This window comes from Lycium barbarum, chromosome 2 (genome assembly GCF_019175385.1).
Source record: "Lycium barbarum isolate Lr01 chromosome 2, ASM1917538v2, whole genome shotgun sequence".
NCBI lineage: Eukaryota > Viridiplantae > Streptophyta > Magnoliopsida > Solanales > Solanaceae > Lycium > Lycium barbarum.
The window spans coordinates 119,866,149-119,938,237 of NC_083338.1; the positions used below are offsets into that span (position 1 = coordinate 119,866,149).

General features: G+C 37.1%; 3 protein-coding genes and 1 non-coding gene across 4 annotated transcripts; 2 read left to right on the plus strand and 2 right to left on the minus strand.

Annotated features, from left to right (window-relative positions):
- The first annotated feature begins 14,522 nt into the window (after positions 1–14,522).
- On the plus strand, positions 14,523–25,046 carry LOC132626937 (uncharacterized). The gene is made up of 11 exons (XM_060341975.1): positions 14,523–14,857; positions 15,295–15,333; positions 18,291–18,382; positions 21,091–21,340; positions 21,512–21,631; positions 21,708–21,783; positions 22,359–22,567; positions 22,733–22,841; positions 23,464–23,556; positions 23,927–24,087; positions 24,249–25,046. The coding sequence occupies exons 1-11, from the start codon at positions 14,696–14,698 to the stop codon at positions 24,810–24,812; spliced, it is 1,875 nt and encodes a 624-aa protein (XP_060197958.1). The 5' UTR covers positions 14,523–14,695; the 3' UTR covers positions 24,813–25,046.
- On the minus strand, positions 25,042–28,732 carry LOC132626936 (multiple C2 domain and transmembrane region protein 6). The gene has a single exon (XM_060341974.1). The coding sequence runs from the start codon at positions 28,585–28,587 to the stop codon at positions 25,363–25,365; it is 3,225 nt and encodes a 1,074-aa protein (XP_060197957.1). The 5' UTR covers positions 28,588–28,732; the 3' UTR covers positions 25,042–25,362.
- Positions 28,733–45,610: 16,878 nt separating this feature from the next.
- Positions 45,611–45,717, minus strand: LOC132629524 (small nucleolar RNA R71). Its single transcript, XR_009578295.1, has one exon. It is a non-coding gene; the product is annotated as a small nucleolar RNA R71 (small nucleolar RNA).
- A 6,091-nt stretch (positions 45,718–51,808) lies between these two features.
- On the plus strand, positions 51,809–52,999 carry LOC132628822 (actin cytoskeleton-regulatory complex protein pan-1-like). The gene has a single exon (XM_060344585.1). It carries the CDS (start codon positions 51,809–51,811, stop codon positions 52,997–52,999), a length of 1,191 nt encoding a protein of 396 aa, XP_060200568.1.
- Positions 53,000–72,089: the final 19,090 nt, after the last annotated feature.

The window sequence follows — 72,089 nt, forward strand, 5'->3', positions numbered from 1 at the left end:
ATGTAACTAAAGAATTCACGTACCTTTGGAGTTCATATAATCAAATAATAAGGTAGATGAGCTAGGCTTATAATGTGCTCTGTAATTTCGGCACATTTATGCTTTTTGATGGCGAGTTTTACTTTTTTTTAAGCAAGTTTGGGTCTTTTGATGTGTTTTCGTCATGTTGCAGGTATTTAGTGTGTTTATGGTAAAAATCGGGGAATTTAGTAAAAAGAGCAGAAAAGATGTGCAAAGACTGAAAGTAACTGAAGATGGAATTTTACGGAGGAAAAAAATGATCTGTATATTATTTACGGTCCGTTAATGTTGGTGTAAATCAGTTACAGTAACAACTACAAGGAAGAAAGAATTGACGGCAGAAAAGTACGGACCGTAGAATATTTAAGGCCCGTAAAATCCCATCGTAGATCAACAAAAGCAAGTCCAAGTTTGAAGACTGAATTCACGGTCAAGATCTTGGACCGTAAAACATTTTCAGTCCATGAAGAATGGGCATAGATTCTGATAGTAGACATCAATTTACGGACAAGAGCAAGAGATTTACGGACCATATAATATTTATAATCCATATAATGATCCGACGGGGGAACTTTTGTCAATTTATTTTTCATGGCTTGGACCATTATAAATACTAGATGTAGGGTTTTTGAAGATTATTATTAATCAGATTTCAGTTCTATTATTATAGCATTGAATACTTTATAGTTTTTGAAGTTTTTTGGAGAACTAGGCAATTGCAGTTACTTTATTCTAATTACAAAAAAATTGTAAGCATTATGATTTCTATTGTCTTATGTAGTTCTTTCTTCAATATGAATAGCTAAATCAATTACTAAGGTTGTGAACTCTAGGATGGGTGTTATGTGATTGGGAATTGAAATTGATAGATGCATAATGGATTGTTAGGGTTTACTTAATCTTTGTTCTAGATTGTTAGTTGATAGTTCCAAACATTAACTTAAGCCATAAACCTGGTTTTATTATTTTTTGAAGATAAATTAGGGTTTGGTAAGAACAAGTAACAAGAACTAGGTCAAGCCCATACTTATGGGCTTATAATCTGAGGTCAGTTCCGGAGCAAGTGTTACATGGACACCATGGGTTCCCTGCAGGTCATAGCTATTGGGAAAAGACACCAATTAGCATGTATGTACAGTTCGATTGATTTTCCAGTGCATTGCATTTCATTGCATCGCACATCATCATATTTTGCATTGCACATCATTACATCTTATTCTGCATTATTATATGCTCGCTTGGTTCTGATTTTGGTATGGATGTTGAATGCCTATTGTGATATAAATATGATCATTGACTGAGTTAAATTATGAATTAGTGATTCTACCTACGGACGAAACTTGGACTTGTGATTATCAAGTGAGATTATTGAGACTTGACAGACTTGTGGTTTAGAAGCTTCATCTTAGGCTGTGACTCTGTTATGGGATATTCTGCGACTTGGATTTGGGTATTAAGTGCCTATCTGTTTTATCTTGTTAATTTTATGTTTATATACGTGAACTAATCTTAGTCATCCTATGATGTTTACCGGTACACAGTGTTTGTAATGATACTACCTTGCTGCACCCTTTTTGAGTGCAGATTGTGTTCCAGAGATTTCATCCAGACTACATCTCTAGCTTGAACCTAGTTTGCTCAATCAGATCCGAGGGTAAGCTTCTACCCATACCATGCCACCTGAAGATCTCTCTTTGCAAATGTCTACTTTAAACTCCAGGAATTATTTATTATTATATTTGACATTAATTTCATTCTTTAGACATTGTTGATTAGAGTCCTTGTACGATAACTTTCAGATTTTAGGGGTGTAATAGTTAAGACTTCCACACTTATATTATTTATTATTTATGACTTGGTCAGGCTATTTATTCATTCTCTTATTTATTGATTGTTAGAGTATAAATGATGAAAGAAGTTGAAATTGGCTAGTGATTAATAGGTTAATGGGTAAGGGTTCGCCTACTAGTGATAACAAGTTAGGTGCCCGCACAATTGGTAATTTGGGTCGTGACATGTACGTTAATACAATTAAGACTTTAAGAGTCCTAATTCTAGCTTCTACACGTCTCCTCCAGCTGTAAGCCTATAACTTTTTAGTTGTCTTCTTCAAATTCTCCAAACTTCCTTTTCAAGCTTTTATAGAGCAAAGTTAGCATCTAGGTCGTCTTTAACACTGTCTCTTCATTATTTCCTCAAGATAGAAAGAGAAATTCATTCAAGGCCGGAAACAAACCCTCCATCTATATCACTACTTCTCTCTGCCATCCGCACTCAACACAGCCTTGTATTCTTGGTTTATATGAAACATGAAGAAAAAAAATGAGATAAAAGTACTGTAATTTTGAAGGTATTCATTTTCTTTATCTTAAATTTGTTTTATTTTAAATTTTGAGAAATCAGAATCTCAAATTTTTCCCCATATTTGTCGACGGACTCTGGTAAAAGTATCCGGAGTTAGTTGACCGTATCCTGGAAGTTTGTCCTTCCTGCACCCATACCCGACCCGCGTAGAGATGGGAACGACTCCTAAACTGGAGAGTGTAGCGGGCGTTGAGAATTTCTAAGTTTAACCGACTTGCACATACCTCATAAAAGGAGGGAAGTGTCCCGGGGAAGTACGATTGTGAATTGTACCGGGAAAGTCGAAAAAATCCGCCAACCACTTAATGGTCCTCTAAAGGATAGGTTTTAGAGTCGCCACCTAATTTTTAGGAAATTAGGAAAACCAGTTCGACAAGGGTTCATTTAAAATTATTCAAAAGAAACCTAATCTACCAAAGTCTGGGTAAGGGTTCTGGTGATCCCCCAGGGAAGGTGCTAGGCACCCCGGTATTAAGGATCCGCTCAATTGCGATTTACCTACGGGTTCTAATAGTTTACCTTATGATTATAAATTGTTTTGGACAAAATTGCTTAAGTCTAAATTTCCGCAATAAAAGGGTGTCATTTACATGCAAGAAATTCATTTGTTAAGAAATCGTCGAAGTATAATTTTGCTCAAAATTGAGCATGAGTGTCGGACTTGAACACCTAGGCTAATACTCGAAGGCTCTTAGCCTAAGTAGGACTCTACGTAAGTCCACCCAAAAAGATTTTTTTTGAAAAAAAAGATAGTAGTTTGAAAATAGTTTTATAAAAAATAGTTTTTGGGCATACTATAGTGTTTATATATAAATCATAGTATACTTAATTAAGTTATCCAATTTTATACTGATTTTTAGTCCATTGTAAAATTTTATACAAGTTTGCACATGTTTCCCCCTTTTTTTTTTTTTACTAAATCAGTCCAGCAATGTTTCAAAACAGTCCCCCACCGGTCCAGTCCCAAAGTTTTGAAAATGTCCATTCAAGTCCATGGGTTTTTTAAATCAGGCAGATTTAATCCTTGTTAGTCCAATCAGTCTAGTTCCCATTTTTAGCATTAATGTTAATCAAAGTGTAAAAGCGTTTTGGCGACTCAAATACACAGTTTTAAGCACAAGGGTTCCAAATGTTAAATTTAAATCTCATGTAATTACGATTTAAAGGCAAGAAATGTAAAAGTTTGAGGGACTTAGGCCGACCAAGCCCAAGAGAAGGAGGAAAAATGCAATTCTATATCCAACGTATGCTCCATCTGCATTGCCCATCCATTTTGAAGTTTGACTCGATCTATTGAAGTTGATGGGCCTCGTGGAAGCCCATCAACGGATTTTGGGTTTGGAAAATACAAGAGGTATACATAATTAGTAGAAATCAAAAAAATTGAAAACTAAAATACTACAAAATGACCCCCTAATTACTTATGGCAAAGTCGAAGAAATAAACTACGAATATATACATTTAAGCTAAGCCCAAACATTAACTTAGACTGGACATAAATGAACCAAACGAGACTAGCCCAGTCGTCCAAAGAGTAATAAAATAAGTAGGCCCAAACTCTAAGGCCCAATTACGTGCTTCTCCTAAGTAGTTATAAGCATTTAATTAAATATACGCGATATACAGGTCTATATATTCCTCTCTTTCTCCTCATTTCTTGAAGTATGTTGCCACAGTGGCATACCTGGTATACCTCGTGGTATACCCTTTGTCCTATCAAAATTCTCTAGGTATAAGGACAAGTATACACCTAAGTTCCCATAGATATACTTGAATATCAGGGGCAAAACCTCTTAGAAGGGCATACCCACCCATATTCAAACTAATCCTTCATGAAATACACAAAACTCAAAGTCCAGAAGAATCTAAAATCAGTCAGACAAGCATGGGGATTTTAAGCTATCCAAAGAGTTCATCTAAAGCCCCCTAGAAAGACACCAGAAACCAACAAGTAATGCCAAGCAGTTTTGTGTATGCAAAATGAGGCAGTGTCAAGAGAATATGCACAGAGGTGAGGGCAACAAATGTATTCAGAAGGGTCTAATGCTCATATAATTTCCTCAAATTGTTAGTTTTAAGTCATAGTGGTTCAAACAATCCTCTAATACTTTGGAAGTCCCATATGTAATGCAAAAACAAAAAAATAGAACCCTTAGGCAAAGTAGGATCATCTTCCAATTCCAGGGAAACCCAATGACTAGAGGGTAGACTATTTATAGAACCTCCAAGTTAAACAAACCAAACACTAAGCTATTTCAAGGTGCTCAAGTCATGTACACTTAGATGCAAATTCCAGAAGAGTCCCCACAGGATACATACCAAGGCACATAGTCACATTAATCTTTTAGAAAAGTGAAACAAGCTTCAGCTATATAATCAATCTTAGCAGGGGCTTAGTGTGTCCTCTAAGGGGTTGTTTTAGCATGTAGGAAGGGAAACACAGGGGTGGGATAGACATGTAGCACATAGCAGGCAAACAAGATACACTTAAGAATAAAATTTGGTTCAGAGGTTTAAAAAGAATGACTAAATTACAGTTCCAACCAGTATTCCAAAAGCTTATATGCAGATTCAAGTTTAAACAAAAGACTGCCTAATTATAACTAAGTTCAAACAAGGCACATGAGTAAAAGCTTAGACAAGTTCAAGCTAGCACAAGTTTTACAATTTATGAGCAAGAATAAGCAAGGAACATAGGCTAGTTCATCAGTTTTTTTAAAAGCAAGTCCCGGAATTTTAAATGTAAATACTAAGTGTTGAGATGAGTGGATAGTTTTAACAACAAAGAGACTTCAGTAGCTAGCTTTAACAGTTAGAGGTCACAAACAACAGGTTTGAGTAATGCAAGTTGAGAGAATTGCCAATATTCAACAGGAAAACACACAAGATTCAAGGAAGTGAGTCCTATAAGTGGGGGTTCAACACAGGAAACTTAAGGAACTAAAAATGTGTAATCCTTTGAATGAATGGTCACAAGTACAGAAATGGAATAACACCAAATATGGGATGATCACAAAACTCATGTAGACTGTCATTCATAGGAGGGTCAACAGGTCTTTAAGACTTTTAATAGTAGTTAGATAGGGAAGAATTTCAAGATCACAAATCTTAGCTTAGATGGCATATGTAATTAAAAGGGTGAGACTGCTTAAACACATAAAAGACCTCAGGTGCAATTTTCAGCATGAAATCATAACCTCATATAGACTTAAACTCAAGCAAGGAAAGACAGATGACTTTTAAGGCACTTAGACAAGTATAGTTATACATGTTAGGTTTATTCAGCCTAGGTCCATATAGAGAATCATCAAATAGGGTTGTCGTAGTTCTCTTTTAGATTATGAAGATAAGTGAGCCATAATAACATATAGGCAAATAACATAGGAAAGTTTCAGCAGTTATGCAAGTAACTGAGCCAAGTGACTCAAAGACAGCATGTGTGAATCAGACAGATTCATAGAACCAAATTCCTGGTAGACCTAACCATATAGGGAATGCATGACATATAGTGAGAACCATGACCAAAATATGTGAAGCCTGAAGGTTTTGAAACATTAAGCAAAAACAGAAATGGCTAGACAATATTGGCCAAGGCATAACACCACAATAACAATGAAAGATCAATGATCAGTAGACTCAGCATGACAGGCAAGAAAGACACATCCTATGATCATATGAAGACTTTCAAACAACAAGGACTCATGTAGACATAATCAAATAATTTCATAACCCTTATTTGAACTAAAACAAAGCTCAGAACACATTTTATCAAAGTAAACTTTCAAGCAAAGAAAATCTGTATTTAAGCAATGTAAGGGAAAAAATTTATCCTCTATAAAACAATGAATTCTTTTTAGGCCAAACACTGATCAAAACAAAGAGGGGTAAGGATTTATAAGCAAAAAAGAAGGATTAAAGCACTTGATTTTGTTTTGGACTTAATAGATACTAAACTAATTCAATATTTCAGCAAAAGAAAAGAAACAATCAGGAAGGAAAAGTGGAGGGGTTTTCATGATTGCCAACTGTATATAACAATAACAAAAATGGCTTAACAAATAAGGCAAGTAGTCAAAAAATGAAATGGAAAAAATCAGATAGTTCACTACTCATTCCACAACCTTATTACTTCACACAGAAATGAACTTCAAAAGTTCATAACACAGACTAAACTTCAAGTCCCCTCAGCCTTATCCTTATTCTCCCCTTTTAAGCCATTTCATACCCTTTTTGGTCAGTTTCTAACTTATACAAATCATAACCTTATCATAGGTGACTTAACTAATCAATAGGCTACATTGCTTTACTCCTTTTGCTTTAAGAACAGACCTTAATGAACATTTTGAACTATATTTTGAACCAATTTACAGCTTTACAATCAGAACAAGATATAAAACTGTATAAAAAACCAATAAAACAGTAAGAATCAATTTGTATGAATAAGTAAATGAAAGGTAATTTCAAAAGGATGAATGATTACCTTTTTAGGGAGCAACCTAATGGACAAATAGGAGAATAGAATCCAATATCAACACTAGAATAGGAGCCTCAAAACTCTTTTTTTTTCAGAGGAGGGAAAACTTGTATCTTTTTAAAGCATTCCCTTTATAGTATATTTTTTGTATATACATAGGTCGCCTCTATATAGAGTTCTGTTGTTTATATATAGGATGGTATGATTTTTGTATTATGAATGTAAGCTTTTTTTTCCAACCAAAGGAAAGAAGTCCCTTCAAGACAAGAACAACAAACTTATTTATAGGCTAAAATCCTAGGCTAGGGGTTCCAATGGACCGGAAAAAAAATCTCCAACCGAAATTCCCCCAAAAATTCAAAAAAATTCAGTAACAAACAAAAATTTCACCAGATTGTACAAAAATGGTACTGTCCTCCCCCAAAATGTACACACCTCAGCAAAAATATATAATCCAACCAAAAAAATGTACAACTACACCACATTATCCCTAAAAATTAGGCACAAATACAGGGATAGTACATACAGTCATACAATAAGACAAAATTCAGCCAACAACAAATTCAAACGGTAGTAAATAGTACTCAAACAGATAAAATCCCCAAACTCGTACTGATTTTGCACAACAGCCCTTGGAAATTACCTTGGGTCCTTTTTTTCTTAGTGTGTGATGCACAAGATGGAAAATAACTCTTGGTTCTTCTTATGGCAATCACACACTCAAAAGGAACCCGGCAACATCCATAGATTGCCTTTTAATCGGAATTAAAACAGTATAAAAACCAAAATAAAACCTGGCACGAGATAGAACATGATTAGAGGAACAAACCCCCCACCCCACCCCCCACCCCCCAAAATCTCGTTCAAAATGCCATGGAAAGGGGTTGCGATTGATCGCAAGACCGAACTAGGGTTAAGTCGCCACAGGAGTATTGGACAAGACGAAGAGAGAAGCAGTAGGGGACTGAAGTTTTTCTTTTAAAACTTTAGTCCTCAGCCTTTATATACCACACCCACCCCACCCCCACCCCCCCCAAAAAAAAGTTATTAAAATAGTTTAAAATACCCCCTTTAGTTTAAAACGTAATTTAAAAAGACCCATCGTACACAAGTTAAATAAAAACACACAATTTTTGTGAAACCACATATTTATATAAAACTAACACGTAAGCTTGTATTTTATAAAAATAAAGTCCATAATACGTCATTTTAAAATATGAGCTTCGATACGAACCCAATATTGACATAGTTCCGAGCAATATTTAAAAATGCGAAAAAAAATGCGGTCAAAAGTACCGTAATTCATATGTTGTTTAAATTAACCATTTTCCCGGGCTAGACGGAACGGGATGCATATCTTCTTTTCAAATCACATTTGCTAAAGCAAATAACTCGTAATTTCTTGTAATTGTTAATTTTATAAAAATAATAATTAAACGTCAATTGTTTTACAGTATTTCGGGATTTTTAAACTTTAAAATTTTTCAGGGCATCGTTACTCCGTCTTGGACTCGAAAATATGAAAAATTAAAATATACGTTTTACACGGTGAAAATTAGGTGTCAACAGAGAGTCCGTGCAACTTAGATATGGATTATAGGAAGCTGAATTATAAAAACTTGGTACCATTTTGCCATGCCTTTTATTGATCAGATGCTTGATCGGTTGGGGGGAAGGTCATACTATTGCTTCCTAGATGGCTATTCTAGCTATAACCAAATTAATATTACTTTTGAAGACCAGGAGAAGACTACTTTCACTTGTCCTTATGGAACATTTGCTTTCAACAGGATGTCGTTTGGTCTTTGAAATGCATTGACTACATTGCAGCGGTGTATGGTATCTATTTTCTCGGATATGGTTGAGGACTTATTGGAGGTCTTCATGGATGATTTTTTAGTTGTGGGTGATTCATTTGATGAATGTCTTGACTACTTGGGTCGAGTGTTGAAGAAATGTGAGGAGCTAATCTTATGCTTAATTGGGAGAAATTTCATTTTATGGTGAAGGAAGGGATTGTCCTCGGTCACAAAATCTCTGAGAAAGGGATTGAAGTTCATCAAGCTAAAATTGATGCCATTGCCAAGCTTCCTCCACCCATCTCTATGAAAGGAGTCAGAAGTTTCTTGGGGCATGCCGGCTTCTATCGGCACTTTATTAAGGATTTCTCCAAGATTGTGAACCCCATGTGCAAGCTTCCTAAAAAAGAGACTAAGTTTGATTTTGATGAGAAATGCTTCAAGGCATTTGATGAGTTAAAGGGGCGTCTTACTTCTGCTCCTATTATTGTTTCACTAGATTGGTCAATACTATTCGAGCTGATGTGTGATGCGAGTTGTTTTGTTGTTGGTGTTGTGCTTGGTCAAAGGCATAATAAGATCATACACCCAATTTACTATGCCAGTAAAATTCGCAATGTGGCATAGATAAATTATACTATTTTTTAGCAGGAGCTGCTTGCCATAGTCTTTGCGTTCAAGAAATTCAGGGCCTATTTGTTGGGGTCCAAGGTGGTCATATACACTGTTCATACAGCGTTGATGTATCTGATGGCGAAGAAAGATGCAAAACCACAATTGATTAGATAGGTACTTATGCTGCAAGAATTTGACTTCAAGGTGAAAGATCGCAAGGGGTATGAAAATCAGGTTGCAAATCATCTCTCACGGCTTGAAGAAGCTGGGAGACCGTCGAAGAGCTAGATAAAGATAATGCATTCCTAGATGAGAGAGTTCTAGCGGTGTCGTTTGAGGTGGCACCATAGTATGCAAATATCACCAACTTTTTGGTGACGGGTCTTATTCCAGATGAAATCAAGACATATCAAAAAAAGAAGTTCTTGAAGGACTCTCGTCAGTACTATTGGGATGAGCCATCTCTCGCCAGTGCTATTGGGATGAGCCATCTCTTGTCAATACTATTGGGATGAGATATACTTATTCTAGACATGCGCTAGCAATATCATTCGGCGTTGTGTCCCTGACTCGGAAGCGATGGATATTCTGAAGGCCTACTATGACTCCTCTGTCGGGGGTTATCATAGTGGAAATTGGACTGCAGCTAAAGTGCTCGAGTGTGGGCATTATTGGCCAACACTTTATCATAATGCGAACTTGATGGTAAAATGATTTGATCAATGCCAACATTAAGGGGCGATTGCTAAGAGCCATAAGATTCCTATGAATTTCGTAACAGAAGTTGAACTTTTTGATGTTTGGGGTATTGACTTCATGAGGCCCTTTCTGAGTTTCGGTGACATGAAATACATTCTGGTGGTTGTTGATTATGTTTGGAAGTGGGTGGTAGCAGTGGCTTTACCCAATAATGAAGGGAAGAGTGTCATTAACTTTCCCAAAAAGAACATCTTTACCCGATTTAGCACCCCACGGGCTCTTATTAGTGGTGTTGAGATGCACTTCTGTAACATGGCATTTGCGGTACTGCTTGCAAAGTATGGTGTTAATCATCGAGTGGACACTCCATATTACCATCAAACTAGTGGCTAGCTGGAAGTATCCAATCGGGAGATAAAGAGTATTTTGGCCAAGCCGATCAATGTAAACAGAATCAACTGGGCTAAAAAACTTAATGATGCAATTTGGGCGTACAGAATAACATTTAAAATGCCCATTGGGACTTCCCCTTATAGGCTGGATTTTGGCAAGGCGTGCCATCTGCCAGTCGAACTTGAACATAAAGCCTTGTGGGCACTAAAGAATTTAAACATAGATTGGGAAGAAGCAACCAATTTGAGGTTGTTTCGGATGAATGAGATGGATGAATTCCGGTACCATGCCTATGAAAGTGCGGCCTCGTACAAGGAGAAGATAAAATGCTATCATGATATCAAGGTCCTCAAGCGGGACTTTCAGAATGATGATTCTGTCCTACTATATAACACAAGGCTGAAGCTCTTTCTAGGCAAGTTGAAATCCAGTTGGTCCGGACCTTTCGAAGAGGTGAGTGTTTCACCTAATGGTTCAATGGAATTGAAGTCCAGAGATGGTACTCAGACATTTAGAATGAATGGCCAGAGTGTGAAACACTACCATTGGTGTATTGATGGAGGTAGGATCGTTGACAGACACAGGCTGAAGCATGGTTACTCTCTTGATCCGGAGTAGGGTGGTAACACTATTGTGCCGCGACGTTAAACCAAGCACTTCTTGGGAAACAATCCATGTTTACATTTTGCAAATTTTCATTTTAGACTGTTTTGTTGTGTGTAGGATTCACCAAGGTTAGGGAAAGACAAAAGTGGAGAAAACTGTAGAAAAATCTGGAGCCAATTTACCCCAGAATTTACTGCCCGTAAAATTTTTACGGACCGTAAATGGAAGCGTAGATTGAAGTAGCAAAAGATGGATTTATTGTTCACAAACTACGCTAGAATCTACAGCTCGTAAAAATTTTTGCGGACCGTGGATGGAAGCGTAGATTGTGGGAAAGAAAATGGGTCTCACTGTGCTTGATTTACGCCAGAATTTACGGACCGTCAAATTTATACAGTCCGTAAATCGAAGCATAACCAAGGATTGTCTGATTCAATCATGATTGAAATTTTACGCCAGAATTTACGGCCCGTAAAAATTTTACGGACCGTAAGTGGAAGCGCAAAACTGCACCTTCTCTGATGCCACATCATTTAATGACCCCACGCAGGTGATCATAGAATGGTCCGTAAACATTCTATGGTCCGCTAAAAGCAAGCATAAAAAAATGGGATTCTAATTGACCAATGACGACTGAGGTTTATTACCCATAACCATCCAATGACCCCTCTGTTACTCCACAATTACTCTCCTACTCAAATTCAAACATATCCCCTCTCTCACTCAATTACTCTCCCACTCAAACATAATCCCACATTTCTCTCCACCTTCCATCCCCATTACCACCCATTAACAAGTTTTCATCCCCATAAAAGCAATATATCATCCACCCAACATCATCCAGTACAACATCAGTAGCAACACACCTTTTGAAATGAGAGGGGATACTAGTGAATTTTCGTTTTTTCTCTTTTGTTTCAACTGATCAACTAAGCATCCTTCAAGTATGTTCTTTCATTCCTTATCTGTTACATGTTGTATTGTATAATGGCGAGGTTGACGAATACCTATTCGTTTTCCTAAGAACTTGCTAACAAATTTATGTGTTTTCATCATATGGAGAATGGAATCATGAATTTAGTTAGGGGTGGGGATTTGGTTTGGTTGTGCATAACATTGGAATTATGAGGGACGAGTAATCAAAACCTCCATCGAGTCAGTAGGCATTTCGATTGTAGATTTCAAATTCTGAAGTCAAAATTTGTTATTTCCCACCAACTGTTCGATTAAATGACCGAATGAGAAAAAAGTGTAAATCGGGGTGAAGTCTGAGTAACCCCAACATGAGATGAGTAAATAATGGATGTACAATGCTATTTGAACAATGTGGCAACGAAGTAACTGACTATTCGAACTTGGGATAAAAATTGAGCACTGTCATATAGAGAGGATTTTACAAGCAGATTGACAAACCGTAAAATTTCTACGGATCATAAAACTATGTCGTAAAATGCTCTTCTATATGACAAACTCACTGTTCTTACTTTACTATGCAACTTACGGACCGTAAAAATTTTACGGACCGAAACTTGTATCGTAAATAGGTTCCCCATGTCCTAAGTTTCTGTACCCCATTTACGTGGGTTTTACGGACCGTAAAGCTTCATCGTAAAATGCCATTGCCATACAATAAATCACTGATCCCAATCTACGGTAGCTTTTACGAGCCGTATTTCAAAAACAAATTCTTTTACTTGTAATAATATATTTTTGTCTTACCTTTATTAAGTGTATATATTAATTTGCACTCCATAAGTACGGCACCGAAGAAAATAATTAGAAGAGCTCGTGCCCAAGCCACAGGTCAGGGCAAGGGACAAAGTCAGCCATAAATCAGATCAAGACTTCGTAACCCGTCCCTGGCCCTTCGGGTGAAAAGGATCGGACCCCTCTAACCAGACTTCGAGGCAGCAAAGAACAGCCCAAACTCCGACCAACCCCCAGTCTAAAGAGGGGAATTCATCAATAACACCGACACCGACAGTGTAGGAGAGCTAACATCTAGGTCTCTAGAACTGCAGACTCAAGAAGAGGCAAGCAATAGGCTGGAGGAGTTTGATTCTAAGGAAGCTGCAAGGCAAAATGAAAATAGAATGAAGGAGAGGTCTGAGAATACTGTTCGGTTCTTGGTGGAAGGGTCGAAGGAAATCTACGTGAAAGGGCTAGAGCCCAAGGAAGGAGGAAATAAACCATTTTTAATACTTTGATGGCATGTTTGAGCTTTCTCCCAAAATTAAAAGACCACCCCGAAAGAAGGACATTTGTGCAAATGACCCTAGTGTTTTCTTTTTGGGCTAAACAAGTATAGATATTGTTCATTTTTTTGCTCGGATTGCCCTTCTTTTAGGGTGGTCTTTAAATTTTTCCCCTCAAATTGGTGGTCCTTAAGTTTTGTCCTTCGCTTGAAAAGGTGGCCAAAAATACTGAGGTTCTGGATTCGAACCCCACTCAGGCATAAAAATAAAAATAATTTCGCAAGACAAGGCTTTGAGAAAAGTCTGTCTTATGCGGCATAAGTTGCCTTAAGGCATAGCTAAAGTTTTGTTGGATCCGACATATGTTGTCTTAAGGCATAACTAAAAGTTTGCCTTATAAGGCAACTTATGCTAGATCCATTATGCCTTAAGACAACTTATGTTGTCTCCGGTAGAGGTTGCCTTAAGGCATAACTAAGCCTCAAGGCATAAAAGTCTGCCTTATAAATTGCCTTAAGGCATAAAATTTATGCTGGATCCGACATAAATTTCCCCAAGTCTTGCCTTGTAAAATTATATTTTTTTTATGCCGAAACTGGAGTTCAAATCCAGAACTCAGGATTTCTACACAAAGGGTAAAATTAAAGACCAGCAATTTAAGGGACAAAAATTAAAAGCTACTGGGGCATTCCTGCGAGGGCAATTCGCAGGAGCGGATTGCCCTTCCTTTGAGGTGGTCTTTATTTGGTGCCCCTCAAATTGTTGATCTTTAATATTTGCCCTTCGCATTGCAATTCTAAGCTTCGCATAGAAATCATGAGGTTCTGGGTTCGAACCCCCGCTCAAGCATAAGATTAAAAAAAAAATCGCAATGCAAGGCAAAAAAAAAAAAAAAAGGCTTGGACGCGTGTTTGCCCATACTAGCATAATCTTGTTAATAGATAACTAAAGTTATGCCGGTACTGGCATAACTATAAGTTCCACTTTATAAGTCAAAGTTTATGCCTTAAGCAAAAGTTCCGCCTTAGGGGCATACTTTTTGTTATGCCTTAAACTAAAAGTCTGCCCCATAAGGCAGTTATGCCTTATGGGGCAGACTTTTAGTTAAAGGCATAACTAAAAGTCTGCCCATAAGGCATAGTTATGCCGGTACCGGTATAACTTTAATTATTTTTTAATAAGATTATGCCGGTACAGGCAGAAGCGCGTCCAAACCTTGTATTACGAAAATATTTTTTAATTTTATACTTGAGAAAGAGTTCAAACCCAGAACCTCAGTATTCGCCTACCTTTTCAAGCGAGGGATAAAACTAAAAGATCACAATATAAAAGACCACCCAAAAGAAGGGCAATCCGCGCAATTTTTTGTTCCTGCGAATTGCCCGATATTGTTTGGGCCAAAAAACAAAAAAAAAGAAAAAAAAAAGGGGAACCAAAACCAGTTGTAAGTCCAAACCCCTAAAGCTTCTCCTCGTCTCCTCGTCTGCGCACACATACACACACACTCTCTGCCGGTGTGCCTTTCACAAATGGAAGATATTGAAGATTTGCTGGTGGGTACCGGAGTTCCTCCAGGTTTCCGGTTACCGGTACCAGCAGCTGTTGGAGTCAATCCAAAAAAGCAAAGGAAAAAGAATGGTTTAACCAAAGTAGTTCAAGACTCTCCTACACGCAAAATACCTGGCACTCAGGTCAGCTGTCATCTTTGTTTAATACTTACTTCGTTCCAGTTTAAGTGTTTTAGTTTGATTAGACACGGACTTTAAGAAATAGAGAGTGACTTTAAAATTTCGTGATCCTAAATTAAATATGTGTGTCACTGTTACAAGTCTCAAAAAAAAAAAAATTAAATATGTGTGTCATGTATAAAAATGTCCTTTGAATCTTGTGTTTTTAAGTTTGCCTATGTAGGATGTTTGAATTGTGTAACTTATTAAACTTAGAAAGATGCAGTATTTTTGGGATAGCCCAAAAGAAAAGTAAGACACTTATTCGGGACCGAGTAAGTTAAAAAAAAAATCTTTTTGAAGAGCTCCTATTACTCATCAAAGTTAGCTTTTTGTAGCTTGCCTTGTGTATTTTTGTTTGATTAAGATGATTTATTTGTGTGTGTATATCAATGTTGCAGACTATTTACATCAAGACATTTGGATGTTCTCATAATCAGGTACAAATTGTGTTCCCTCAATTATGCACATGTTAATAGAAAGATGATACTCCCTCTGTTTCAATTTGTTTGTCTGGTTTTGACTTGGCAAGTAATTAAATATAATACTTTTGAATCTTGTGGTCTTAGACTAAAGATATGTAGAATGTATCAAAATCCCCTTTAATATTGTGCTCTTAAACATGTGGAAAGTCGGAATTGAAGAGTTGCCGTAAAAGGAAAGATATATATATATATATATATATATATATATATATATACACACACACACACATATATATATACATTGGAAACTTGAAAGAGACATTCTTTTTGAAATGGACTACAAAGGAAAGTAATACAAACAAATTGAAACGGAAGCAATATTTCTACGTCCTTGTAGTTCTTATTATTGATCTAAGGGCTTAACTTTTTCTTAGAAAGACTTGTTGGAAATGTGATTTGTAAGCAGAAAAAATACTTGGGAGTAATGTGCATTTATGGTTTTAGTAAGAAGGTAAACAAACCCAGATGACATATAGTGAATTGTATAATATAGGAGTATAGTAGGACCCTTACTTTGGCTTGCTCGACCCATCGAATTCGAAGACTAAGGAATATGGAAGAGAGCCTAAGCAATGTTGTTAGGCTTGTTCCTTTGATGTAAACCATGTCTTCCTTAGGTAGAGTTTGAGAGCCGTAGTTAGGAAGAAGTTAGTGGGATCTTTTATTTATGTTTTCTTTTTCTTTTGGTTTTTACAATATTAGTGACTATACTTGTAGTAAGGAAAAAAATGCAAAACAACTAACAGAAAACAGTCTACACGATTCAAAATCAATTCTGTTAGTATAGAACCATTTGATGGAGCACCTATAGTGTATACGAGAAATTGGTACTCAATGATGCATATCCTTTATTTTAAATTTCATCTTACTTAAAAAATGAGGGTTAACATGTATCCAGGATCAGTTGTAATAGTGCAACCCATGATATGTGGCTTAGGCGCACATCACTAGTTCATGCCCTCCTGACGACCAAAAGTCTTGTATTTAAGTAGATAAGGGTAGATTGCCAGGCCCATTAGCATCGAGTTTCGGATCGTGTGCTGGCTGACTCTCAGGAATTTCTTGGTTATCAAAGGAAAAAAAGATTTGGGCTGGAGTATGTTTTCCTGTTTCGCAAGTGTAGTATTTTCAAGGCTCTTGTTGTCTTAAGTTGGAGATTTACTCCTACTGGCAGTGAGTGACTAGATTTTGCAGCTCAGAATATCTTGAGACTATTTTGAGGTAATTAGAGGGAGCTCAGACTATTGCGAACTCTGAGTTTCAGTCAAAGAGTGTGGTAGAAAGCTTTGGTGAAAGTTTGTACTCAATCACAGATCTTGGCATTTCCAGATAGTATACGTAGCTGGAACTAGAAAGTAGGAGCATAAGTTCTAAAAAAAATTTAGTAGGAGAGAGTTGTCAGTTTGCAAATTCTATTTTGGATGGATTAAAAAGAGAAAATCTTTGATGTGATTGAACAAGTTATTCCCCGTTAAAGCTTGGTCAAAATGCATTGAATGAAGGGGTTTCTCAGAGTTCATCAGAACAATGTGATTGGTAAGAAACAAATACTTGGGATTAATGTGCAGTTATGGTTTTTCTATGAGGGTAAAGAAATCCAGATGCCAGATAATGAATTGTAAAATATAGGAGTATGACGTTGGATCGTAGTTTGGTTTTGTTAGTCTGGAAAAAGTTAAGTGGCATCTTTTGTAGTGGGCAAATAGAATATCAGGAGGACTAGCAGATATATTCTTATAATGGTTTTCCTACTTATTTTCATCCATTAAGCTCTGCTTTAAATTTCAGCAAGACCAGTTGGAAATTGCGGGTTTTGATTCTCTGAACAAGTAAGGCTTGGGATTCACGTGTATATCTGCTTTGTGATTGTTGAAAGAGAACTTGGAGTTCCCTGATAGTAGACTGAAGAAATGAGACCTTAACAGCACTACTTGTATACAAAAAAAGAGAACCTAAGCAGTGCTTTTTTATAAGGTAATTTTATTAAGGAAGGACAGTGCTAAGATAGTACAGTGCAGATATAAAAAGCAGAAAAGCTGTAGAGGATGAATTTGAAGAAGGAAGGTACTCCCTCTTTTCATTATATCTTATGGTATTTGACTAGACACGAGTGATATAAGTCCAATCAACACCCTAAATCACGCCTTGTCAAATACCACAAAGATTAGTGATAAAAAAGAAAGGCAGCCTGGTGCACTAAGCTCCCGCTATGCACGGGGTCCGGGAAGGGCCGGACCACAAGGGTCTATTGTACGCAGCCTTACCCTGCATTTCTACAAGAGGCTGTTTTCACGGCTCGAACCCGTGAACTCCTGTCACAAAGATTAGTGATAGTAGAAGAGAAATATCAACCGTAATGGTTGAGAAGTTTGTTTGATAGAGAAAGCATCATTTCAAAGTTTAAATTTCAATTGATTAATGAGTTTGAATTCTGTAAAGTTGTATACACATAAAATGGTGTCAAGCATTTTAGAGCTTCAAAATAAAACTTGTCTTGGAATTCTAAACATAGGAGTTGCTTTTAGGTTAAGAAACCCATCAAAGTTCATGAATCTTTGTACCATAAAACAGGCTATTTGTTGAGAAATAAGGAAGAAACTTTCAAGGGGTTGCCTACTAAGGATTGTTACAGAATATTATTGCCTTCTACAACAAAGTAAGAAAACTATGCTGGATAAGCTGAAATCTGGAAAAAGCTGCATGATTTTTAAATGACTTGTACTAGCAAAATAAGAAATCGTTTCAGTTTTCAGAGGTAACAAGCCAGCAAACTAAAAGCTAGAAATTATATAGAACCACTTAGCTGGACAATTTCTAAGAGGCCCCTGCATCTATTTAGCTCAGCTATTGTCAACTAAATATAAGCTCTTTTTGCATTTGTTGAATTGTCTTATTTCCTGATTCTTCTACAGAGTGATTCTGAATATATGGCTGGTCAGCTTTCAGCTTTTGGTTATGCTCTGAGTGATAACCCTGATGAGGCAGACCTCTGGATGATAAATACGTGAGATGTTTTCCTTTTTTCAATATGCATACTTGTCTTCGATTTTCATCTGGAAAAAAGAAAGCTTTGCTCAATTTTGATCTGTAAGTTGAAACATTTACACAACTAAAAACAAATCTTTGTTAAGAAGATTAGAGCTGATGGCTTCTGGTGTCTCTGCTACTCTGCATCTATTTCGTCTTCACCGCTTAATTAGGGATGACATCTGTCATGACCCAATTCCCCCTTAAGCCGTGATGACACCCAACTATCACTAGGCGGGCAAACCATGGCAATTCAATAAACAAGTCATTACATAATTGTCACGATCCAAGTTACCTAAGCTGTGACGCCACCTAACCTCGCCCGTTAGGCGAACCACAAAAGTATTTCAAAACCACAACATGAAATTTAAGAGATGCGAATAAGTCTAAGATGCCAAAAGATAACAAGTTTTAAAATAGGTACAGTGCAGAAAGACCAGAACACCCCCAGAATCTTGTAAATACAAGTCATGAGCTTCTATGAACAGTTTAATATAAAGGGAAAAAGGTCAAATATACCCCTCTACTTTAGTTTATTGGCTAACTTTGCCCTCTGTTAGCCAAAGTAGTCAAATATACCCCTCTATTAGCCAAAGTATAAACATATACCCTTGAGTGGATGGAAATACCCAAATCAGCCAAAATTACCCATTTAACTAAAATTACCCATGCCCATAAATTAGACCCAACCCGACCCAAAAAATAATTTCACCCCAATATCAGTATTATTTATACATCCTATTTAGTACTCACTATTTTTATACATAGACCACCACATTAACAATATCAGTATTATTTTTATACTTATACCCCCTATTCAATACAATTGGTCACTACCCAGTGTAATCCCACAATAGTGGGGTCTGGGGAGGGTAAGATGTACGCAGCCTTACCCCTACCTGGGTAGGGAGGCTGTTTCCGATTGACCCTCGGCAACCCTCCTCCTTTATCCGGGCTTGGGACCGGCAATGTGAGCGAGCTCACACAGGCGGAGTTCCCTATTCAATACAATATAAATTAATTTTAATACAACCACCAAACATGAATAAGAAATAATGACACCATAACTAATACCAACATAACTTGTCTTCGGACCAAAGGACCCCTAATTATTATTAGTGGACACAATTAGTTTATATATCTATATCTATTCTTGTATAATAATAATATAATCGGCTCCTTATCTGATTTTGGGGCAAAAAAGGAAGAGCTTTTATGAATCTATCCTTGTATAACCTCATCTCTACAGGAAAAAAGGAAATTCATCATTTTGTTCTTCAGTGTTTGTATCTACTGCTCGTTTTCCTCTCATGGCAACCGACACTGCACCCTTTTCTTTGTCAGGTTCGTTTTCTACCAAAAAATAATAAAATAAAGTAGAGGGGTATATAAGGGTGGGGCGAAATTATTTTTTGGGTCGGGTCGGGTCGAATTTATGGGGCATGGGTAATTTTAACTGATTTGGGGATTTCCATCCACTCAAAGGTATATGTGTATACTTTAACGGAGGGGTATATTTGACTACTGTGGCTAACGGAGGGCAAAGTTAGCCAATAGACTAAAGTGGAGGGATATATTTGACCCTTTTCCCTAGTACAAGTGTCTCAACAAAAATAAATTGTCTGGATAGTAAGAACAGTGTATAGAATAAAAGAAAGACTCCAGGGTGCTGTGGATGGGGTCAAGCAGCTTACTACGACAGTCTCAATCAGCTCCTCAGCACTCAATTCATGAGCTTGATTGGTACGAGGGTGAGAATCTGCACAAAAATTGCAGCAAGTGTAGTATGAGTACACCAACACGTACCCAACAAGTATCATCACCTGCCTCCAACAACATAGTGGCGAGGGTTGGACTGAAAATACCCACTTAAACCAACTGTACAATGAAAATAGAATCATGTATGATCACTAGGATTTGGTGTAGAATTGTTACCTCAACGTCATATGGTGTTTGGGCCAGATTTCACACAAAGGATTGGCCACTGTCTTAAAAAGCGAAAACCGCAAAAAATAACAAACCTCCCGGGGCTTTAAGCAAGAAGAAAAAGCAAAGCGCACACTTCTTTTAAGTCGGCTCCCTTTATCCATAAGAAGCGATGGCGCTGGTTTGCATCAGCAAAGTTTTATTTTGTACATGAAGCATGTTATTGGCGTTGACAAGTGAGGTTGCCCCAATGGCAAGCAAACTCCACTTCCACCACGAGGTTGTGAGTTCGAGTCACCAAAGAAGCAAACTGGGAGAAGAGACCACTGTTGACTCCTTGATTAAGGGGGATTGGGGGATGATGATATCAAAAAATGATCATGTTATTGATGTTCTCACACGTAGACAGGACCATTACTCCTTGGGTTTGATTTAAGTCATTCCTTTTTTTCTTATTAAGGTATTTAAATCACACTTTTTAGTTTTCATGTCAATGCAAATGTATCCACCGTCTGTTATCCACGTTTTTTGGTTCATATTTTCATGATTTTATGCTTACTCCCAAAGATAGGTGTAATTATGCTAGTGCAATAGCATGCACAAAACTTAAACAAATGTCTACAAATAGGTTTTCATGCTTGCATGCATAAGCTTAGCAGGTTATTGCTGGCTGCTGTACCTCAGGCTTCTAAATGAAACTTTTCTGTATTGTTTGCTAACTAATTTCAGGCTTTCAGCTAATACTCTCATATGATGCAGCTGCACAGTCAAATCTCCTAGTCAGTCTGCCATGGATACGCTTATAAGTAAAGGAAGAAGTGCAAAAAAGCCATTGGTAGTCGCAGGTTGTGTTCCTCAAGGAAGCCGTAATCTGAAAGAGCTAGATGGAGTTAGTATAGTAGGAGTTCAGCAGATTGACCGTGTGGTTGAGGTTGTGGAAGAGACTTTGAAAGGTCATGAAGTTCGGCTACTAACCCGGAAGACATTACCAGCACTTGATCTTCCAAAGGTGCTAATTTGAAATAATTTTCTATTCTTTGAGTTGAAACCTTTATCAAACAAAAGAAAATATTTATTTTGAGTTTACGACCAGCTTGATTTATTACAGTAAAAATCAGTTACCCATATCTTGGTTCCACTCAATCTATTTTCTATCTAAACCATTTGATGTATCTTACAGGTCCGAAAGAACAAGTTTGTTGAGATTCTTCCAATAAATGTTGGTTGTTTAGGTGCTTGTACTTATTGCAAGACGAAGCATGCCCGTGGTCATTTAGGAAGTTACACAGTTGACAGCCTTGTAAGTTCTTCATTATATGAGTAGAAAAACCTGTATTTTGAGTTTTCTAGCTTTTTGATTCGGAATCTGAATTTAGGTGGGCCGAGTCAAAAATGTCATTGCTGATGGAGTGAGGGAGATCTGGTTGAGTAGTGAAGACACCGGGGCATATGGTAAACTTCTAAGTTTTTGTTTTCTTAGTTCAAGCTTTGGAAGAAATAGATGTGGTTTTGTTTTTGTGGGTACTCTACAATTTATATAGTGTGGTTCGGCTGGCATGGAGTTTTAGAAAGAATGGAAGACTCTTGAAAATTGTGGTCATAATTATGTCATAAAATTTGTGTGGCTATAGAGGACTTTTAAAATTTTTGGTGTTAAACATAGGAAGTTCAAGTTAAATTGTTTTCAATTTTAGAAAGGTGTCATTCTTTTTGGAACGGATTAATAAGGAAATAGTGTCATATTCTTTTTAGAATGAAGGGAGTAACAATTATTCAGCACTAAGTAACCAAAAAATGAACATGTTTAAAATTGTATCCTTTATACCTACCTATATCTAGTGACTTTGTACATATTATCTTGATTTAGTCAGTACAGTAGTATTGGCTATAAACTCAAGCTGTGAATGGTAGAAAAGCCAATAGCTGGTGATAATGCTAGTCTGGTAACATATTTAAGTGTAGGGCACAAGCCTAACAGGCTTAGTCTATCAAGAATGTAAAGCACTTGTGTTTTCTCTATTTTGCAGGTCGTGACATTGGAGTTAATCTTCCTATTCTATTGAATGCTTTAGTTGCAGAGCTTCCTCCGAATGGAAGTACAATGCTCCGAATTGGGATGACCAACCCTCCTTATATTCTTGAGCACTTGAAGGAGATAGCTGATGTCTTACGTCATCCGTGTGTGTATACTTTTCTTCATGTGCCAGTTCAGTCGGGTAGTGATTCAGTCTTGAGTGTAAGTTTGAATTACATAGAGATTAATCCATTTATTAACTTTCTTTTTGGTGTTGGATAACCCTTGTCAAATACCCCTTTGCTTGCCCTCATAAAATAATATTATTGCCACAATTTTTTATTTTTTTTATCATAAAACTCTATTTTCTCTGTTCGTCAATTTCAGGCAATGAACCGTGAATACACTGTCAGCGACTTCAGGAAGGTGGTGGATACATTAATGGAACTGATCCCTGGGATGCAGATTGCAACGGATATTATATGTGGATTTCCTGGTATGTCTACACATTTTGCAGCCTAGTAAGATGTTGCGAATAAGTATGACCTGATTCTTGTCTCCACAAGTTAGAAGCTATTTTGGTAGGACTCTCGAAAAATGTTGTCGCACCCCCCCCCCCCCAAAAAAAAAAGAAAAAAAACTCTTCATTTTAGTGCAATAGGAACTTGGAGACACTGTAGTCCACTCCATGTTTAAGTAGTGTGCTTTGGAATCAACTAAATTGAAGCGTGATTTCCGAAAAGGATTTTTCTGAGCAAGGAAATGAAACAGCTTTCTTTCTTCTTTTATAAAACAAATGCTTGATTTTTATTCCTCATAGCTACTGTAAAAAGGGGAAATTATTCCATTTGTTTGGTTTTTTGGTATATTCAATACATTATTATCACTTTTTTCGAGAGTGTCAAGATCGTTGGCAGCTGCTCTACTGCTCATTGTGTTGGAGCCCAGACTACCAAACTGAAATATTATGCAATATTTTGATTTTTACTATGGTTTCGCCAAATCATCAAGAGTTTAGCCTTAAACCTAGATAAGTTTTGATCAATTCTGCTGCTGGAAAGACCTTGCACCAAGCGTGATGTTTCGAATAGTTTGTTACCATTTTCGTTGCATTGCAGGTGAAACTGATGAAGATTTTGCTCAGACAGTTGACCTTATTAAGGACTACAAGCTTGCTCAAGTTCATATATCACAGTTCTACCCTAGGCCCGGTATGTTGCTTTTCAGTTTTTCAATCGTTATTTATCTAGATATACCAGTGAGGAAAATAAAGGAAAAAAGATCTCTTATTTCTCTTGATCCACAACTCTGAAGAGAATTACAGCAAAAAGCTCTAGTTATTGCATCAAGTGAGGGATGTGAAGCTTTTTCTTTAGCAGTACACATTCTGGATAATTATATCAGCAAGCGCACTTCAGGATATGCATGGATTTCAATTATTTGCTTGCTATCCGGTTATATGCAATAAGTAGGAACTAAATGCACTTATACAGACATATATCTAGTAATCTATTTTTAAAGACTGATCTTCATAACCTGCTTAATGTTGGTACTTCTGTGTTCATCACAAATCTATGTCAGGCACTCCTGCTGCAAGGATGAAAAAGGTTCCTAGTAATGTGGTGAAGCAACGGAGCCGTGAATTAACTGCTGTATTCGAGTCCTTTACTCCATATACTGGAATGGAAGGGAAAGTAGAGAGAATATGGATTACTGATATAGCTTCAGATGGAGTTCATTTGGTAAGCATGATAGAGCCAGAAGATAACTGCTATTGTTTCATAATGCTATTTTCATATTACTTGCCAATAATGCTGCCATTTCATTTCTTGAATGACTTGTCGTGTGATTTTGCATGTTAGATGCATATAGCTAACTCTCTTTGTTTCCCCCAATGCTGTAGGTGGGACACACTAAGGGATACATTCAGGTCCTGGTGATTGGTCCAGAAAGCATGCTGGGTACCTCAGCTAGGGTGAAAATAACATCTGTAGGTAGATGGTCAATCTTTGGTGAAGTGATCGAGATCCTCTGCCAAAATAATAATAAGGATGTCCGCTCACATGAGAGTTTCGATGAAAGGCGCTCCCCATGCGCCCTTTCAGAAGAAGCTTGTGCCTGTTCAAAAGAGCAAGAACCTTGCTCTGCAACATCTGGTGGTTGCTGCAGTCAAAGTCCAACTCAAGAAGCAGCAGCAACACTGCCGCAGAATGACCCTAAGGAAGATAATCAGAGTAGCAGAAACTTAATCGGATGGTTTCTGAGGAATCGTAAGAATTATTCACCCAAAAAGGTGGACTTAACTAGCTCGGAGTCTGAGGAGAAGCAAATACAGGATGATTTAGGTCATCGCCAAAGCGCTTGGAGTTCTGTTGATATAGCTCTTCTTAGTGGAATATTATTGAGCTTGTTCACAATAGTAGCTCTATTTTTGAATCTTGGATCTAGGAGTTTGTCATCTAAGTAGTAGATCAATTTTGTATCTGTAACTTTTTTCTATTAAGTCACAAAAGTTCAGGGCAGATGTGCAAGAGTTTGACATTTTGGTTTGTTTTATGACAGTAGAAACGGCTACTGTGATGGATTTTGTGTCAACCACGTGCTATTGTACACTTTGCTGGAATAGTAATTTCACTGTGCTGTTTTTTCTCTTGTAACCAGATTAATTGAGATAGTCAATGAAAATAATTTGAGACTTGAAGATGGGAACATTATCTACTATCAGCTTTGATATGCAATCCTTTTTTACATCTAGACAGGTACAAACAACTATATTCTACAACCACATAGAATGATTCCATTATCAACCAAAAACAAAAAGGACTTGTTATCTAATACAGGAGCTTGAAGAATGTGGGAAGTACATTATGTAAATAGGGATTCTGGGGAGTGGGGGAACAGGGAAACTGCTCTTCCATTTGTATCTTCTGTAGCAGCCTTTCATCCCACTTATTCAGTGAAACCATCTCTCTATTTTACACTTGAATACATAGATAAGGTGAACATTTACCGGCATCTCACAGAAGCATATCAGACTTAGATGGTAATCTCTTGAAGAAGTTGACAGGTACTGATGGCAACCTGCTCCTGAATCGTGGATGGCGCAACCAGTAAAGGCCAGTGAGCACTGCAACTACTTGGAATGGAGTAACATATAGAAACACAGCCCAGACCAATGCAAGGATTATAAATATAGCAGTAGCCCTCGGATCCCGCCAGCTTAGTATGGCAAGTGCCCTTTCACCTTGTGTTGCCAAATCTCCAACCACAGATTGCACCCTCCCGGCCACGCTCCTCAGCCGATCATACCTCATTCTCACAACATCTGTTGGCCGGGAAGTTGGAAACGTATCAAATTCTTCATCCAGTTCATCTGGGTGAGCATTTTCAGCTTGCGAAAGGCGAGCATCCATGTGAGGTGGAGCTCTAGGCCTAAACCTGTAGCTCCACAAGCCAATTACAAACAGGTAGAGGAAAATTGTTGGCAAAATGAGTTCCGGGTAGCAAACCAATATCAAGAAAAGCATATGGACAAGGATAGTTGTCAAAGGGTTTTTCCAAAAGCAAATGCCATCAAACCATCTACAAACTGCCGAAATTCCAGAAAGCAGTGACATTATGCGAAAGAAATTAGCTTTGCTTCTTCTGAGGCTGAACATATGGTAATCCACATCCAGCATATACTCAACAACCTCCCTTCTTAGAGGTGGCTCAGCCCTTGCCAGCCTGGCAGCCACTATCTGCATTGCCTGGTGGCGCAACCAATCAATGTGCCTCACGGAAATGGGCTGCACATAATGCATTTTTGGGAGCAATGGCCTCCCATACTGTGCTACCATGTTCACCCAAGCTGTACAAGTGAACCTTATGGCCAAATGAAGCTCTCCATGTTTCCTTAAACCTGAGGGTGTAAGTACTAGCAATGGATAAAAATGTGTATAGATCCGATCGGTTTCCAAAGTCGATAACCTAATTCTCACCTTACCAATCCTCTGATCTCTAGCTTCATCGCCATTTATGTGAAAATTGTCGAAAACCCCAATGGTGACAACAGTACACGGATCAAACACTTCCCAAGAGAACTGCTCGTTCCATCGAGGAGCCAGAGTGTCGATGAGTGTTCTTGTTCGAACCCATTTGTTCCCATACTTAGCAACACAATATGCATCCGTAATTCGACCTTCTTTACTCTTCATTGGCATCAGATTCTTGGCACTGAGAATGCCTAATTCAAGAATCCCAATACTAGGCTTTCTCAAGTACTTCGATGATGGTTGAAGATCACTGCTAAAATGAGTGGACTCATCAAGAACATGGTAACCAGCATCTATCCAAATTCGAAGGTGAATCTTGCTGGAGAACTTCACTTCTTTCTTCTTCTGGTCTTCATCTGCCATATGATGAGAAGGCTTGAGAAGATTGAACCATTTAGCATCAGGTAGCTTAACATTTTCAAGTCTGGGTGGAATATCTCTAACCGATATCATAGCCCTGCCGAGCACTTCATCTTTTCCCGGTCCAACTCTATCCGCAACATCTATTATCAAATGCTCCTCAAAAGGCTCAGATGCAACAAACATTAGCTCCTCATTCCACACCGGATTAATGTGTCTCATCGGTGAGGGCTTGGTAGTCCTGCCCTGATGCCCAAGCTGTAACTTCACATACGCCTCAGGCATTCGGCTTCTATCTGATGGTATAAGATCCTGAGCTTCAATAACATGAACTCTTAGATAATACAATTTGGGGGAGAAATACACTTTGGACCGTGTATTAACCAAATTTTGTTGAGTAGCCATATGAGCATCAGAATGCCAAGCATCAGGAAAAGCCTCATCAGCTTGAGTTCCCATCCAAACAGCAAGCATGATTTCACCTTGTGAAACCTTCTCCCCATTCTTATTCACCAACCTATACCATTGTGGAGCTAAAGGACTATCCGGGGGAACACGAACAGGGACTTCAGCAATATCAAACATAACTTTGCCAACAATATCATCCTTCCCAACATCCTTATCTTTCACACTAACTTCAATCAAATTAGATTGCAGCCTTTCTTTAGCAAAAGCAAAAACACTGTTCCATACAGGGTATTGATTCTTCTCAAAGTGCCTAGTAACACCTTTGTAATTCCCAAGTTTGACCTCAACATAAGGATCAAGACTCCCAGATATATCCATAACAGGAAGATCCCTAGCTTTCACAACATGAATATACAAAAAATGCATCGGCTCAACCAAATCATAAGTACTAGCAGTTTTATCTCTACCCCAATACCCCATTCTAGCAGCCAAAGGTGGTCTAGTTTCCACTAACCCAAATTCAGGCCTTGGACCACCAGGCATTTGCATCTGCATTACATTACTAGCCACAGGTCCACCAGCCTTTGCAAAATCAGCCCTTCTCTCCACCATCACAGGTGGTTTCTCAGCCACAGGTGCCTGTGCTGGAATAGAATGAAAAGTCCTTACCTCTGGTTCTTTTTTCTTCTTTTTCTTGATTTCAGTTTCCTTCATGTACTGTTCTTCAAAGTTGTTGTTTGTGTTAATTTCTTGCACTATTGGAGTAAAAGGGGTTGTCCTATCTTCACCCCTATTCACATTTTGCTGCTCAGTTTCCACTGCAAAACTCTCTGGAATAACATTATCACCACCAGGAACATCACCAACATAGATTCTTAAGGCAATATCACCTTTAATATGTGAAAAGAGTCCTCTTTTATCAAGAGGGTATCTCTGCACTAAAGCTTCAGAGTCATTAAAGGGTACAGAAGAACCAGAAATCTTAACACGACCAAGAAAATTCTTGTGGTGACCATGCTTTTGGTCATTATAAACAGAAACAGAGATAGTTTGGTGTTCAAGTTCTCTTGGATTCTTGATGCTGAAAACAAGTTTTTCATTCCATTGAGGGTTGAGATCTTTGGTTTTAGTTTGAGTTCTTTGACGTTGTTCATCAAAGTCTACTTCAACAAATGGACTTGCTGAACCTTGACCATCTTTTGGCATCAGATCACTTGCATCAAGAACTTCAACTATTAACTTAGCCATTAAAGCAAGAAAGTTTGGTTCTTTGGTGAGTAGGAGATAATTAAGAGACAAAAAAGTGTTCTTTTTAGCACCCTTAGTTGGTGGGTAAGGAGTAGAATTGAAGGGAAAAAGAGATGGAGATGACAGGGTAGGCGGTGAAGGAGATTGATATTGCAAAACAAGGGAAGAGTTAGGGTGGGGTTGTTGGGGCATGGGGGTGGGGGCCTAGGAATTAGATTGTTAAATTTCGGTAGGCATTTTTGGTGGAAAGTGGGGTGGGGTGGCGTGGGTGTGGGGGCCTGTCAAAGTCTTTGGTCATGTTGTAGTATATCTCTTCTGATTCTAAATAAAATAATGACACACAAGGAAAAAGCAAAAGTCTCCTAAATCACAATACCAAGGGTAGGTTCTTGGAAGTCATTTTTAGGGGTTATAAGGCAATTGGAAAGTGGGACTTTTTTTTTCCCATTCAGTATTCCGTACCGGTATTTGGGTGCAACTAATTCGGATTCTGTCAGGTAATTTTATTTTGGAGGGCAAAATATTCCTTAACAATGGTGATTCCATACCCAATGAGGCTCGAACTCGAGATCTTGGTTAAGTATGAAGTAAATTGAAACTTTGGTAGTTAAACATTTCCACTACTCCTCCGTCACAAATTATTTGTGACTTTTTGTTTCACACGAGCTTTAAAATGTATTAATTGAGAGGGGTATTTAATTATTTTTATTTTTGTTTATGTTTAAATTATAAAATTAAATGTTACTCTATTTTTGGTGTCATATCTATTAATGAATTTTTTTTACTAAGGATAAAATTGGGAAGAAATAATTAACTGCGTTTCAAACTTCTAAAAAAAAAAATTGAGACAACTATTTTTAGTAACCACGATTAATAATTTGAGACGGGCGAGTATAAGTTTAAATCTTTTTATTTGAATTTAAGTTAGATGACTGTTAAAAAGGGTACTCTTGAATTCTATAGTGGGTATCTATAACAATCGGGTTGAAATTTTAAAAAATAGGATTTTAAAAGTTAAATCATGTTGTGTGTGTCCTGTCGAGAACATCTGATAAAAAATTTACTTAGTGTATATTAAGGGATAGTTTAGTTTATCACGCTAATAGAACTCTCAACATAAAATTCTGCATAAGTTAATATGCGTTTAGGTGTTAAGCTATTTGTATAAGAAGAACTATTGTAGCATTACTTAATTCGATATTTGGTCGGTCTTTTTAGACTCCACATAGTTGACATCTTGTAATAAGTTATAAGAGAATTTACATATTATTTTATGTAAAATAAAATAGATAATAGAATGTGGTACATTAGCAATATATGAATATGAATATGAATAAGAATAACCAAAGATTATAAAAAATTAAAAGTGATTAATCTTTATACGAAAATAATTTTATTATTTATTGCATAATATTTTTTGTATTATTTGCAGAATATCATTCTTGTGTGGCTTCCGTCAAGGAAACAAGTGAAAAAGAAAGACAAAAATTAGGAAAACCGTGGTCAATCATGTTCTTTCAATGTATTTGATTATTCATTAATTTTAGCCCCCGTTTGGCCATAAGAATTATTCACTTTATTTCGGATTTTTTTTTCACTTTTTCCCAGAATCAGAGTTTGGCCATGGGAATTCTAAATACAACTTGAAGTTATATTTTGGAATACCAAAAACTCAAAAAACTTTTTTTTTTAAAAAAATTACTTTTTTCATTTTTTTACAATTATATTTCACCAAAAACTACAATTTTAAAAATTATGATCAACCCCAACTCCACCTTAAAAATTCCAAAAAAAATAAAATAAAAAATTGATATTTTCGAACAGACGGGCCTTAGGAACTTCATATCTTTAGTACCCAAAAGTGACGTCTATATCTCGACGCACTACCACGGAGGATAAGATTTATGAGACATTCAAATTTGAGTGACACTCCACCTTCTTTATTTTATTTTAAATTATATTATTATTAGTAGTAGTCGTCGCTGTCGTTTCTTTTCTCGACTTTATATGACTTTTACTAATGACTTTTAATTCTAGTATTACTTTTGTAATTTAATTTCTTGATTTTATTTCAAAAGAAATTGCGGAGTCATTGTTCGGATTCATGTCGTCAGTGAGATATTTTATCTCGGTCGAAAAGGACCGTTTACTCGTATTAAGAGCTTGAAAAATTGGGTGTTTCTTATCATTTTCTTCCTCGAATATTAATTCAAAAGTCAAATATCTTCCCCTACTTTGACACCCCCTTCCCCTTTTATCTCAATTGAGTATGTTAAATGCCTTTATTTTTATTCTAATAAATAATTATTTTAGTGGATATACACCCCTTATTATAGAACAAATAAATCTTATTTGTGAAGTAAAATAAGTATTTTCCTAATCTCAATTTCCTAGAAAAGTAACGTGTCTTGAACTTAATCCTTTGATTAGCCTTTGAGGATTGAAAACTCGTTGTCGTTCATAAATTAATTTTTAAAATATCCTCTATATCATTTCTTTTTCTGCATGTCTGTAAAAAATTGGGGTACCATGTACACAATTCAATAAAGTAAAGATGACAATAAAAAAAAAAAAAAACTGCGATTAAATACTAAAAATACATATTGGAGAATAGTAGGACAAAAACTGTAGTTCCTTTTTAAACTATGTACAAACAATTCAATTTTACTAACTCAATTTCCAATTTCCAATTTCAGATCAATATATCATAATTAAACAAATATTAAAATTAAAATGCATTAATGTCGGTTAAATCATAAAATTATATAAAAGCACTTGTTATGTATTTTGATTTGACATATAAACACGGAGAAAGGGACAAAGCACATTATTTGTGAAAATATAGCTGAAAAAGCATTTTCTTTCCCTTTCAAAAGGTGTTAGGAACGCCCATTTTCCTATAATTAACATAGCTATCACCACCTAGGTTGTTGATTAGCCAAACACCACAGTTTTCTGTTTCTTCATTTTTTTTTTTATAGAATTAAAATAATTCACGAGGAGTCAAAAAGTCAACAAAGTATAGACAAACAATTCTCTCGAAGTTTCTGCTAGTATTATCACTTTCATATTGCTCTTTCAAATGGTACACTTTATTAATTTATACATGTCATTGTGGTGAAATATTTTCTCAAAGAAATTGACCATTTATGAAGCAAAAGAAGACGATCGACGGTTACTTTCATTTGTTGGACTGTTTTTTCAGATTATACCAATTACTGCAATAATTCATTAGTATTATATTATTCTCCATTACTATTATTATTTATTATTATTGTTATCGTTATTGTTATCTTTATTGTTTATGTTGTTCTTATTATTACTTTATTATTGTCTTTCTTATTATTTTTATTGTTATTGTCGTTGTTGACTGTCATTATGGAGTATTATTATTACTACTGTAGTTGTTTTTATTGTTATTATTATTATTGTCGTTGTTATTGTTTTTTTTTTTTGGTTATAAACAACAGCTGACTTTATCTTGTGATTTATTTACCTTTAAATATTTTTTTCCTAGTACACAACTACTGTTTTATATGGACTCAAACTAAGTGTAAGAGCCCGTTTGGATTGGCTTATAAGTTGCTTATAAGCTGTTTTCAGTTTTTTTTAGTGTTTGACTGGCCAGCTTAAAGTCATTTTGTGCTTAAAATAAGCTCAAAAAAATAATTGGGCCCATTTAACTTAGCTTATCTAAAGCAGCTTATAAGCTGTTTTCAGCTTATAAGCCAAAAAAAAAAAGTTAGACTACCCAACTTATTTTTTTTAATTTATAAGCTATTTGCAGCTTATAAGCATAAACTCATCCAAACATGCTCTAAAGCTTAACATCAAGTAAGCCCTTGAATCAATCAATGTTTCTTCGAATTTAAGTGTTTTTTTTTTTTTTTTTGTACTATTACTAGATCCCGCTATTATAGCTACTAGTTGTTCTTCGATTCATGGTATCAATGCAGTCATTTTCAATAACAAAAAATTACAAAAAGAATGTGGGAATAACTTAGGAATCCTCATTGAATATATTTATTAAAGAAGAATCAGAAATTCTTTATTATGAAAGAAGTATATTCGTTAATAAGAATCAATAAAAATTGCCATGGCCTTTTCTAGACAAGGATGTACGTTTGATGTGAAGTTTTGAGTTGGAGCCTGCAAGGAAAAGAATGAATAAAGTGATGATACACTATTATAAAGTGATGATACACTATTATAAAGTGATGATGCACTACTCTAGGTTGTACATTAAATCATAGATCATCCTACCTCTTGCCTTTTATCATTCACTTTATTTATTTTTCTTCCTCTATTAATTGATTGCACTATTATAAGCAGATCCATATGTATATTTTAACTTTATTAAAGGTTCCATCTGCTGATGGAAAAATATGGTGTTGATAAACGTGATCTTGCTAAAGAGTATCTTCTCAGTATACACTTTAGAATCATCCTCATTCAAAAGGACAATGAAATACTGACATGAATGACCCAATCACTCCACTTTCTGTTGTTAAATGTACTTGCACCATAATTAAGCCCTTTTTCACTTGGGAGCTATTTGGAAATGATTTGAAACTAACCATGATTTAAAATTATGTTTGAACATACAATTTAAATTTCTTAAGTTAAATTTTTTCTTATAAACATAAAAACCCATAAGTTTTGAAAACTATCAAAATATTTTCAATTCTCATACAATCTTACCAAATGAGCAAATCATAGTTCGTAACAAAATTGATACGCTACTAGAAGGCTTTTCTAAAATATACAACATTAATTGATCAAAATTCAGTTCAATAGAAAAGAAAATTTAACATGAATAGTAATGTAACTATTTTTTAATATAATCCTCTCACATGGTAGATATAAATAAAGATTGGTAAATGATTGGTGGGAGTAATTGTTAAAAATATCTACCAAATTATGATTTTTTTTAATTTTCTTTTTTGTACAAAATATAAACTTATAGGTGTTTATATTTAGTAGGCGTTTGGCCATGCGTTTTCAAATCATGGTTTGAAACCATGACCCCAAACCAGCGTTTGGATATGCGTCTTCACTCATGGTTTCAAACCCAAAATCATCCAAAAAGGCATGATTTGGGGTTTGAAACAATGATTTCAACTTTTTTAAATATAAAATTTAACTCATAAGTTTATATTTTGTAAAAAAAGACCCATAAGTTGGTAGATATTTTTAACAATTACCCCATCAATCATTTACCAATCTCATTAACTTCCACCAACCTTTATTTATGTCTATCAACCTTTAATTTATGTGGGAGAATTATATTAAAGAGTAGTTACATTACTATTCATGTTAAATTTTCGTTTTTATTGAACTAAAGTTTGATTAATTGATATTGTATTTTTTTGAAAGGTCTTCTAGTAGTGTACTAATTTTGTTATGAACTATCACTTACTCATTTGGTAAGATTGTATAAGAATTGAGAATGTTTTGATAGTTTTCACAATTTGATGGGAATTTTATGTCTATAAGAAAAAATATAACTTAAAATATTCAAATTGCATGTCTAAACATGGTCTTCAAACCATGGTTTCAAACCATGTCCAAACGGGGACTTAAAACTTTTGAAACCATGGTTTGAAAATCCGAATCATGCCTTTTTGGATGATTTGGGATTTCAAACCATAGTTTGAAACCATAAGAAGAAATGCATGTCCAAACGTTGATTTCATCTCATGATTTCAAATCGCATGTCCAAATGCCTACTTAATTTGTGGTTCCAATTCTCTTTTCCTTTCATTAAGGGAAAATTAATGACTTTTATCATGCCTCTAAACTGAGATGAGACTTAATTGACATCCAACCTCTCTTAACATGACCTCTAGCTGTAAGGGTACTACTGGTCGTGCAGCTGACACCATTTGTGTTGCTTCGTATTAGTTAGCAACTTGGCAACTAGTAATTATTGGCAACAAAGAAGAAATTTGATCTTGTTCTAACCATTGTGTTCTAAAACGAAAGACATAACAGACTGTTAGAAATCTAAATAATTTAGCTCTGACGCACGATATATGGAACAAAGACGGGAATTTGTCCTAACATATTCTCCACAACCTCCTAATTATATACGTCACGCTCTACACACTCATAAGAAGTATTGTACAAGATGTGACTCATAACTCTCTCTAGGATAGCAAATATAGGCTCTAATAACAACTTATCACGTCCCTAAATCGGATGTGACGTCATTGACATCCAACCTGTTATATCCATTGAGTGAACGTCCCTAGCCTAGTTGATTGAAAGTTATATTAAACAGAATATTTCAAAGAAACTCAATAAAGCATTGAGAATTAATCTCCTAAAAATTAAATTATTGTTTGATCTAAATTTAGGCAAACCAACACAGTCAAACTGAAACTACAACCCAATTGACTAAGTAGACGTTTGGACATGTGATTTCATCTCATGAAATGCCAAAAAATCATAATTTGGGATTTCATTTTTTTTAAATGTAAAAGTTGACCCATAAATTTATATTTTATAAAAATAGATTCATAAGCTGGTAAATATATTTGCCAACCATTTATATCAAATATTAAAAGATCTACAAGTTGGTAGTATATACCTAACAAATTTGCTCTTACCACTATGTGGGAAAATTATATTAAAGAGTAGTTACACTACAACTCATATTCAATTTTCCATTTTATTGAACTAAAGTTTGATCAATTCATGTTGTATTATTTAGAAAGGATTTCTTGTAGCGTATTAATTTTGTTATGAACTATGACTTGCACAGTTAATAAGATTGTATAATAATTGAGAAAGTTTTGATGATTTTTCACAAAAAAATACAACTTCAGAAATTTAAATTACATATCCAAATAAAATTTTAATTCCAAATCATCATGATCTTGAGCCACTAATTAGGACTAAAATGAGTACATAGTTTAGCGGGCAGTCCTCGGGAATAATTAAGATATTTGGTTACCACCGGAAGGAGTCAACAGACATCACAAACTGGATCTACAATGTCCGACTCTAGCCATACACCTCGTCACCGACAGTTTGAGCACCTTCTACATGTGGCCTAAACAGGCTACGTACCATCAACAAGGTAGCCAGTAAGTCTCGTTGACAACTTAATTGGCAGTACAAGTCTTTTTGGAAAGAATAATTTATAAAATGTGATACAAGCAATTTCATATACTCCCTTCGTCTCAAAAAAATTATTCTAATTTGACTTGACACGAAATTTAAGAAATGAAAGAAAATGTCTGTCACATTGACTACATGGATTAATAATTTAGTTGGAAGCAGATAAATTTATCAATTGAAAGTTACAATATTTCATAATACATGAAAAATATCATAAATTTATTTTAAAGGTGATGAGAAGTGATTAATTTGACGGGGTTAATTTCGTAATCATGTACTACTATTCGTGCATAAATAAATCCCTGTGAACATGATTCGAGGAGGCAGATTATTATTGTTACTAAATTATATTATATGAAACAAACAATATGGATGTTTCATTAAATAATAAATTCAACAGCAAAGATTAGGGAACTACACAGCTGGCTTTTACAAATAGCCCATTCTTTATTCTCCAACAATGATAGTATGTCTGTTCTGATCCCTGTCTCAAACTCTGAACATCATAACATTAAAAAATTCACCAGTCCTGTACATTGTCTGATTACGGTTTGGGACCCAGTCCAGTACTATTTGATCAAGTATTGTTCAATGGCTATCTAAGGTCATGCCACATCATCATAATACTGATGGCTCCAATTTATCTGTAATGACATACAAAAAGTAATTAACTGTTGTTCTTTTCTATTTCGCCTCCTTCACGATTTCATCTTTCCATATCATTTTCAGCTATCATCTCATTCTTTGTCAACACTTCATCTTTCTTAATAACACATAATGATCTGAAATGAGTAATGTCGTATTCGAAATGTCATAGTTAACTGGAGAGATTATAAATTATGACTAGTGACTTTCTTACAAACAATAAATTATGCAATTTAGCTTGCTGGAATAGATGAAAGAAAACAATGACAGTCCCTCTTCGATCTCTTTTCTTCTTAATAATCTCAAGGACACATTCCTTACTAGTAAATCAGAATATTAACTTCAAAAAAAAAAAAAAAAAATCAAGGCTACTGATAACACAGACTAAGGCCCCGTTTGTCCATAAAAACCAACAAAAAAAATTCACTTTTTTTGGAATTTTGGAGTTGAAGTCGGAGTTGGAGTTGTGTTTGACTATAGTTTTTGAAATTGTAGTTTTTGGTGAAATGTAGTTGTAAAAAAGTGAAAAAAGTAAAAAATTTTAAAAATATTTTTTTTGAGTTTTTGATATTCCGGAATACAACTTCAGGTTGTATTCGGAATTCTTATGGCCAAACGCTGAAAAGTGGGAAAAGTGAAAAACAAAATCCGGAATAAAGTGAATAATTCTTATGGCCAAACACCTACTAAGTCGTGAGCACAACAATCCCACCAACCTCTTTAATATTCTTCTCCATGACCAGGCAATCTTACTGGTTTCTAAAGGAAGAAGATGCAATAGTGGATTATCTTTGATTTGAAGGTAATAGAGTAGAAAGGAAGTACAACAGTTAATTACTTTTTGCATTTTAATACACATAAATTGGAGCCATCAGATTGTATTATGATAATGTGGCATGATCTTGGATAGCCATTGAACAATACTTGACCAAATAGTACTGGACTAGATCCCAACCCTCTGATTACCTGTTTCCCTTCCTTGTTTTGTTCTCTCTTGAAAGTAGGAGAAAATAAAAATATTAATAGTAGGAACTTATAGTAAAAAATTGAGAGAAAAAACAAAATTATATTGGGCACATATTGAAGAAATTAATCCTCTACGACATTTAATCATTTCTAATACTTTCTGTTTTTCAAGAGTCAAATGTATATTTTTCCTGACTTTATCTAAAATGTTGCTTATTATCACTTAGTGTAATATTTTAGAGGTACGACTTGATAATGATTAAATATGATGAAATGGATTATAATGTAGCACATTGAACCAAATATATCACATAATTCTAATAGAAGGGATTAGAGAGATTTGTCCAAAATAAAAAGGAAGGAATATCACATAATTGAAGTATCACCAACTGAAAACTCAAAAAAATAAATGTACCACATTATTTCTACCGCGAAATAATACTTAAGCGCGTTATACAAGCATATACATTAAATAGTGCTTTTTGATTAATGCTATTGTTTTTAGTCACACATATGCTAGTATATTAGTGGTATATGCTATTGGTCTTGCTATGAATGATTATGGGAAGTGGAAAGCAATAAGCAAATAACTATAGTAATGATAACAAAAATGACTATGAAAAATTTGATCATTTAAAAATGAATATATTACTATTTTGGGTGAGCTTTTTTCTTATGTAAAGTAAAATAAGAATAAGACTGATTGGGGTTGGGGCGGGAAGTCCGGAACCAAAATGTCCCCCAAAAAAACATTTTGAACCAAAATATCCCAACAAAAAAAAAAGTTACCAAAGTACCCATAGCGCAGTAAAATGCTGCGCTATAGCACTAACGGAGACGGAGCCGTTAAGTGCTATAGTGCAGTATTTTACTGCGTTATAGAAAAAAAATATTTTTTTTGGTACTTCTATAACGCAGTAAAATACTGCATTATAGAAGTACCAATTTTTTTTTCTTTCTATAACGCAGTAAAATACTGCGTTATAGAAGTACCAATTTGTTTTTATAACGCAGTAAAATACTGCGTTATATAAACAGTACAAAAAAAAAAAATTGGCCAACTTTATTTTTTGCAACACTTAGTGTTATTTTTCATACTTTGACCAATAATTAGTCGTGTGTTAAGATTCCGAAACGTCAATATTCTATATAGAACCTGATATTTTTTTCTGCGTACAATAATGTAGGCTCAATACATCAAGGATACGTAAACGTTCGGATCGTCATTTTAGGGGTTGAAAAGGTGCCCGAAGTAAGTTTTGTTTGAAAAAACTTAGTGTTTTTTCCATACTTTGACCAATGATTAGTCGTGTGTCAAGACTCCGAAACGTCAATATTTTATATAGAACCTGATATTTTTTTCTACGTACAATAATGTAGGCCCAATACATCAAGGATGCGTAGACGTTCGGATCGTCATTTTAGGGGTTGAAAAGGTGCCCGAAGTAAGTTTTGTTTGATAAAACTTAGTGTTTGACTGTAAGGTTAGTTTAGTCAACTTTATGTGTCGAGAAAATTAGTCAGCTTTATTTTCAAAAATTAAAACCGTAGAAGTGAAATTGACATTCATAGCTACATTACCCTGAGATTTTTACATTGAAATTTATTGCGTATCACCATCTTATAAGTAAATAAAACTGAAAATTTCATGCCAATTTGGGGGAAAATCGAAATTGAATGGGATAAAAGGCGTTTGTTTAAAAATCGGCTCGGCCAAACTGCCTTGTGGCAGTTTGTCCGCATAGATCTCGAAAAAATACGCAAGTTCAAAAAAAAAAAACGCGTAAAACGGACGTCCGAGCGCAAAGTTATGACCATCTAAAGTTTGACGACTTTACAACTAGTTTTTGTCCCTATATTTTTTAGAATTATATTTATATTCAAAATAAAGTTATGTCTTGATTAAAAAATAACACGCTTAAATCAAAATCTTAAAAAATAAAACACCGTAAAGTTTCCAAACAAAAGTTACTTCGGGTACCTTTTCAACCTCTAAAATGACCATCCGAACGTCTACGTATCCTTGATGTATTGAGCCTACATTATTGTACGCAGAAAAAAATATCAGGTTTCAAATAAAATATTGACGTTTCGGAGTCTTGACACACGACTAATCATTGGTCAAAGTATGAAAAAAACACTAAGTTTTTTCAAACAAAACTTACTTCAGGCACCTTTTCAACCCCTAAAATGACGATCCGAACGTCTACGTATCCTTGATGTATTGGACCTACATTATTGTACGCAGAAAAAAATATCAGGTTCTGTATAAAATATTGACGTTTCGGAGTCTTGACACACGACTAATCATTGGTCAAAGTATGGAAAAAACACTAAGTTTTTTCAAACAAAACTTACTTCGGGCACCTTTTCAACCCCTAAAATGACGATCCGAACGTCTACGTATCCTTGATGTATTGGGCCTACATTATTGTACGCAGAAAAAAAATATCAGGTTCTATATAAAATATTGACGTTTCGGAGTCTTGACACACGACTAATCATTGGTCAAAGTATGGAAAAAACACTAAGTTTTTTCAAACAAAACTTACTTCGGGCACCTTTTCAACCCCTAAAATGACGATCCGAACGTCTACGTATCCTTGATGTATTGGGCCTACATTATTGTACGCAGAAAAAAAATATCAGGTTCTATATAAAATATTGACGTTTCGGAGTCTTGACACACGACTAATCATTGGTCAAAGTATGGAAAAAACACTAAGTTTTTTCAAACAAAACTTACTTCGGGCACCTTTTCAACCCCTAAAATGAAGATCCGAATGTCTACGTATCCTTGATGTATTGGGCCTACATTATTGTACGTAGAAAAAAAATATCAGGTTCTATATAAAATATTGACGATTCGGAGTCTTGACACACGACTAATCATTGGTCAAAGTATGGAAAAAACACTAAGGTTTTTCAAACAAAACTTACTTCGGGCACCTTTTCAACCCCTAAAATGACGATCCGAACGTCTACGTATCCTTGATGTATTGGACCTACATTATTGTACGTAGAAAAGAAATATCAGGTTCTATATAAAATATTGACGTTTCGGAGTCTTGACACACGACTAATCATTGGTCAAAGTATGAAAAAAACACTAAGTGTTGCAAAAAATAAAGTTGGCCAATTTTTTTTTTTGTACTGTTTATATAACGCAATATTTTACTACGTTATACAAAAAAAAAAAATTGGTACTTCTATAACGCAGTATTTACTGCGTTATAGAAAGAAATTTTTTTTTTTTTGGTACTTCTATAACGCAGTATTTTACTGCATTATAGAAGTATCCAAAAAAAATAATTTTTGTCTATAACGCAGTACAATACTGCGCTATAGCACTTAACGGCTCCGTCTCCGTTAGTGCTATAGCACAGTAAAATACTGCGCTATGAATACTTTGATAATTTTTTTTTTATTGAGATATTTTGATTCAAAATGTTTTTTTGGGGGCATTTTAGTTCCGGACTCTTGGGGCGGGCGGGGGGTGTGGAATCTTCCATTTGTGTTTTGTTTTGTAGCATCACTTTCACATGGCACAGCACATGCTGCCTTTTGGCATCTTTTTCTAATTAGATGTGGAACCTCAACAACTCATGAAAATTTACATAAATCAAAAGTTCAATGTACAAAAAAAAAAAAACACTCAAGGTACATGTTTATAACTCTTCTCTCATTGAAAAGCTCAAATTATCTTTGCAATTAATTTTCAAGAAAACTAAAGGCCAGAGTAATCTTTATAGATTCAGAATACAATGATAATATTCAAGACATTAAACAGAGGGGCATTTTTTTATTGTACATATTTATTTTGTGACAGCCAATCGGGAGGCACTAATCTAGTGGGCTAAATAATAATGCTATTCTGGCAATTGGAGAAAAGATTACAATAAAGAGCACAAAATGAAGGTAAAAGGTTAAAATCGTACAATCACGTCGTATCAACTAAAAGGGCAAAAATATTTATTAAAAAAATCATGTTCTTAACAGTACTGCCTTAACCTCTTAGGCGGATTCAGTAAGGGGCAAGAGGATTTATTGAAAAATTTAAAAAGTTATTCAGTAAGGGTTAAGAATTACTCCCTTCATCTCAAAATGTTTATCACATTTTTCATTTACACGCTCATTAAAAAAATATTGATAAAGATAGCACCTTAACTATTTTACTCTCTTAATATATTTCATCACATTCTCTCTCTTCAATAAATATTTACTCTATTGTTGATAAAACCTCTTCAATATTGGTATGTGAACTTACAAAATCGCCCATTGATGTAATTAATACAAGGGTAAAACGAAAAAAAAACTACTTAATTTTATCTTCGATAAATAAAACGACAAATATTTTTAGTAAGGACGACAAATATTTTGAGGTGTTGAATCTCCTTGGCTTCTTCGCGTGTTTACCCCTTTATACTCCCTCCCGATCACAAAAGGAGTTCACTTAGCCATTTGCACACCCCTTAAGAAACTACGCACTTCAAAAAAATAATATGTAAATTGACTAAACTACCCCTAATTAAATAGGAATTGAGATTTGATCACATAACACTTAATAGGAGCAAATCTGGAAAGATAAAGTTAATTGTTTTTGATTTAATAAGTGAATACTTTTTTTTACTCAAGAAAAAAAAGCTAAATAAATATTTTTTTTTGACCTGGAGGGAGTAATTTTTAATCTTCTCTGTAAAAATCCTAACTTCACTGCTTGCTACTGTGGCAAGGTACGTTGCAATCTCTTTAGGCTTTACTACTTCGTTTACCTGCACAATTAATGTACGACTTCAAAAAATTACAATCTTTAAATGCGATGAAGTGTGTGGCTCTACAAACAAAATCCGTACAATTGAATGGTCCTTACAGCTTAGCCGATCCTTTACGCTTATTTGTGAGACTGCCATGAATATATTATCGTAAAAGATTTAAGTTATATGCAGTGAGTACAGTTTAATTAAAGATAATTTGTGAATAACATGATGATTTGTAATATTGTTGACAATATTCGTGTATGTACGCTTTTAAAAAGTACTAATCCCTCTGTCTCAATTTATGTGACACGACTCGCATTTCGAAAGTTAAACAATTTAATTGTGAATTATGGACATGAAATCTATAATTATTTATTGAGATAAAATTTACATATTTAAAAACTACGTAAAAAGTATTATAAGTCGCAATAATTGACAATTCAAAAGATTGAAAGAATTATAGTCAAAGAAAAACTTGTTTGAATCTTGAAAATCGATATTATAAGTCACACTAATTGACAATTCAAAAGAATGAAAGAATTACGATCAAAGAAAAACTTATTTGGATCTCGAAAATCGAAAGGTGCCACATAAATTAAGACGGAGGCAGTAATATTATGAAAGATTTATAAAACGTTATAACACAATAATTTTTTGATCATTTATAAGGTATTAGGTATTACTCCATGTCAGCTAAAAGAGGCCTCAGATCTACAGAAGCAGAGGAACCAAAAGAGAATCCGAAGGTTAGTACGTCCAAGACAAAGATACTCCTTAACAGTCCGAAGGGTTATATAAAAAGTTATTTTTGTACTAATATGGAGTAGAAGAAAAGCCGAGTTATGTTTTTATTTTTATTTTGATGTAATAAGCTGAAAGTTGGATAAAATAAGTAAGAGCCCATTTGGATTGACTTATAAGTTGCTTATAAGCTGTTTTCAGTTTTTTTGAGTGTTTGACTGGCCAGCTTAAAGTCATTTTGTCCTTAAAATCAAAAATATAATTAGACCCATTTGACTTAATTTATCTAAAGCAACTTATAAGCTAAAAATAAATAAATTAGATTACCCAATTTTTTTTTAACTTATAAGCTGTTTGCAGCTTATAAGCATAAGCCTATCCAAACAGGCTCTAAATCTTGGACCATTGCATTAGGTACTAGTCTATAAGTACCACTGTGTTCCATTTAACAACCGGTAGTTGCAGAACCAATACCATCAATTAATACCGACAGGTTTTCAGTAAAATGCAAGGAACTATCATGATAGGGAAATATGACTTATTTTCCAAACCTTCTTTCATAACTTTTCTTGTTTTTTCCCCCCATTTTCTTTTAGAGCAGGATCTAGTTACGTAGTGGCGGAACTAATTGAATTACCGATCTTTGCGGGACAATTATATGTATAATATAAGTAGGGTAAAAAAAAATTCCCTATATATTATAATACTATTAATTAGATCCCTTTAATATAAGGAAACTTCTAAGTGTAGCAAATTTGCATTTTAAAAAAAAAAAATCCTTATTAGAATTCTGACTCTGCTGCTAATAAGGTGAGAAACTGCAAGTTGGTGTTTGGTAAGGGTATGCAGACAAGTGAGCTTTTGCAATGGGAGTCCAAAAGAGAAATCCTAATGAGAGCTTTTGCAATGGGAGCCCAGAAGAGAATCCTGATGAGTTTATTATGTTGGTAAGACTAGTTTGGACATGATTTGAAATCAGGATGATTTGAAGTTGAAGCTTTATTTGGACATGCAATTTGAATTTCTTAAGTTGTATTTTTTCTCATAAACATAAAAATTTCACTAGTTATAAAAAACCATCAAAACTTACAATTCTTATACAATCTTACCAAATGAACAAATCATAGCTTATAATAAAGTTAATACGTTGCTAGAAGACTTTTATAAAAAATACAACATCTATTGATCTAACTTTAGTTTAATAAAAAGAAAAGTTAAACGTGTGTAGTATAACTACTCTTTATAATTGACCATGAGTTGTTAAACATGATTGGTAAATATATTTACCAACTTATAAATTTTATTTTACAAAATACAAATTTATGAGTCAAATTTTACATTTAAAATTTTGAAATCATGATTTGGAATCCTAAATCATACTCCCTCCGTCCCACAATAAGTGTCACTTTAGCCAATTTTTTTTGTTCCATAATAAGTGTCACCTTAGGAAATCAATGCATATATTGACAAGTTTTTTCTAATTTTGCCCTTAGACAAAAACTGATAAATTTATGTATTCAAGAAAAAAAAAAGCACATAGAAACTTGATATTATTGGAGTCCCAATGTCAAAAGGCTTGGTTTTCATGCATGCTCTAATCAAAAGGGAAAAGTAATTTATTTTTATTATATAGGGGTAGTTTAGTAAAATTTACATTGCATGATTAATTTCTTAATATGCGTATTTTTTACTAAGGTGACACTTATTATGGGACGGGGGAATACCTTTTTAGAGAATTTTGAATTTAAAATCTTAATATGAAGTTGAAATTAAAATTTTATGCAAATTATATAAATAAACACTGATTTGAAATCATAATATGAATTCATGATTTCATATTACATAATCAAACGCCTGCTTAACGAATTTGTTCAGCTAATAATTATTTGGCCATTTGCATCCACTTTATCATCATTCAATTCATGGAGAGCGACATGAAAATTCTTCAATATCAAGACATTATCATGACAAAGTAGAATCTGACAAAATGCCAACTTAATCATCACAGTATGATCACAGCACGAACATATTCAAGGTCCCGAATTTCATGTGGACTTCTGCACGCTTGATTACGTCTCCATTGACACAATTTGGTTGTCTTTTTAAGCCTCCAACCAAAAGATACTCCACCATCACATTTTATACGAGGATGTTTAACTGAAAAGTTTAAGAGATAATTTATTTTTTTGAAATTTGTGATCTAAAATAATATGTGTATGCCTAAAAATTATTTTACTATAGCTAAAAAAAGTAAATTTAAAGTTGAATTGTTACTATAGCTAAAAAAAGACTGGTATCGCATACGATTAGTACTCTTTTCTCTCCATATTCCCTGTGGGATTCGACCCCAACCTTGTTGGGTTACTATATTTGACAACGTCCGCTTTACGCCATTAATAGGTGTAATTTGAGCGTATCAAATTTTGGCGCCGTTGCCGGGGAATACGGTTTAGAAATTACTAATTGTTGTGTACTCTTCTTTAAAACTTTTTCTATTCCATCACACCTTGTTTGCTGTTTTAGTGAACCAGGTGAACATGGCAGGAAGACATAATCGCAATCAAGGAAACCAAGGGGGGATCCAAGTGAACCATCCTGCACCAGAAGAAGAGGAGGATGAGAATGTATTTGCGGAATTCATCGACGAAGCTGATTACGCTTCTGCTGTAGTTCCTCCTAGAACGGGAACTGCTAATTTCAAAATTGATAGTTCTATCTATCAGCTATTGAAACTTGAAGGCTATTTCCGAAATTCTTCGGAGGACTGTCCACTTCGACACCTGAAGAATTTCATGCATGTATGTTCTCAACAATCTCAAGGTGTTATTCCTGTTGATGCACTGCGGTTACGGGTTTTCAAATATTCCTTGGCTGGTCAAGCAAGAGAATGGTATGAAAAGCTCCCCAGTAATACTATTCATACCTGGAACGAGTTAGCCAATATATTCTTGAAAAAGTCGTTTCCACCAAGCAAAAAGGCTGAGCTTAGGGACAAGTTCTTTGAGTTCAAACAACTTCCGGGGGAACAATTATATGCAGCATGGGAGCGTTTCAAATATTATCTAACTCAATCTCCGACTCATGGATTTCCGGATGCTATCCTCGCCGAGAAATTCTACAAGGGGTTAGATACCATGAATCAAATTGCTGTCAACACTGCAGCTGGGGGATGCTTCATGGATAAATCATTTGTCAACATCACCAGGTTGCTCGACAAGCTTACTACCCACAACCAAGCTTGGCATTCTAGTGATAGTGAAATCCTGTCTTATGGTAGTCCCTCTATTGCCGCGGTGGCCAAAGAAAATCATGAGCGAGATCATGCTTTCGCACAATTGCAAACCACCGTGGATTTATTATCAAAGAGGCTTACGGAGAAAGAGGCTAAGAGTGTGAATGTTGTCGAAGAAATGCCACCTCATACTCCAAGAATGTACCAAGTCTCGGAGGAAGCTTATCTAGAGGGGCAGCCACAACGCGAGGATGCAAATTATATTGATCACAATCAAGGGGGTTACCAAAAGCCATGGAGAACACAACAACAAAGCAATCAATATGGTAGAAATGAATATGGTGGTTCGGAAAGAAGGGATTACAACAACAACTATGGTAATCGGAATTCCAATGCCTATGTTCCACCAAAGGGCCGTACGTCTAACTCTCAGAATTGGCGAGAAAATCCTTCCAATGATCAAGGAACCTCTCGGATGGAATCTATGCTTGAAAAGATATTGGGCAACCAGCAAAAGAGTGACAAGAAGATGGAAAATTTGACCGAAGTGGTAGGCTCTCACACCGCTTCGATTCATAAACTTGAGTCACAAATGAGAGATCTCTCTCGTGAGCAACACCCACCTCAAAGAGGGGGCCTTCCTAGCGACACAGTTCCGAACCCAAGGAGTAGTGGAGGCGATCACATTTCATCATGCAAAGCTATTTCCACTAGAAGCGGAAAGATCCTTGATGCGGTGAAACAGAAAGTGGTTGAACCTATCAGTGTCGAGCCGACTATTGATGAGATTATTGAAGAAGAGGTCGAGGAATAAATAAAGGCACCATTTGAAGTGCCTATTGATGTGGAAAATTATAAGGAAGCACACCCTAGTGTTCAAAAGGGTGATGAGGAGCCAAGTGTTGAAAAAGCCACCGGAGAAAGCTTTCAAAAGAGTAAGGTCACGGGGGCAATCAAACCCTTGACTCAAACTTATAAGTCTCCTCCTCCGTTCCCACAAAGATTGATGAAAAGAACGGAGGATGCCAAGTGCCAACGATTCTACGACCAATTGAAGGGGTTGTCAATGAATGTTCCATTCCTAGACGCATTCCAGGAGATGCCAGGATTTGCCAAATACTTGAAAGATTTGTTGACAAAGAAAAGGGCAGTCAAGCATGATACGGTGGGAGTCACCCACCGTGTGAGTTCTATTATTTTGTCATCAAATGTTGAGAAGAAGGGAGATCCTGGAGCTTTCACGATCCCATGCACCATCGGTCATCATAATTTTGCCCGTGGTTTATGTGACAATGGAGCTAGTATTAATTTAATGCCACTAGCCATATATAAGCAATCCGGGTTGGGAACACCTAAACCAACAAGCATACGTCTCCAAATGGCCGACAGAACAATCAAAAGACCGGTGGGGGTTGTTGATGATATCCTTGTTAGAGTGGGGAAATTCTTATTACCGGCAGATTTTGTCATCCTTGATTGTGCGGTTGACAAAGAAGTCCCAATTATTTTGGGAAGGCCATTTCTTGCTACCGGAAGAGCCTTAATGGACTCGGAAAGGAATGAAATAAAATTCTGAGTCAATGATGAAGAAGTAACCTTCCAAGCTAGCAAAGGCTTAAAGTTGCCTAGTGCTTATGAAAGCATTTCTGTCATCGATTCATTCGATGAGATAGACGAAGCGGTGGAGCATCAGCTAGAAGAGAAGCACTTCGATGAGGCACTTTCAGCTATTTTGGTGAACTTTGAGGCGGATGACATGATGGGATATATCGAAACAGTTAATTCTCTCATTGGCCGGGGTTCGTATTCTTATGAGCCGAAGAAATTATCTCTCGATCTTGATAAGAGAACCACTCCTCCAGCCAAGCCTTCGATTATTGAGCCTCCAAAACTTGAGCTCAAGCTACTTCCTTCTCATTTGAAGTATGCTTTTCTTTGCCCAGATAATACTTTACCCGTTATTCTTTCATCTTTGCTGAATGAGGATCAAACTCAAAAGGTGCTTGAAGTATTGCGGGTGTATCGCAGATCCATCGGGTGGAATATTGCAGATATTAGGGGAATTCCCTCGGGTATTTGCGAACATAGAATTGAGTTGAAGAGGATAGTTCATCCAGTGTTGAGCATCAAAGGAGGCTAAACCCTCCTATGCAAGAAGTGGTCAAGAAAGAGATAATCAAATGGTTAGATGAGGGTGTTGTATACCCAATTGCAAACAGTCCATGGGTTAGTCCGGTACAATGTGTGCCAAAGAAGGGAGGCATTACCGTTGTTCCTAACTCCAAGAATGAGTTGATTCCTACAAGGACAGTTACCGGATGAAGAGTGTGTATGGACTACCGAAAGCTGAACACCGCAACGTGTAAAAACCACTTCCCTATGCCTTTTATTGATCAAATGCTTGATCGGCTAACTGGAAGAGCGTATTACTGCTTTTTGGATGGGTACTCGGGATACAATCAAATCAGCATTGCATTAGAGGACCAGGAAAAGACCACTTTCACCTGTCCTTATGGCACTTTTGCGTTTAGCCGCATGCCTTTCGGCTTATGTAATGCCCCAACTACTTTCCAATGGTGTATGATGTCTATTTTCTCAGATATGGTAGAAGATTTCTTGGAAGTCTTCATGGATGATTTTTCTATTGTTGGTGATTCCTTTGATGAGTGTCTTGCCAATATAGGCAAGGTATTGAAGCGATGCGAGGAAACCAACCTTGTACTTAATTGGGAGAAATATCATTTCATGGTGACAGAAGGGATTGTCTTGGGCCATAAAATCTCCGAAAAGGGCATTGAGGTAGATCGAGCAAAAGTTGATGTAATAGCCAAACTCCCTCCACCAATCTCTGTAAAGGGGGTTCGCAGTTTCTTGGGACATGCCGGTTTCTATCGGCGATTCATCAAGGATTTCTCCAAGATCGCCACCCCGATGTGTAAGCTCCTCGAAAAAGAAGCTAAGTTTGCATTTGATGAGAAATGCCTTAAGGCGTTTAATGAGCTGAAGGAAAGGCTCACATCTACTCCAATTATTGTATCTCCGGATTGGTCAATGTCGTTTGAGCTCATGTGTGATGCAAGCGGATTTGCTATTGGTGCGGTGCTTGGGCAAAGGCACAACAAAATCATGCACCCAATTTATTATGCTAGCAAGACCCTCAATGGAGCTCAAATGAATTACACGGTCACCGAGCAAGAACTTCTAGCCATTGTCTATGCGTTTGAGAAGTTCCGGGCTTGCCTACTTGGATCTAAAGTGGTTGTTCATACAGATCATGCGGCTTTGAGATACTTAATGACAAAGAAGGATGCCAAACCAAGGTTTATTCGTTGGGTCTTGTTATTGCAAGAGTTTGACTTTGAAGTCAAAGATCGAAGGGGTTGTGAAAACCAAGTTGCGGATCATCTATCTCGACTTGAGGAAGCTGGGAGACCAAGTGGAAATCTTGAGGTAAATGATGTTTTCCCGGATGAAAGGCTCTTGGCTGTGACTTGTGAGGTTGCCCCTTGGTATGCAGATATTGCCAACTTTTTGGTGACAGGTCTTATCCCTGACGATGTCAAAGCTTACCAAAAGAAGAAATTCTCGAGAGATAGTCGTCAATACTATTGGGATGAGCCCTATTTATTCCGCACTTGTGCCGACAACATCATTCGGCGATGTGTGGCCGAATCTGAGACCATGGACATCTTGAAGGCGTGCCATGACTCCCCCGTGGGCGGTCATCATAGTGGGAACCGCACAACAGCCAAAGTACTTGAATGTGGCTATTATTGGCCCACCATGTATCATGATTCTAATTTAATGGTGAAATCTTGTGACCAATGTCAACGACAGGGATCAATTGGGAGGAAGCACGAAATGCCCATGAATTTTGTCATGGAGGTTGAACTGTTTGATGTATGGGGCATCGACTTTATGGGCCCTTTTATAAGTTCTTGTGGTATGCGATACATCCTGGTCGCGGTTGATTATGTGTCCAAGTGGGTTGAAGCTATAGCATTGCCTAACAATGATGGCAAGAGTGTCACCCAATTTCTCAAAAGAAACATATTCACGAGGTTTGGCACTCCACGGGCAATCATTAGTGATGGTGGCACTCACATTTGCAACAGGAAATTCGCGCATCTCTTAGAGAAGTATAGAGTGCAGCACAGGGTGGCAACTCCTTACCACCCCCAAACCAGTGGGCAAGTTGAAGTCTCAAATAGGGAGATTAAGAGCATTTTAGCAAAGACGGTTAATGCAAACAGAACTGATTGGTCATCTAAGCTTGATGACGCTCTTTGGGCGTATAGAACAGCTTTCAAGACACCCATTGGTACTTCCCCTTATCGGCTGGTATTCGGAAAAGCTTGTCATTTACCTATTGAACTCGAACACAAGGCTTTGTGGGCATTAAGAAAATTAAACATGAATTGGGACGAAGCAACCAATCGGGTCATCCATGATGTCGAAACTCATCCATTTCATTCATTTGAAACAACCGCAGATTGGTTGCTTCGTCCCAATTCATGTTTAATTTTTTTAATGCCCACAAAGCCTTGTGTTCGAGTTCAATAGGTAAATGACAAGCTTTTCCGAATACCAGCCGATAAGGGGAAGTACCAATGGGTGTCTTGAAAGCTGTTCTATACGCCCAAAGAGCGTCATCAAGCTTACATTACGCCCAAAGAGCGTCATCAAGCTTAAATGCCTAAATGACCCTTTGAATATTTGGATGTTGCGGAAATATGATCGTTCGCCAAAATGGGGAATTCTTGAGTACCCATGGCACATATGCCTTTTGAATTATAAAGTGTCATTGTCTGTTGTGAAGAGCAATCATCGAACATAGGTGTGTGTGAGTAATTGAAAAGAATTTTTAACTGTCTCACCTGCGAGCATAATTCGCGATTCGCATGTTTGACATGCGAATCGCACCTTATGTCGCAGGTGTTGACAGTGAAGAACATGTTCACTGGCATCATCCGCGACAGCATCAGCGAGTCGCAGGTCACACATGCGACTCGCATGTTATGCTTCGCGCGTGGTGCCATCCTTCGATGTTTTGTTTTTGTTCTCCTTATATATACCTTTTTATTGTTGCTAAACGAACACCATAAATAATGGGTATATTGTTTGTATGTTGTGCAGGATGGTTCAATCAAATCAACCTCAAAGTGGAGGAAGACGAGCAACACGACAAACCTCCACCTCTAGGAGAAAAGAAAAGGCACCGGCTGATCCCGTCCCCCAGTCTGAAGAGGGGACACATAGAGCTTCCTCCCCTGAGCCCGAAGATGCCGTCACTAGAGGTCAGCGAAGAGAGGCAATGGAGAAACGATTCACCGTGCCTGGATCCAGGGAGCTGTATAAGACTTGGAATACAATTAAGTCTGATGGGAATCCAGTCCGGGGCCTCATTGTCGAGAAAAGGGTCACTCTACAGGGGCTGCAAGATCAATGCCCAGGCATCATTCGCAAGCTTGAGGCCTTGAGATGGACCTATTTCATGCAGCCTTCTGAATACTGCCCGGCCCTGGTAATGGAATTCTATGCAGCTTATGCGGCTACATTGAACGCAAAGAGGACGCGCCGCACACCAAAGAAAAACTTGGAGCGCCTCTGTTGGGTTCCGGTTCGGGGGAAGGAGATTGATTGTGCTACAGATACCATAACATCAATACTCTATGAGCAACGCAGCGAAACAGACCCTGTTGAAGGTTGGCCTCCGGTTAGTTCTGAATATGAATTGAAGATGGAAAACCCGGAGGAGCAACGCGAGTGGGTAGCTTCAGTGATTGCCTCAGGGACTCCACCATGGCTGGATCCATCTGTCCCGATTGAGAAGAACACTTTCAACCGCGAAGCCAAGTTTTAGTTATCCTTAGTATCATCGCGGGTGAGTCCTTCCAAGCATAGCACTGACATACCTATTGCAAAGTGTATTCTCATTGCTTCACTGATGTTCGGGTACCTTGTCGATGTGAGGGTAATTATCCGAGACGAGATCAAGAATAGGTCCACTCAAAAGAACACATCGCTCCCATTTCCTTGTTTGATCACTACACTATGCCGCCGGAAAGAGGTTCGTGATATTCCTCGGGTGGACAGGAATTTACCGGCTGATCAAATGATAGATTACACAAAATTAGAACCGGGGACTAGGAAGCGAAAGCGAGTGAGCACAGAGCCCAGAGCTTCGGGAACAACACTTGATGCTCATATTCTTGAGCCCGAAGACTTGGCCACTGATAATGAGGAGACAGCTCCCTCCACTGCCCCTCCAGTACCGAGGTCTGACCCTCCAAGTTCTTCCACTACAGTTCCCACTGACACAATTCCGCCATCCACCACAGCAGCCCGTGGAGTGTCTACTGAGGGTATGCGAGTACTCCGGGCAGCAGATGCAAAAGTTAATTGGTTGGTTGAGAGGCTTCCCAATTTTTTGAAAGAGGAAATTGAGGCAGCCATGGCACCCTACACTCAGGCGATCACAGAAATTAAGGCGGAGCAGGACAAAATTAAGGAGCATGTTCGCTACATTGATCGTCGGCTGGAGCAGATTGAGGGGGGCAGTGTAGGTGGCCTTCCGACCATTCGGGCGGACCTCGCTAAAGTCAAAGAGGACATTCGAGTATTACAGGTCCCCGACATTGAGCTGAGTGCACCCATTCTACCTTCCGGTGCTTCCTTGTTCTCCACTGGGCCCACAGCGCCTGCTATGCCTTCAGGAAAAGGGGTGGTGGAGCCCACTGGGGAGGAAGAAGACACTGAAGAAGACACTGAAGAAGAAGAGGAGGAAGAAAGTGATGAAGAGTTTGATGAGGAGCTGGAGGTTGGCCCAGCTGTTGAGAAGGCACGTACTTCCGCCCGGGCTGCTGGTATCGCTGAGAATGAGATTGATACGTTTATGGCGATGCAGCAGTCCCTTGAGGCAAGCAGGAAACCCAGGGGGGCATCTCGACCCCCGAGGGCGGGTGAGTCTAGTTCATCCACCGCTCCTCCAGCTGACACACCGTTGCCCCCGCCTGTGGGGCCTGAGATACTAACACCAGGGCAGGAGGGTGACACTGCCATGCTTCCATTGATCATACCTCCGTTGGAGGTCCTCCCTGCCGATCAGACACCATCGGACGCCACGCGTCCATCGTGAGTTACTCGTCCCTTGTACTACATTTGATGCATTGGGGATAATGCATATTCCTTTTGTTGGGGGTAGGACAGCTCACGCGGCATATATTTGTTTTTATTGTATATGTTTGTTTTTATTGTTTTAGGATAGCTCATGTTTAAGTTTGTACACTTGTACTTTGTCATTGCCAAGTATAATAGTGATGATTGATCGGTTTATAAATTTTTCTTGTTTCGTTTTCATCGTATTTTGATAACACCACTCCTAAAATTCTTGCATACGTACTCAGAGGGGAGGAATAACACTAACATGACTCATTTGGTGATACACAAATGTTTTGCAAGTCTAAAATGATGGGTTGAGAAGTAGTTAGAAGTTAGCAAAGTAATCCATGTGCCATGTGTGTGAAAGGTTATTGTTCTAGTCTTGTGCATAATTGTGGTCTAGAACTTGCCCGGAAAGTATCTCAAGGCGAAATACTAAACTACACTTGTTTGAAAAAGGATATTAGGCTCTTTTTGGACCGCCACTAAACCTAAAAACTCCTACCCATTACATTGATATCCTAGTCAACCCATTTTTGAGCCGTAACTTTGTTTTTCTTTTCTTTCATTACAACCATATCCACTCTGTAGCACCCTATCTCCCTAAGCAAATTGAATACGCTACAATAGGCTAAAACGCATAAGTTTGGGGGTGGTAGCTTAAAAAAAAAAGACGATGTAGATAGTTGTGTAAAGAAAGATGTGTAAATGTACACATAAATCGTAGGTTTAGCAATAAACGCAAGTGTGTGAATAATGGTTGTAACGTAAAGCACAAGTGGGGAATAGAGAAACAATAACGACATTGGCAAAAGGAGGCACAAAAATCTTAAATGCTAAATAAGGGACGGATTAGGTGAAAGAAGCGTGTTCGAAAATGCGTAGGGAGACGTCAAGTCACTCTTACCCAAATTTCACCCCACCTTAACCCAGAACCTTAGCTATGACCCGCAAGTCCTAATTGATTTTGAACGAAGTGTGTTTATATTAGTGGAGAAATGATTAAAGGGCAAGCTTATGGCACCACAATTTTTTTGTACTTGTACATTTTCTTTTCTGAGTGTGAGTGATTCTCTCCTTACTCGTCTTTTGTCCCAATTGCTATTCATGAATATGTGTGTGTGGGACTTTCTTTGGTCTTATCGTGAGGGCATGTGGATTACTAGGCTCAATGAAAGAATTACTTCTTGACGCCTCATTCAAAGCCGTTCTTTTAAAGATAGAATAACATTGTGTCATCAAGTGCATCAGTTGGTTAATGCTCGCCTATTGAGGAAAGGCACCATGTCCCGCAACAAGAAGGAGGGGAACTCGTATTTTGAAACAATTAATGTTTTGGCTGATTTCGATCATCATTGTAGTACCTAGCAATTGGCATATATGGTAGTTCTGTTTTAAATGCTTGAGGACAAGCAAAATTATAAGTTTGGGGGTGTTGATGAGTCGTGAAATTACGGCTCATTCGACGCCAATTACTTAATCTTTTGGAAATACCCAAGTGCTTTTGATGTCGTTTCTAGTGTTTTTGTGTCAATTTGTAGAATAACATATGCCGGAAGCAACTTGAAGCAAAACGAAGCAAAATGAAGCATAAACCCAACAGAACTGAACAATGGCACCACCTGCGAATCGCAGGTACCACATGCGAGTCGCAGGTGGTGCAACACCTGTTGACAGAGAGGACAAATTTGAGAATCACATGTGGCACCACATGCGACACCACCTGCGAGTCGCAGGTGTAACATGCGAATCGCGGATGCTGCTCAACAATTAACTGAAGATGCATAACCTGCGATGGTCTGGTGAAATCCGCGATTCGCGGGTTGAACATGCGACATTAGGTGCGATTCGCACTCTATGCACAGGGGCAATTTTGTCTGGAAATTGTTCTCGGTTTTGGACCTGCTATAAATAGATTGCTAAGGTTTTAAATTGGACTCTCCTACAGTTTTTGGCATAGATTTCTTTTAGAGGCACAAACCCTAGGTCTTTAATCTTAGAAGTGGTTGGAGCATTTAAGGCAACAACTTCTCTCTCATTCCATCTTGTATTTTCATTGTAAGTGTGTTATGTTAATCTTTAACCTTTTTCTGTCAACAAACATTATGAGTAGCTAATTTCAATTCTAAGGTTGTGAATCCCATGATGGGTATTGTGTGAATGGGTTTCTGTTATTGATATATGCATAATGGTTGTCGTTATTTATTCAATCTTTGAGTTGTAACGTAGGGTAATGATTGCAAGCATTAGCCGAAGCCATTATATTGACTTTTCTTGGAAAAGAAAGTCAATGTTGGTAAGTTTGAATAACAATGACTCGAGGCGTTAACCCTCGTTTAATAGACTAACTTAGGAATAAGAATAAGTCTAAATTGGTATTATTGGTCGCCCTTCGATTGTAACTCTTTTATATTCGGAAGAATCATAAAGAGGAAATACTGCTTAACTGTTGGGAAACATTAAGAAGTCTTTAAGAGATCAAGTGCATATTCATAGAACAACCATTAAAAGTATATCACTTTGAAACCTGAAGCATATTATCTAATCAAATTGGGAAACACAACCTTAGTCTCTCTCTCACATTAATTACATTTTAAGTCAAAGTATTCAATTACATTATTCAACAATCAATTCGAACTATCCGGAATAGGATTAAAGCATTTAAAGACTGGTATCGCATACGATTAGTACTCTTTTCTCTCCATATTCCCTATGGGATTCGACCCCAACCTTGTTGGGTTACTATATTTGACAACGTCCGCTTTACGCCATTAATAGGTATAATTTGTGAGTATCACCTGTCAGAACTACATACTCAGCCGAATATTATGCAAAGCTTTATATCAAAGAGATAGTACGACTCCATGGTGTCCCATTATCCATTATTTCGAATAGAGGAGTACAGTTTACATCTAATTTCTGGAAATATTTTCAAGAAGGTTTGGGAACTCAGGTGAGTCTTAGCACAACATTTCATCCACAGACTGCTGGACAAGCTGAGCATACTATTCAGACCCTTAAAGATATGTTAAGGGTATGTGTGCAAGATTTTGGAGGTAATTGGGATGATCATTTTTTGCTTATTGAGTTTGCGTACAACAATAGCTACTACTCCAGTATTCAGATGGCCCCGTATGAAGCTTTATATGGGCAAAAGTGTGGATCACTAATTGGATGGTTTAAAGTGGGAAAGACCAAACTAGTAGGGCCAGATTTAATCCAACAAGCAGTGGAGAAAGTTAAGTTATTCAGGATCGATTATTAACAGCTCAAAGTTGACAGAAGTCTTATGCGGATAATCGCCGACGAGACTTGGAGTTCCACGTTAATGACTGGGTATTACTGAAGGTGTTGCCGATGAAAGTCGTTATGAGATTTGTTAAGAAGGGTAAGCTTAGCCCTCGATACATTGGACCCTACAAGATTGTACGTAAAGTGGGACAAGTAGCCTATAAGTTAGATCTACCCTCAGAATTAGAGACAGTCCATCCAGCCTTTCATGTGTTGATGCTTCGCAAATGTGTTAGAGATTCTTCTACAGTTGTACCTGTGAATGATGTCTAAGTCACAGAACAATTATCTTATGAAGAAGTTCCCATTACAATTCTGGATAGACAAGTTCAGAGGCTGAGGACTAAAGATATAGCCTCAGTTATAGTTCTATGGAGAAATAATAATAGGAAAGAAATGACTTGGGAAACTGAGAAAGATATGAAGTCCAGGTATCCACATTTGTTTCCGCTCCCAGAAGAAGTTCAGACAGAGACATCACTGTCTTCAGGTGCGTAATGCTTTCCTTCTTATAGTTCCTCGGTCGTGTGGGGCCAATATTGTGGTTGTTGTTGTATCCCTGTGAGGCACTGTATATTTTAGGTTGTTGTGATAGGATGGTAGTGGTACAATTACAGGGGGAACACTAGCGAAATTTTTATAGAATTCCTAAGAGTTAAATATTCGAGTACGAATGTTTCTAAGGGGGAGGAATGTTACACCTGGTAGTTTTGTACATTGGGATTCGTTAGGTGCTAGTTGTTCAATTGTAGACACTGGAGCTATTTTCTAGGATATATGAGATTATATGCGCCTATCTTATGGTTATGAGAGTTTAAGTTCATGTAATAGGTCACGGAAGGATTAGAGAACATGTGAATTAAGGAAATTAAGTTTGTTGGAATTGGAGAAAGGATGAGCAAGGTTTCGTATGATAATTTTGGTCTAACTTGAGAAAGGAATATCTCCTATTATATCAGGAGTTTTGAAGTAAAACAAAAGCATATATTGAAGTTTAGGAAGCCTAGTTTCCAACACAACAAACCACACATCGATCCGACATTGGAATCAAACGTTATGAGCATTTCAAAATGGGCTGCCAGGGGAGGGATTAATCATGCGTGAACGCGCCTGGGAGTGGCACAAACGTGTAGATAAGCACTGAGCAACTCTGCGCGAACGCGCCTCGAAGCTGAGCGAATGCGCAGAGCAATTTTTAAGTCAGTGGGAACCGACTTCAACACTCAATATAAGGTCGAAAAACCTCATTTTTCACCCAAATATTTCCCCAAAAGCTCAGCAACATATAGGAGTGTGTGTGTGTCATAAAATTGAGGGATTAGAGTCATTTCGAGTGGCGGAGTACTAATCGAGGCTCGGGTGACGTATAGCGGTGGCTATAGTATCATTTTGCGGTGGATCTTGGCTTGGATTCAAGGTGAATATTAAAGATATTGTTGTTCTAGTAAGAACAAGGTATGAATCTCTCCTTGTTGATATTGATTTTTTTTTACTTACGAAGATAGAGTTATTGAATAGTCGTATAATGAATTAGTTGATTGAGAAATTAGGTAAACATCGTGTGGAATGTTTTATGGTGTATATTGGTACCGCGGATGATGTTGTTGATTTTAGTGTTGTTGTTAATGTTGATGGTTGTTGGTATTGTGATTTCAGGCTAGGGATATAAATAGAGGAGATGTTGTCCGAATTTCAGCAGATTCTAAGAGGATTTAATTTGAAGGCTTAAGACAAGCTTATGACGATGAGCCTAGAAATAGTATGAATGGTTTTATATGTAGATTACGAGACTACGAATGATCTTATGTCGATTGTAAGACAGGAAGTATGTTGGAAAGTCGAGAAGTAAGCTTCCAGGTATGTTAAGGTTAAATCCCTTTCTTTCTAAAGGCATGATTCTCTTTCTATGAACCGATACATGACTTTCATAATATCCTTATCCGCAAAAGCTAGAAGTTCATGATTCTCAAAGTTCTTATGATGCTAAAGATAGTTGTTTTCTATAATGATAATGATGATGATTATGATTCCATTTCTGGATTTTCCAAAGCTTATGGTTTTGATGCTATTATGAGATTACTGAGCTTATTTCATGATTTTCTTGATTTTATTCATTGTTGTTGATCTCACCTTATGATAATTATTCCTCCAAGGTGAGATATAGCGATGATGATATGTGGTAGCTTTTATTTGGGCTCTCATGCATGCTATTTATATTATATATGTATATATGGGAGATGGGAAAAGGGCGAGGCGTTATATACACATAACTACCTGATCAATTGGTATATATAAATCGGGCTGCACGTTCTGGAGCATAACATATATATGGATCGGGCTGCACGTTCCGCAGCATAACATATTTATGGATCGGGCTGCATGTTCCGCAGCACTATTATGTTATATATGTGTGAAAAATGTTTTTTTTTAAAAGGCTAAGCATGCATGGTATCCGCCTTAAGAGGCAATCAGATGTACAGGTTATCTCTTTATCTCATGTTATGTTCTATATCTCGTGTTATGTTGTTATTCATGTCTTACATACTTAGTGCATTGCTCGTACTGACATCCTTTCTTGTGGACGCTGCGTTCATGCCCGTAGGAAAGCAGGAGACAGATCAAATCCTTAGGAGCTTTCATCAGTGGAGTTTCAGGAGCGCTCCATTTGCTTCGGAGCTGCAATTTATTGGTATTACTCTTTTGTGTATATACGTGGTCATGGCGGAGTCCTGCCCCGTCCTTATGAATTCCTGTATTTTATATAGAGGCTCGTAGACAGATGTATGTAGCTAGACGTCCATAACCTTATCAGTTCATATTGTTGTATAATATTTTGGCAGCCTTGTCGGCTTGTGATGATGGGCATAGTTATTGATGATTATATAGAGATGTGTTGTTATCTTGTGATATATGCCCTTACAGATTATGATACCCATAAGCTATCTTTGTGGTCTACCTAGAAATGATTATGAGATGTATATTCAGAGCTGCTCGGTAGATTAGCTCCGGATGCTCGTTATGGCCCTCCGGTTGGGTCGTGCTAGGCCGCTTCCGCGGACAGGCCAGCGCTTTCGCGCTACCGCTTCAGCGGTTCATCCAGTGCTTTCGCATGTTCTTCCGAGCTACCGCTTCCGCGCAAAAGTGGTTACTAGACACCAGAATTTTCTAGTGTCCAAACTTGAAATTGACCCCCAGAACCATCCCGGAACCTCCCGAACACAAACCAAATATGAAGATAAACATAAAAACGCTCTACGAACGCACTCGTGGCCTCAATTTTCCAACGGAGGTCTCGTTGTCTGAGTCAACCCTCGATACCCCAATTCCAACTTCCTAACTCAAGTTCCAAAATGCACTCAACTGCATTGGGAAATAAACCAAATATGCACACAAGTTCTAAATGACTATCCAGACCTTTCGAAATCGACGGATTTCCAAAAAGGGTCCGTTTACCCAAAAGTCAACTTTGAGTCAACTATTTTTCTCTTAAAGCCTAACTTTCACAAAAAGTCACCCGAATCAAATCTAAACACCTCAGGAAGCGTGACAACGGTCCTCGCGGATCAAATAGGAGCTAAAAAAGCTCGAGAAAGGGTCAAAAGCATCGAAAAAGTAGTAACGACCAAACGGGTTGTTGCATAAAGCTGTATTGAATAGACTGACGCATAGCAACAACTGTAGTAACTCTCACTAGTTTTCATTGAACAAGTGTACCAGCAGAAAAATCTAACTTCCACTCCCTCTATTTTGATTCCTTCACTCCTGGGTGTTCATTCAAAAAAAAAAAAATGTTTTGCTTTGTGTTCTTCATAACCTTTTTTTTCTTCCGTAGTGTGCTTCAAAATCAATTACTTTTTGAAGTTAGTGATAAATTCTATTTTAAAGTTGTTTACCCTAAAAAGATAACAGTTGAATTTGTTTGTGGTTTAAAGGATACATGACTTATTTTGTTATAAATGAATGAAATAAAGTCAATGAAAATTATTAAAATCAATCGAGTAAAAGATATATAAAATGGCAAAGAAGCGATAATAGAATAATTAAGCCAGGGCTTTGTTGATCCTTGGAGCAAATCCTTTGATGGGTTTCCTCCGATAGAACAAATATATGTTATGGCTCTTAGAAAATGAGTACTATTCAGGTGCAAAAGAGTAATTAGAAATAACTAATTTTAAAGTCTGAGCTTGACAGAATAAGTATAAGTAATTGTTATTTGATGCCATTTGAAGGGCTGTTAGGCTCTTTTTATAGTACAAATACATCAACTCTTAAGTTTTGATTAAATTCTAATAATGAATAATAAATGCAGCTTTAATTCTGAATTGTAACGCTTGTTCCGTATCTAAATCGGTCATATAACGTTATTCTCCTATTAATGACCCAGTACAATTGCATTTGTGGATTTATCTGGGTATCTCCGGAGCTTCTCACTCGAATTAAATGAGATAACTTGCAAGGTTCCACCTCTTACTGCTACGTGTTCCATTACCATCCTGCCATGTGTCAAGCTGTATCTTGCCATGTATACAAATAGTCCTCCTACTCTCCGATGAAAAAAAATGGTACTGTGGAGGGGATTTGAAACAACACCGGTCTTACCCTTACTTAATGGCGGGAAAACGCATCGTCCCATTAATTCATTCGAAAAGACAACTGTCAAACCCAAAATCAATGCTCCTACTGTGAAACACCGGCAACCCTTCAATCACGATGATTGACATAAAGCTACTACTCGTTTGAAGCTGTGTCCCTTTAAGTACCACACTGTCACACCCCAAACCATGGCCTGGACATAACACGACACTCGGTGCCTTACTGCATGTGATCGAGCAAACCACATGGCTTGCTGAATCATCATGAGGCATAACATGAGCGGAATATGACATTAAAAACCTGATGAGCCTAAACATGAGATATCATAAATATCAAATAAAATACTTGTTTAAAAATATGAATATGGATTGTCATAGATAATGAGCCAAAGATGGATATACGACTCTGAACATCTGACATAACATAACTGTCTAATCTATGAAACCTCTAACATGAGTCTGAACTGCTAAACATTCTTACTGGGACAAGCCCCCAGCATAAATGCACAACTATCATAAAAGTAAATAATGACTAAACCTCGAAGAAGATGGGACTCACCAAAAGCTGATACGTGGATGATCCTATAGAGTAGATCCGACGTCCTGTAAGTCCGTACCTGCATCGTGAAATGCAGGCCTCCGGGCAATAGAAAGGGGACGTCAGCACATTGAATGTATTGGTATGGAAAGCAACTGACTGAAATAAACGTGGCACCTGAAATAATATGATAAGATCAGAAACTGAAACTGAAGTCTGGTCATGAACATGAATACATAATATATATATATATATATATATATATATATAGAGAGAGAGAGAGAGAGAGAGAGAGAGAGAGAGAGAAAACATGAGTAAAACATTTTTAGTAGGGAGAGCATAAATATAACCGACAACATGAATCACTATGTGGATACGTGGAGTCTGGTACCAGACCTAGCCAGCATAGCTCTCATACCTTTCCAGGGGTATAAGATATAAATATTGCATGAAAGGATCCAATCAATATTAAGGAATCGTCCTAAACATGGGTGGAGTGATCCTTATCCTATGGTGGCTAACGTAGTTTCAGGCTATTTGAGCCTTCTCGGTAATCTGTGCAACTCCCAAAAACATGAACATGAAAATAGGTGGCATCTGAGCTCATTGTTTTTCATAAAACATGACTTGCATTATACATGGATATATTTACATGATATACTTGCATGAAAAACATGTAAACATGTACAGTGTTTCATGAACATAAACATAGTAATTAATAACTTGCATGTAAGAACCCATGGAATGCAAAGTATGGGTTTTCATGGATTACAGACAGATTCTCAATAACCAAAATGGAATATCAAGAATACAATAACGAACTATTCATAGAAACATGGTATATGATAGTATATAGACTTAGGGTTATCATGAACATATCTAGAACCCTAGTTTTAGTATAATCTCATCCTCTCATGAAAGAACGTGGCGTGGAGAAGAATAATGATGTTTCCACAAGTATATTGAAACTATACATACCTTAGTCACTCCAAAACTTGAAGAAAAGGTCTGAACTTGTTTGAAGAAGAAGCCAAAGCTTTGAACTTGAAACCTTAAGAAGAGTTTTCACTGATTTTTATAGCTACTGTTCGTGGCTCAAAGGGAATCGCTACGGACAACCAAATCCAATATCCACTATTCATATTTTAAACTTATATGTTATGAATACTCAGTTAAAATTTGGGCTTGATCCAACGGTTAGATTACCGGGAAAAAACAATTGACTATGGATGGTCAGAGTGAATGTCAACAGAAAAAACTAGGGTTTTCTCTAACTCTTTACAACTCTTGATTTTTATAGGGTACCGGGGTGGAGGGATTTATTCTAGTGTTTAGAAACAATGTAACCTTGTAGAATTAAAAGGTTCTTGATTGAAAGATTTACCTTAGAGGAAACCTCAAGAAAAAAGATTGTCAAACCAAACTCTTGAAGGTTTTTTGGTTTTTCTTATGCAAGAATCATTTTCTTGCCATTCTTGAAGGATTGGAGTGCCTAGATTCTTTAGGGATTGAGGTAGAAAGAGTATGAATATCATCTTAGGTTTTATAATAGTGTTAGGGACGTTTTTACTTCATATAATAATAAATAAGGAGTCCCAATTGAAGTAGGAAAGGGCTAAAAACGTAACCCAAAATATGAAAATTCTGCTCTGACCTGCGTTGGTAAAACAGGCATAAATTTTAGCACGGAGCTCCGTCCGGGCTCCACAAGATACCGTTGGAAAGATATTTCAAAGGGATACCACTTTCGTGTTTTATGTTTTTTCAATTTATCAACGAATTAAGGGGTTAAGGGTGCCCGAAGTAGTCCTATTGACCATTTTCGCAAAACGCATAAACTTTCAAATTCTCCGCTAAACTGCAACGATACAAGTCTAACCTTTGTTCTAAGATTCGAGATGTAACAAACTTGATTAGTTTTCAAAACAATTTCTACACCTCTCATCTTGATTTCCTTATATCATCATCTTACGAGTCAAACCTTAGCTCGAAGGTACGAGGTGTTTCACAAATGTTTCATCTCCCTCTTGGGATTATTCGTCCTCGAATGATGGGTCATGGTTGCAATTTAGGCTGGACATGGCATGAATACCTGAATGTGATGAAACATGACATGAAACATAAGAGCTCGACATGATTACATGGGAACATGGTCATGGATCATGAGAATTGAATACGTGATTACATAGAAACATGTACATGGAAACATGAAACTGAATAGTGCATCCATGAATGGGAATCGTGAGACGTTTGTCCTTAATTGACGAATAGTGGTTATGGATTACTACTGACTCTGGAATTTTATAAAAATTTAAGCAAAAATTCCACTGTAAATCGGACTATCACAACGTATCGCAAACACTTGCCAGCTAACCAGAGTATTAACGCAAGACTCACAGTGCATCTTGATACGCATGACGTGACATAACGTGGTAACAGAAATATAGACATGACTAACATGGATACTGAGCTGGGATAGGATTTGAATATTTAGAGACTTGATCATAGACATTTGTATGTCACCACAGTAGATATATGAGATAAGAGTGCGACATAGGCCTTGAATGAAAGCGCAACTCAGTGCGAATGAGACCGACTTGAGTTATATACCGAAAATAAGATCCCAATGTATAGCGTGAACTCGAGCATGGGAATGACATAAGTACGTCAAATCTGAATAGAATACTTCTGAGGTAAGTACCATAGGGTGCATGAAGGAACTCTTGTTCACTCTGAGACTTAGATGAAAATACCTTAGATTATCTTGTTTTTCATTCATCAGCCCTATTATCATGAGCGGATCATGAAAGATCATAGGGAAAAGGAATTCATAGGAACAAATCATGTGAAATACTTCATTTTAGAGTATAGGCAGGGCATGGGTACAATTAACATGAAAGGATATAACTTGGAGCTTTCGTACATAGAAACGTGATTAATATAGCATAAAACGTGAATGTCATGACATGGGGCATGAGGGGCATAAGGACATGAGCAACTTAGAAATTTACATGAGTATATCGAAGCTGCATATCATGGCGTTTGGACATGAGTTCATGAGCATTGAAGTAAGACTAGGGAATAAATCTTACTTGCATAGAGTACAATTTATGGGCTTCACTTTTGAGTCAGGGACATAGGGCACAAATAAGGTATCACCTTTGGAACTTAGATATACTTACAGAATGGTACATGGTTCAATATAGGTAGTTCTTATCACTACAAGTCAACACCTCCATTATAAAATACGGCTCATGAAAGAATGGATTATAGACACGAATACTTCACTTATCAAGCACCTAAGATATGAGTATAAAGTCTCTCTGGACATGAGCAGGGCATAGGTACCCAAGGGAAAGAAAAAAATCCTTTGTGTCAAGTTACGAGATGGTTTAAAACATTAGCCAGAGGAACATAAATACAAATCATATAGAATCGTGGGTAGTACATCCATCTTATCTTACTCTTATCATTATCTACCAACTCCACTGTTATGCTATTTCTATAGGTGGATGCTCAAAGAAGTCGGTCGTGGGCACGAGTACGTGAAAGCATAGGTAGCATATCTTCAGAGCCAAAATAAATCATTTACCTAAGGAATTCTTCTCTTGTTCAAGGGCTAGGTATGCATTCCATAGGATTCTTAGTCTTTAAACTATTATGTTACCTTCTCATCGATTATTATCAAAATTAACATCATATTCGGAAAGCACTTAGAAGCTAGAACGTGGTCATTGGTATAAAATCATGATAGATACGTGGGACATGAATGCGGTCTTTAACCTTGGACATGAGTACAACCTGATGTGCGAAACATTAAATAACATTTCCTTGCATATCTGCCTATCATATAAAGTCTTAATTCTTGTATCTTAAACGTGGAGTCTAAAGCTTTAACTAGGGCATAATATGGGTATGCTAGGCATGCGTAGAGTATGTCTGGGCATTGGTACTACATAGTGCATGAATTATTCTGGAATTGGAAACGTTACACTCTTAAACCCCCTATTCGCCCTAAAACTTGATCTCAACGGCATGACAAAAGACGAATTCTACACACTTTATCTTAGCTACAAGAAACTTTGGTCCTCTGACATAATCCTCTGAGGCCTATCAACTTACGAAACACAAAATCTATATCGACACATTATCATATGATCTCCCCCTTAGTTCAAAAGCAGACGTCTAAAGCCTGTGGATCTCTAAATTTCATCCTACCTCTAATACTATCTCTATAAAACTTGTCTCATTAGTTCCTTACCTAGCTAATCTATTACTTAACATAATAATATTCTTATGGCAACTTACACCCTCTTGTCCCATTATTTCCTTACCTACCTCATCTATTATTTATCATAATAATATTCTTATGGCAACTTACACCCTGCCCTCTAATTCGGCCTAAACCACATAAACAAATTAGAACTATGCCAAGAGGCTCGACATTATCTGATCACATCGTCTGGTCAAACATTACCCTCTTTCAGTCACTTACCCAATCACGCTCTATGTTTTTGAAGGAATGATTAAAATACTATACTTTGAGTTGCTTACCATTCCCTTTTAAACACCTGCTAGCATCATATTTTCTGATTCTGTTCTGAATGCTAAAATAAAACGTAGATTATTCCTAACTTCCCTCATCATATGACCCTATTCTGCGGTGGTACACTATCTCTTCTGTCCCATAGACATGGATCACACTTAGTGAAAATCTTGTCAGTCTTAAATGATAGATTGAAATACTTAACCCCGAACTTTCTATACAGTTTTAAATCATATCAGACTATGCACATCAGGAGGTGAACACTTAAACACCTAATCTTAGAGGGAACTATCAAATATTATCATCTTATAGTAGTATCTACTCCTTGTAGTAACTAACTAACGCTATACTCTCTAGGTCTGATCTAAATAAACATAAATAATTTAAAATTATCCCCAGAAATTCAATATCGTCTGCTTACGGTTTTCTTATCGAACTCAATCTCTTCTTAGTCACGTGCATGGGTCATATGGAAAAATAAATATATCCTTGATAGAAAAAAAAATACAGACATTCTAGTATTACAGGTGGTTGGCTCTTAGGCTATTTCCTGCTCAAAACTACCGTGGACAATTTATGTCTACTGTAGCTAAGTTCATAACATGTTACCCTGTAGGATCTTAAATCTAAACTATCATCCTTACACTGTAGCTCCATGGTCAGATAATCCAAATAAATTTATTTAGTAGGGTACAAAACCTACATATACTATCATACCGAAACTTGCCCTTAAAATGGTACTATTACCTGATAAACACACCATATGCCATTTGGCGAGTCTTGGTCTTGAATTTCCTTCTCATTGCTTATGCATTCGATACATTCAAAATTTGCTGGAAAGAGAATGTTACTTACTGCTCTAAGCTTCATGGCACGAGTTAGAATAATTCCTGATAACTCTATCTGAAAGCAACACATCGATAATGATTAGCTTTACATCTTTCTCACCTATTGAGACGAAGCGTATTTGGTAGAATGGGAACAATGCATGAGTTCAAGTGATTTTTGATAACATAGCTCTATTGCACGATCTAGAGTTGAAAGAAGGAAGACAATCCTAAATGTCTTGGTGATCAACTGTTTATATGTGTAGCGCGTACACACATATAAAAGTGACCCCACTGGACACGGTTTCAAAGACTCCCTAAGACGCTTGAACCTAGTGCTCTGATACTAAGTTTTGTCACGCCCCGAACCATGACCTGGACGTAACACGACACTCGGTATCTTACTGCACGTGACCGAGCGAGCCACATGGCTTGCTAAATCATCATGAGGCATAACATGAGTAGAATATGACATAAAAACACGATGAGCCTAAACATGGGATATAATAAATATCAAATAAAATACTTGTTTAAAAACATGAATATGGATTGTTATAGATAATGAGCCAAAGATGGCTACACGACTCTGAACATCTGACATAACATAACTATCTAATCTATGAAACCTAAAACATGAGCCTGAACTGCTAAACATACTTACTAGGACAAAGCCCCCAGCATACCTTAAATGCATAATTATTATAAAAGTAAATAATGACTAAGACTCCGAAGAAGATAGGGCTTCCCGAAAGTTGATACGTGGATAATTCTATAGAGTAGATCTGCCGTCCTGTAAGTCCATACCTGTATCATGAAATGTAGGCCCACGGGAAATAGAAAGGGGACATCAGCACATTGAATGCACTGGTATGTAAAGCAACTGAATGAAATAAACGTGGCACATGAAATAACATGATAAGTGCTAAAACTGAAACTAAAGTCTGGTCATGAACATGAATATATATATCATGAGTAAAACATTTTAAGTAGGGAGAGCATAAATATAACCGATAACATGAATCACCACGTGGATACGTGGACTCTGGTACCTGACCCGGCCAGCAGAGCTCTCATACCAAGCCAGGGGTATAAGATATAAGTATGGCATGAAAGGATCCAATCAATATTAAGAAATAGTCCTAAACATGGGCGGAGCGATCCTTATCCTACGCTGGCTAACGTAGTTTCAGGCTATTTAAGCCTTCTCGGTAATCTGTGCAACTCCAAAAAACATGAACATGGAAATAGGTGGCATCTGAGCTCATGGTTTTTCGTAAAACATGACTTGCATTATACATGGATATAGTTATATTATATACTTGCATGAAAACGTGTAAACATGTAAAGTGTTTCATGAAAATAAACATAGTAATTAATATCTTGCATATAAGAACCCATGGAATGCAAAGTATGAGTTTTCATAGATTGCGGATAGATTCTCAATAACGAAAATGGAATATCAAGAACACAACAATGAACTATTCATAGAAACATGGTATATCATAGTATATAAACTTAGGGTTATCATGAACATATCTAGAACCCTAGTTTTTGTATAATCTCATACTTTCATGGAAGAAAGTGGCGTAGGGAAGAACAATGATGTTCCCACAAGTATATGGAAACTCTATATACCTTAGTCGCTCCAAAACTTGAAGAAAAGGTCTGAACTTTTTTTAAGAAGAAACCAAAGCTTTGAACTTGAAACCTTAAGAGAATTTTCACTGATTTTTGTAGCTACTGTTCGTGGCTCAAAGGGAACTGCACCGGAAATCCAAATCCAATCTTCGCAATTCATATTTTAGATTTATATGTTATGAATACTCAGTTAGAATTTGGGCTCGATCCAACGGTTAGATTACCGGGAAAAAACAATTGAATATGGATGGTCGGAGTGAAAGTCAACAGAAAAATACTAGGGTTTTCTCTAACTCTTTACAACTCTTGATTTTTATAGGGTACCAGGGTGGATAGATTTATTCTAGTGTTTAGAAACGATGTAACCTTGTAGAATTAAAAGGTTCTTGATTGAAAGATTTACCTTAGAGGAAACCGCAAGAAACAAGACTGTCAAACCAAACTCTTGAAGGTTTCTTGGTTTTTCTTGATTGCAAGAATGATTTTCTTGCGGTTCTTGAAGGATTGGAGTGCCTAGATTCTTTAGGGATTGAGATATAAAGAGTACGAATAGCATCTTAGGGTTTATAATAGTGTTAGGGACGTTTTTACTTCAGATAATAATAAATAAGCAGTCCCAATTGGAGTAGGAAAAGACTAAAAACGTAACCCAAAATATGAAAATTCTGCTCTGACCAGCGTTGGTAAAACAGGCATAACTCTTAGCACAGAGCTCCGTGGGCTCCAAAATATACCGTTAAAAATATATTTCATAGAAGGACTACTACTTTCATTATTAAGTTTTCTCAATTTATCAATGAATCAAGAGGTTAAGGGTGCCCGAAGTAGGCCTGTCGACCATTTTCGTAAAACACAGAAACTTTCAAATTCTCTGCTAAACTCCAACATTACAAGTCTAACCTTAGTTCTAAGATATGGGATGTAACAAACTTGATTAGTTTTCAAAATACTATTTGCATCTTCCATCTTGGTTTCTTTATATCATTATCTTATGAGTCAAACCTTAGGCCGAGGTACGAGGTGTTACATAAACGTTTTCATCTCCCCCATTTGGGTTACATAAATAAGGCAAGAGATCAAACCACAAACTCAATCAAATTTTTTCTATTTTTTAGACGAGTAAACCCTCTTTTGTAACCTCCTTGCCTACATCTTTCCCTTTCTCGTAAAAAATCATTTATGTCCACTCCTTCTTCTCCCAACCATTCTTTTCATAACGACACCTCGTCCCCTGGGCGCCATTCTATAAAAGCTCCAATTTCACCCACAAGTTGAGTAATCGACCTGAACTCTCTTGCTACTAATATCCTCCCTGCTGGGTCTAAGTGCCATGAGGATTTTAACGCTCTTGATCACCACCAATCTGAATTGAATCATTCATCATCGCTGAAACTATTCCCACGGTTAGTGCATAATGTAATTTCACTCTTGAAATTGCAATTTCTGCCGTCGATACCGATGCTAGGATGAACCTCCATTTACAGGTGGTTTTCCATGGTTTATACATATCCTTTTGCGATATGTTTCAACCTTCCTGTTCCCTAGATAATTGAGGACTTCTTCCACCGGAATCGGGTTTGCATCAGTCAAGTCGCTCCTCAAATCTGGCGTCTTGTTTATTCCATACAATTTCTGGCAGACCAGGATAGAGTTCCTTTCTCCCTTGATCATTTGATGCATTTTTACGCTCCTCGGGTTTTCCAAGGAGGGTTAGTTCACTTGTGCCCCCTGGAAAATGTTGCTTGGTTAACCTGAAGGATGGTTTTGACCGGAGCTGGCTTCACATGTTCATTATGATCCGGACCAGCCATCTCCATCGATTCGTGCCCGAGCCATTCTCGGAGGCATGGAATCCTACTCATAAGTCTTCCCAGGAATTTTCTCTTTTCTTTCCCTTTTGCATTATTACTATAGGTTATATTTCATTTACCTCTTCTTCAGTATTTTACTTTTTCCCCAGCGGTTCCTGTTGAGCCGAAACTTTTGGTCGGGATTTTTGAATGGGTGGTAGCATTATTGAGCACTTCTCCCAATTTGACTCGATCCTGGAGGAGCATGACAATCCGGCTTGTGGAGAGGAAAGAACTGTGGTGAGACACACTCACCCTTATGAACTTTTGATGACTTCCTGCTCTATTTTTTTATACACTTCTATAGGTCTTTCGGTGCGAAAACCCACTCCGCAGATAGTCCAGAACCAGAAGGCCGCCCTATCGATTGTCGTCAATGCTGCTTTCTCCAGCCGAAAGCGTAAGCTAAGCTGAGGGATGCCTCTATTTCCTCGGTGGGGATCGGTTCCAGGGTGCACACCTAGCGTCTGCTCATGGAAGCTTGGAGCAAAGCTCAGCCGGACGCTTACCACGGGGTGGTTTTAATTAATGACGATGACGAGCAGCCACGAGTTGGTGGTGCCGAGGATCTACTGCCTGATGGTTCCAGCAAGGTGTCCTGGGAAGCTAAGGTTTCTCTTGCCGATTTGCATCCAAAGAGTCCAACTCCCTTAGTTTGCGAACCATCGAAGTGGAGCTTCATTCCTCCAGCTGAGGTTGGAACTTCGAGTTCGTCTCCATGTCTAAAATATCTGGCTGCCAACTTGGAATCCACTCTAGCTCATTTATCCAATCTGTTCCTCCAGGTACTTATTTCTCCTTCTTGATTAATTCCTTCGCAAGTCCCCAGTGTCTTCGATTAACCTTTCCATTATTCGTGTTTCAGGGTCATGTCCCGCCACCTATACCGTCGACCTTGCACGCTCCCTTGTACCTTCCTGTCGTGAGGTCAAGCTCTAAGAAGATAATGACCGCCTAAGGGCTGAGATAGAGAGGTTACAGACTGAGGTTTGGGATTTCAATTCTCTCCAGGCTTCCCTGAGAATACGTTTGGAAGACACGGCCAATTCGCTATAGGACCGGTAGAATTCTCTTCAAACTCTGACTTCCTCATATGTAGGCCTTAAATATAAAGCCTCTAGGCACGTGGACGATTTGAACAACATCCGGGCCAGCATTTTAGTGTTGAGGTTTCCCGTGACTGCCTTAGAGCCCAATGCCAAAAATTACGACTTCGTCGTGATTTAGCCATTCTTGAGACTAGGGGGAATACGCTTGAAGAGGAAAATGCTCCAGATTTTCATCTTCATACGTCGCTTCTTGAAGCATAAATCGACTTGAAGGCTGCGAAAATGGCTCTCGAAGACATCCAGGATCCTAAGGTGAATAGGCCAAGAAGTTAATACACCACCTCCCGCCGGAGTTGCTCCAGATAATTAATCCTTCTACTTGCTCTAAACTTTCTATATCAGAATTTTTATTTCTCTTTTTCATTTCAGACAATTGCCAACTCCTATTGTGATTCTATCACGTTTTGATTGTTAACCCCATCAGACCATGAGACCGGCTTGGGTTTGCAATATGGCCAGGTCGATTTTTACGATCTGTTGGCACATTCTATCCCGTTAACCAAACAACTTGTTTTCCTGCTTCATTTTTATTGAATATACGCTTTCTTTTTTACTTGATTTTTGAACAAACATTCCCCTCACCATAGCTATCTCTGTTCCTCAGGCTTTTAAGTGGAATACGAAGGCTAGGTTGTTGGACAGCAACCAAAGTAGAGAACATTTAAGAAGTTTAGCT

Excerpts from the sequence above, each read along its gene's own strand:
- LOC132628822 (XM_060344585.1), top strand. The coding sequence starts at position 51,809 with ATGTTCGGGTACCTTGTCGATGTGAGGGTAATTATCCGAGACGAGATC.
- LOC132626936 (XM_060341974.1), bottom strand. The coding sequence starts at position 28,587 with ATGCCCCAACAACCCCACCCTAACTCTTCCCTTGTTTTGCAATATCAA.
- LOC132626937 (XM_060341975.1), top strand. The coding sequence starts at position 14,696 with ATGGAAGATATTGAAGATTTGCTGGTGGGTACCGGAGTTCCTCCAGGT. Across the intron at positions 14,858-15,294 it reads GCAAAATACCTGGCACTCAG|ACTATTTACATCAAGACATT; the intron begins GTCAGCTGTCAT and ends TCAATGTTGCAG. Across the intron at positions 23,557-23,926 it reads ACAGTTCTACCCTAGGCCCG|GCACTCCTGCTGCAAGGATG; the intron begins GTATGTTGCTTT and ends AATCTATGTCAG.